This window comes from Sarcophilus harrisii, chromosome 5, assembly GCF_902635505.1.
Source record: "Sarcophilus harrisii chromosome 5, mSarHar1.11, whole genome shotgun sequence".
Lineage (NCBI taxonomy): Eukaryota > Metazoa > Chordata > Mammalia > Dasyuromorphia > Dasyuridae > Sarcophilus > Sarcophilus harrisii.
In genome coordinates, this window is record NC_045430.1 from 89,805,699 (window position 1) to 89,866,993 (window position 61,295).

A 61,295-nucleotide genomic window follows, 5' to 3' on the forward strand; every position below is an offset into this window, starting at 1 on the left:
ATAAATGTTTCACTCCAACCTTTTGTTGGCTCTGTCACTACAAAATTTGATCTGAGGAGGTATTTTAAAGTTGTTTAGAGGATAATGTTGGAAGAGTTCAGCTGAGTTGCTGCCCATGAGATTTTAAACCAGAGAAAATCTCTGGATGGTAGTGGTGATACGACTTAAAAGACAAAACTCTGAGGAGGGAATAGTTGCCACGAGCTTAGCTTCAGCCCCTGTGGACCCTGCCTATTCCTGGAAAAAGTAATCAGTATGGTTGAATGATGCTTGGGGCTGAATTAGAGGGTTAAATACTGCCAGATGCACACGAATAAGCAAGCAAAGTCCTAGAACAGGAGTGGAAAGGGATGAAACTAAGGTCTGGCTGTTTCATCCTGTCCAACTTTTCTGTTCCTGTGACGCTATTTGTTTCCCATATCTCTAATAATGCGACTCATGACCAATATTCTTCCTGTTTCAGGAGATGTCCCAGATGCAACAATGCATCACTGACACCAATGTGATCCTGTCCATGGACAACAATCGCAGCTTGGACCTGGAAGGCATTATCAAAGAGGTTCAATCCCAGTATGAAGAAATTGCACAGAGGAGCAAGACAGAGGCTGAAACCCTATATCATAGCAAAGTGAGAACCCAATGGAACTCATTACTACTGATTTTGAACTTGAGCCAGGGAATATACGGGAGCTTATGGGCAATTAGAAGTGGCAATGAATTAACTGCTCAAAGAAGAGATTGACAATGGTGCTCCTTTCCCCAAAAGAACTTAAATCTAGATCAGCTCTCCAAATTCCCAGAGAGAAATATAGATAGCATACTGACATCCTAGTTTATGTAGGTTGTTAGAGTATAGATGTTATCCTCCATTGACTTCTTCTGATATTATAAAGTTGATCTCTCTTGAGAAAGAGAGTAGGGAGTTATTTTTAGGATGGGGTTTCAGTCATCACATCCTAGACTCACTTCAAACAAACCTCTTCTTTCTTTCCCCTTTTTTCTTCTGCAAAACCAGTATGAAGAGCTCCAGATCACTGCAGGGAAACATGGAGAGAGTCTGAAGGAAATCAAGATGGAGATTAGTGAGCTGAACCGTATGATCCAGAGGCTGCAAGGAGAAATTGCCCATGTGAAAAAGCAGGTGAGCCATGGCTTTGGTTTAGCTTGATGGGATAGGGAATGTAATGAGTTCTAAGGGTCTTTGTAGGTGGTGAAGAGGTGTGTATGTGTGTGTGTAAGAGACAGACACAGACAGAGAGACAAGGAAGTAGAGAAAAAAATACAGAAAGACAAATAGAAACAGAGAGTGAGTTAGAGAGACAAAGAGACAGAGAGATAGACACAGAGTGAGACACACAGAAAGACAGACAGAGAAAAATGGGTTTAGTTAACATTTTTCTCTGAGGCTTAACCTCAGATCAAAATGATCCCCTATTAGGAATTAACATTTTTTCTTGTTAGGGGATTGTGTTGTCCAGCATATACTCAGATACTGCCTCCAAGGAACAGGACTTGCTTTCCTTTGAAGTAGCATGGCACAGTGGACCGAGAACTGGTCTCAGAGCCAGGAAGACTTGGGTCCAAGCCCTGTTTATGACAGGGGCTTTTGTTTATGACAAAAGCTGTGTGTGTGACTCTAAGCAAGTCATTTAAACTTTTCAGTGCCCTAACAGGTTGCAGAGAAGATGCTGAACTGCATTGGAATAGGGCATTTCATCCCCTGGGAGCACCCAAATCAGTGCAATCACAAGCCTGGTTCCCAGCTTTATTCCTCTGTGGTATTGTAGAAAGATTTGCTTTATCACTGGAGAACCTGGGTCTGCTATTAGTCTTAGACAAATAACTTAATCCTTCTGAGTCTCAATTTTTTTTCATTTGTAAGATGAATGACTAGGGTCGGGTTAAATGATCTCTAAAGTCCCCTTTAAGTTCTGAATCCATTGAAATCCTGACTGTTCTTCCCCCAACTCCACCTTATGTGACAAGGGACATGCCATTTAAGGATTCTTGGTCCCAGTTTTCTCTTTGAGTAAAATGAATGCACTGGATTATATGATTCTAAAATGTTTCGTCTCTCAAACCCAGGTTGAGATTCAGGTAGTCAGTAAACTTTTATTAAGTACCCACTATATGACAGGCACTATGCATCTAGGTGGCTGTGTATTTTGGATCTGGAATCAGGGAGACTTCAGAAACTTATTTCTTTGATTCTTGGACAAGTCACTTCAGTGCTGCCTCGATTTCCTCAATGGTAAAATGGGGTTAATAATAACACATAACTCTCAGATTTGTTCTAAGGGTCAAATGAGATGATATCTCTTAAGTACTTAGCACAGTGCCTGTCCCATAATAGGTGCTTTATAAATGCTTGTCTTTCTTCTTAAGCATAAGGGATACAGTTTCTGAACATTCTCAGCTTTTGTTCTTTAAAATGGGCATAATAATGTTAGATCTATCATCTCGTGGAGCTGTTATGAAGATCCAATGAGATCATGGATATGAAGGCCTTGGAGTACATCCACAAATGCAAAGAAGAATGGTTGATGATGATGATGATGATGATACAGAGCCAACATTTAGTAGCAAACTGATTCAGAGATGGAGCAATTACCATGGAACTCCCCTAAAGAGTTAAATCAGTTTACCAACCTTTCTGTTTCCTGTTCACCTTGGCTCTTTCCTTTGGGATGTGTAGACTGTCCTTTTCCATAGCATCCCAATGACACCCCAAATCTTCCCTTCCCTTCTTTTTTAGTGCCGTTCTATACAAGACTCCATTGCTGATGCAGAGCAGCGGGGGGAGCATGCTCTCAAAGATGCCAGACACAAGATGGAAGAACTGGAGGAAGCTCTCCAGCATACCAAGGAAGAGCTGGTCCGCCTGTTGCGGGACTACCAGGAGCTGATGAATGTCAAAATCGCCTTGGATTTGGAGATTGCCACCTACAAGAAACTGCTGGAAGGAGAGGAAAATAGGTAAAGGCACTGAAAAATGACTCATTGTTTATGGGTGGAGATGAAGAATGAGAAAAAGGTTTAAGTTAGCATTGGTTCTCCTGATTTTCTCCCAGAGGAATGCCCCGGAGGAAGGACTGGGGGGCAGAAAGTAGGGGAGGCAAATCAGGAAATGCAGAAGGTACTGAGGAAGGGAAAATATGTGATCTCCAAGTTTTGTGTTGAGTAGAACAGGATAACTGTCGGCACAGAGTGTCAGGATAGAAGAGGAGGCAGCAGATAAGACTGCTCTCAGTTTGAAGACCTTAGATCCAAATATAAATGGGCACTGACTGACAGAAGGGAGCCTAGAGATTTCAGGTAAGGGTAATAACATGTAGTGGCAGATGGTACGGACAGAAGGCCTTATTCTAGGTTGTCCTTAATTGGGTGAGCCTTTATAAGGTAGCTTCACTTTTGGTTTATTTAAGAGAATTTTAAGAATATTGGATTCAATATTATTTTTTATTATTTCCAAAAAAATTTGGGAAGCCAAGTGAATATTTTCAACCAGGCCAACCAGGCCTGCTTTCCCCTATTCCTACCCATTTGTACAAGTAATGAAGAATATTTAAAAATAAGGAAGGGAGGGTGGGGGTAGAAAGCATTCCAAAAGCAGTTCTGTGTTAGCACTTAAAAATAATTGTTTTCATTGGAGAAAATTGCCCAAGTATATTTGACTGTTTACTTATGGGAATTTACAGCTTGATAAGAATTGAAATTGAATTTCAAAGAAAAAATGTAATCCCAGTCCCAAAGACCATGAGCATGGTGGGATGTAGTTGATGAGAGTGAGAGTACCACTTTGGAATATTTTGGCTTCTCTTCCTTTCTCACTCAGGGCAGGGCTTTCTCTTTTTACCAGTGAAAAAAAGAGTTCCAAACTAATGGTCTCTGGGATTGGAATTACCAAAAAATTAAAAAAAAAATTCAGTTTGATTACAGTATCTTTTTTTCCCTTTCTCCCTGATAGAATTTCTGGAGAAGTTCCCAACAATGTGTCCATATGTAAGTAGTGAGGGAAGTCCTCTTTTTTATGAGATTTCTTGGATGGGGCTATGGAAGGAAGGGATATCCAGAATGGGGTCAGTATGCTTACTGTGACTTGGTTTCTCCCTACAGCTATAAGTAGCAGCACCATCTCATCCAGTGTGGCATCCAAGGCTGGTTTCAGAGGTTCTGGAGGAGGAGGAGGCTCTGGAGGCAGAGGGTCCAGTTCTGGAGGAGGAGGAGGATATGGCTCTGGAGGCAGGGGTTCTAGTTCTGGAGGAGGAGGATATGGCTCTGGAGGCAGGAGTTCTAGTTCTGGAGGAGGTGGAGGAGGATATGGCTCTGGAGGCAGGGGTTCTAGCTCTGGAGGAGGAGGAGGAGGATACAGCTCTGGAAGCAGGGGATCTGGCTCTGGAGGAGGCAGTTCTGGAGGTAGGGGTTCTAGCTCAGGAGGTGGCAGTGGAGGAGGAGGGGGAAGCTATGGCTCTGGAGGTCAAGGTTCTAGTTCTGGGAGTCGAGGCTCAGGCTCCAGAGGTGGAGGCAGTGGTGGATCTGGAGGAGGCCAGGGAGAAGAGGAGAGCTGTGGCTCCAGTGTGTCATTCTCATTCAGATAAAGCTGTTCCCCCAATGCCTCCCTGCTCTGAATATAAAAACAAACCTTTCCTTGCTCTATTTGTTGACAGTGTTTCAAACCACGCCAACCAACCCATTTCAGGGGGAAAAGAGATGCTCAAGCCTGTTTTCGGAAAGCTCTCACCTCTACTTCCCCTTCAAAAAGGGTCAGAGCTATTTGTAGCTCTTCTCCATTAGGGGAAACTGTGCTGGGGTTCAGAGGGCTGTAGCATCTTTCCTGTTCCCATTTTTTTCAGTGCTCCCTTCTGATAGACACTTTAGAATTTCTATTTCCTTGCATGCAGCAAAAAAGGAAAAAAAAAAAGTCATATTCCTTGTGTGTACATAATTTCTCTTGCTGAATCTGCTGTCTAAAATGTTACTCTACCCCCACCCAGGTCTATAAAATAAACTTCATTTGCAATTCATATTGTTTGTGTGATGGCCTTCTTATACTTGACCTTAATGGGGGGGGGGTACTATGGTCTGCACTGGAGCAAATGCAGGATGGGACAAGGAAAAATGTACTTCATTTGAAGCTTTGGTTTGACTTAAGGAAGAGAGAGCTTTGAAAAAGAAAATAGTTTCGAGTCTGTTTTCATCTTGCTACCTCTTGACAGCGAAAAAGATTGCATCTTTAGACAAATTGCATTCAAAAGAAATTTCAGAACTTCCATCTCTGGAAGTCTTTAAGGGCAGTAAAGGATCTCATCCTTTTGGCCCAAAATCAGAGGAAGGCAAATGTAGTAGACTCACTCTTCTCCTGCTCCCAAATCTATAATGGTTCCTTAATTATCACTCATGTTAAAATCAAACCCCTGGACTCAAACACTTCATGTCCATCCTCTCCAGTAATTCCTAATTTAGGATCTGTTTACCATCCCTTGGGTCTCAGTGTGTCCTACTCCCAAGCCTTCCCTCCTTCCCTACCATTTAAATCTCTACTCTGCCTTTGCCCTTTCTTCCTTCCAAACCCTAGGCAAGATTACTTGCCCAAGACAAACTTCCTGTCTAAGCCTACTTAATCCTAGCTATTCCAACATGATTTCGTGTATCCCCATGTGCCTTGACTGCTGTATCAAGGATGAAGTTATCAAGGTCCATGGGATTAACTTAGTATGGAGAAATGAGCCATAGATAGGTTTACCAGAATTACAGGCTGGATTAGGGTTGATGGCTTCATCTGAGGCCATGCATTCAGTGGATCCTGGAAGTCTATATAGGATATATTTTTGTATGTTTGCATAATCTGTATTAATAGATGTACAGAGAGAAGAGTTAGTCTCTAAACGTTTCTATACCATATAATTTTCCTTTTTCCTGATGTCTCCTTAATTCTGGGAAGGTGATGACTATTTAGAGAGTTAGTTCTACGCAGGAAAGAAGGAAGTAAATTAATATTTATTGAACACCCACTATGTGCTGGGGTTACTTATGCTTTGAAAGGTTGGAGGAGCCACTAGTGATAGGAGGTCATGGGAGTAGCCCCAGCTGATCTGGGTAAGGTGCCATAGCATTTACAAGTATCTGCAGAGATGTGCTGGTTCCCCATATGGCCAACTTTGCCCATTAATCATGGAGTATGATACATATTATCAGACAGTTACCAATGGGTGAATTTGTTTTTATTGACTTTGCTTGTTTATTACTAAGGAGGACTTTTGCAAGGGACATGAGGGAGAAAAGGAAAGAATTAGGAAAAGTTAAGGAATAATGATCATATAAGCTTGAAAAGAAGGAAAAAAAAAAGAAAGAAAAATAAATTCTATCTTCTGTATCCTGGGCCTTCTTTTCTTCTCCTTCTATATTGTTTTGCTCAGTAATTTCATCAATTTTCAAGGTATCATTTCTGTACTGGTTATTCTCAGACCTATTTATCGGCCCTAATCTCTCTCCTAACCTATAAACTCCATGAAGACTGGCAGCTGGCAAGAGCCTTCTGCTTATGTTCTGAAAACTGGGACCTCATTGGACTGACTTTGTTACATATGTACAATGTTTAATGAAACATTTCTCCCTTTCCCTTTCTTAGTTCTCTCTACTCTATAGTATAATCATCCTATAGATTCACCCTCTCCCCGTTTTGCTGACTTCTCTTGACATCAATTTGTATAAGTTTTCACAGGCTGTCTCTGAATTTTTCCTATATGAGATACTAGGTTAAGTGAGCCCATGCTGGGATTAGATTGCTATTGGATTTATACAGATTAAATCTACATGAGGGTAAAATTAGGGGTGTGTGTGTGTGTGTGTGTGTGTGTGTGTGTGTGTGTATGTGTAAGAAAGAGAGAGAATGAGAAAGAGACCAAGACAGAAAGACAGAAACAGAGACAGAAATAGAGATAAAGACAGAGACAGAGAGACAGAGCCAGAAAGAAGAGAAGACAGACAGAAGACAGAAACAGAAACAGAGACAGAGCTAGAGAGCTAGAGACCGAGACAGAGACAGAAACAGAGAGACAGAAATAGAGGACAGAGACAGAGAGGAGAAGAAAGAGAAAGAAGGAGAGAGAGAGAGAAGAGAGAGAGAAAGAAAGAGGGAGGGAGGGAGGGAGGGAGAAAGGGAGGGAAGGAGAAATCTCTTTCATGAGGTGCTTGTCTTCTAGAAATGTCTCTAGAGATGGTCAGTTCATTTCAAGACAATTAGCTGGAGCTCTAAGACAATTAGAGCAGAGCTCTAAAAGACTTTTTGCCCATTCTGTTCTCCTGGTGCCTCCCAGGCTTTACTCTTGGGCAGAGACACTATCCTTAACTTGTGATTTACTATTTTAGGTTTCTGGATTGGGGAAAAATTTGAAAAAGGTGCTAAACAAAAGGGTGAGGCACTTTCAAGTGCCAACATATTCTCCGGGTGCATAAATTAGTGGGATATTAAAAACAGATTGATTCCCTGAGAACTCCAACTCCTTTTATGCCTCATTTCCTTACTTCCAGGATTAGATTTTTTCCCCCCTCATCCATTTGAACACATAATTCTCACTTTAAAAAAATATTTTTTGTTATTCTGAACATGACAAACATCAACAAATTTTACCTTTTAAAAAGAACAAAAAAAGAATTTGAACTAAGTACAGTTTGATTTTTAAAAAATCATTCCAATTTAACTAGTTCCAACATTATCTTTCTTTTATTTGTCTTCTGAATCCCTGCCACTTTTATGCACATTTTCAAATTATTCAATGAGGCTTGGTCTTTCTTTTCTTTTTTAAAATTCACACTGTAATTATCCCTTAACTCTCCCTAAATTCTTTCCTTATCCCCATCTGCCCCCACAAAGGTCCTCCCAAGTACAGTCACACTAAACAAATTCACCCATTGATTGTGTTGAGGTTAGGGGGTGCTGGACTCCAAAAGTATATTGGGGTTACAGGCTAGTGTTTTGAGTTGTCTCAAAAGAATGTGTAGGCCTCCAAATCAAGGTGCAAAGATTTTATTACACATCTGCGAGTGAGGTAAAAATCCAAGAAAAATTAGGGAGAAAAGGTGGTTTAGCAATTAACAAAAGATAAATTCCCTACTGGAAGTCACAATTAACCAGGAGGAAGACCCCATTAAAATTTGGCAAGTGGGGTATTACAAGTTTAACACTAAAAGGAGTCTAGGGTTCTAATCACTGTTAGCTTTTGTGATGCGAGACTAACCCTAAAAACCAGTTAACTGTGAAAGACACCAAGATCCTCCATTGCCTCATAAAGGAGTTAGAGGAAATTACTATAGAATAGGTCTTTTATGGGAGGAAATAGAACTTCTGGGATTTGACATCATCTTTCTCATTGGTTACAGGAAAGGTTGAGTTAACAAAGACCTCCACTTGAGGTGGGGATGTAATCAAAAGTATACTTGAACAAAAGGCCTACTTAAGAAAAAAGACCCACTAAGGCTGATATGATCCTATGAGTATTCCTCCCAGTTTGCCCCAGGGAGTAGCTATGTTTCCAGACTATATACAATAATTCAGACTTATTGCCAACTAATTACCCAGGAGCTCATCAGCTGTGCCTAAAAATATGTCTCAGCCTCCATCTCTGATTATCACCTCACTAACAAAAGATGGGAAGCAAGATTCATCAACAGCCTTTTGGAATCTTGGTTGGTTCTTGTGTCCATTCAAGTTTTTCACAGCAGTTTTCCTTTACAATATTATTGTCATCGCAGAAATTGTTCTCCTGGTAAAGTTCACTCCATTTCCTATTATTTCATACAAGTCCTTACAGGTTTCTCTAAATATGTCGTTTTCATGATTTCTTAGGGTAGAAAATTTCATTATTATTCATAATGAATACATTCATTAGGTGGAAGGTGTTGAGGTGTGAGAAATGATGGCTGAGAGATCCCCTGACAGCAGTGGGGCCTCCTGGCATCTCAGGCTTTGGAAAGAATTCGCAAACCCAAATGAATATAGGCTGGGAGTTGTGGGGGAAAAAAAGGGTTTATTACACTAAGAAAACAACTTTTGTAGTGGGCAAAATCCTGTTAGGACTTTTGCAAAGGTTTGGGCACACAGCCTTTGATCATATTGCATTTTTGTTACCCTGAGCCAGGGAGCAATTTGAGGGACTAATTTTCAATCCAATAGAGGGTGGCAATTATGCCCCAGGCCAAGACCTCCAATTGAATTGTAGGAAGAGATTACTTATCTGGAGTTTCCCCAATGTACAGGAAGGTGGGGCCTCTCCCACCCTTGCCTCCAAGGTCTCAGTTTACATCATTCCCCCCTTAAGCAGTCACTCCAAATTCATTTGGGGCAAAGGGTGGAAGGTCTCATCTTCTGGCGCTCCTTCAAGCTGACAAGGGTCATAGAGTTGTCCCAGTGTTCAATGGGGATTCAGCCCAGGAGGGGAATTGCGAGATCTGAAGATGGCAGCCATGACATCTAGGGGATGTTGAGTGTCCAAGTCAGTTGTCCCATGATATCTCATGATCTTCAGACTTAATGATAGCTGGAAGTTCATAGCTTGGAGCCTGGAGGAAACAAATCTCACAAGCAGATTACAAGTGGGGTGACATCCAAGGTGGAGATGGTGACATTTGGGAATGGGACCTTTGCAAATAAAGCATTAGGTCCCATCTGTGAACTGACTTGAGGATGTGGATGGCGCATCCAACAATCCTGAATGCCCCCACGGCCCATGGAACTCCCTAGCTGAAAGACTAAGAAGGAATAAACTACTGGCAGGGGCCATAGAAAGACATCAAGAAAAGTAGGAGAGAAAATTCTAGGAGCAAAATTATCATCCTTGGAGTGGGAAAAGTAAGGAAGGAGATTATAGTGAGAGAAAGGACAAAGGCAATTTCACCCTTCTTTCTCCAGAGTGTTCATAGGAATACTCTGAAATGTCTGAGAAGTAAAAGCTGTTCTGTTGTTGCTCTGCAAGGGGCTAGGCAGGCTTAGGGCAGGTATGATCTCCTTTAGCAAGCACCTTGATACTTCCCCGAGCCTTCTCAGGCCTGCAGGGAAAAGCTTCTACCCAATTAGTGAAGGGTCAACAAAGACCACAAGCAACTTGAAACCTCTGCAAGGGGGCAGATGCTTAAAGTCTAGTTGCCAATCTTCCCCTGGGTATGCACCCCTTCTCTGAACAGGCTTCAGGAGAGGGATTTATGTCAGGATTTACTTGGGTACAAACTGGGCAGGCCTGGCAGACCTGTCTGATTGTTTCTTCCAGCTTGTGATCAGCAAAAATGTATTTCACAAGGGATTGAAGATCATTTTTTCTCAAGTGTATAACCTGATGAAGAACAAAGATAAGTTTCCACTGACTTGCCTCTGGGATTAAAAATTGGCTCGAGGGTGTTTGAAACCAGCCAGAAGAAGAAGGGGTGTCAGGGAGCTGGGGGATTAAAGGTGCCATAATGGGGGTAAATGGGCAGCAGCTTTAACAGCTAGGTCTGCAACCCTATTTCCCTTGACTTGAAGTGAATCTCCCTTCTGGTGTCCTTTATAAAATATGACTGAAACCTCTCTGGGTGTGTGGACAGCTTGTAGGAGCTGTAGAATTTCTCCTGCATATTTAATAGGAGAATTCTTTGCTGTCAAAAGTCCCCGTTCTTTCCATAAAGCTCCAGGATCATGAAAAATATGAAAAGCATATTTGGAGTCAGTATAGATGGTCACTCTCATTCCCTTCCCCAGTTCCAAAGCTCTGGTCAGAGCAGTGAATTCAGCTTTCTGGGCAGAAGTACCAGGAGACAGTGGCTTAGCTTCCAGGGTGCTATTGAGGGTAAGCCTCCCACTAGTAAGCCACTGATGCCCTTTGGCTTCTAAAATGATCTGATGCCATAAGGTAAGTTTTGAGGCTTCTTCAATGAAAAGGGCTGTAGCAGCCACTGCTCTAAGGCACAAGAGCCATTCTAGGGCTCTTTTAAGTTCCTTTAAGAAATAGGCAACCTGACTGGGATCAGGTCCAAGGGTTAAGCCTGGTCCCGCCTTTCATCTGCATAGAGTGAAAGGCTTTTAAAAATTAGATAGAGCCAGGGCAGGGGCAGAAATCAGTTTGGCTTTTAGGATAAAATTAAGGGTTTTATGGCTGCATCTAGGATAGCCTCCATCTAGGAAAGTGGGACTACAGATCAAGATAAGAATGTAGTTAAGCAGCTCAAAATCTCTTAAATATTTAGCCAGTGCTAAAAGTTTGTGCTTAAGAAATTTCTCAGGCCTGACAGAGGAATCCATTTTCTCCCAGATTTCAGAGGGAATATGGGAAGGCTTTGAGAGCAGCACAAAAAGACCATCTGGAGGTCTGAGAAGAGACAATTGGGTCCCCAATTTCACCATTAAATCATACCCCAATAAGGGAGCAGGATAGGAGGGAATAATAAAAAATGAGTGTTTAAATAACAGGTCACCAAGCTGGTGAGGCAGAGGGAAAGCCTCCAAACAATTCTTAAGTTTCCCTTCAATCCCCATTTTATGGGGGGAGGGACAAGTGAGGCCAGAGTGCCAGAGCAAGAGGGAAGGAGAAGTCCCTGTAGCAAAAAGAAATTCAGTGGTCTTACTGGCCACATCCGGGTGTTGGGCTGTCATGGTGGAGTTAGGGGGAACTTGACCAAGCTCCAAACTCCTGCTGGAGAGCAGGGCTTTGGGGGGATGCAGCTTGTCGCCTGTAAGCAGTCTCTCCTCCAGTGCCCCTCCTGGTTGCACTCAGGGCAAGGCCTGGGGTGTTGCCTCTGTGGACAGTTTCAGGCCTGACGGCCCTGTCCATGATACCTGAAACACGAACTCCTATGTTTCCCAGAAATAGCAGCCAAAATTTGGGGCTGTTCTCCATTTCTCAATTGAACTCTGATCTTTTTCTTCTGCTGCAGTTTGATCCAACAGCTGTTTCTAACAGCTGAGTGGGAGAAATTTGAGGGCCCAAAGTTGGCTTCTGCAGCTTCCTCTGTATATCTGGGGCAGATTGTTTAATATTAACATTGTGATAACGGAGAAAATGAGCAAGCAGAGATTAAAGGATAATGTAATAGTTTATTAAATGGAGAGATATACTGGGACCAAATGGATCCATGGTTGGTTCCAGGGCTGAACGAGACTATCGTCTCAAAGAATGCAGCCCAGAATGTCCAACAGCAAGATTCTTTTATAGGATAACAAGAACATAATGGGGGAGGTACCTGGATGGGGGTAACCTAATGGGGGGAGGCACCTAAGATGACATAATGGAGGGAGGTACTGGAGAGGCTCCTGATATTCTAATGTCTAAAATGGATAGACCTTTATCCTGTCAAACATTAAGAAGGAATGATTATAGCCTAAAGATATAAAACTTTCATTTCATCAAACATTAAGAGGGAATGATTATAACCTGAGGCAGAGTAACAAAATAGGACAATTAGAGAAACTGGGTCAGGACGTTAAAAGGTAACTGTGGCACAACAACATCTCCCCAGAAAAGATCAAGGAGGGCATTGACCTTGGACCCCTCAAAAACCCGGGTGGGGTCCTCAGAGTAATGGCCAGGTTTTTCCTAGTCTGGGAGAGATTTATCATTGAAAGAGGCACCTCTGCTCTGAGTGTTTCTCTCTGAGAGTCTGCTGCTTCTTTCAGGGGGCAGAGATTAGAAGGGGTGGCTGAATTAGGATCCTGAGGAACAGAAAAGGGGGTCCCATTCTTGAGGTATTGAGGAGTGGGGGCTGGGAAGTCTCAGGATCTGGTTCAAGAGGTGAGGGGGATAAATTTAAAGAAATATTGTCAGACATAAGATCCTTCCTGTCTTTGGTATGGAGGTGGTTCTGGAAGGGATTCAGAGGGATCCTGATAAGGACTGCATAGGGATACAGGGGAGGGATCCTGTGTCTCTAGAGGAGCAAGGGAGGGAGAGGAGCAAGGTTTAAAAGGTTAGTATCTAATTTTGATTTCCCTCTAGCAAATTTAAGCAACATCCTGCAGTGCTGTTTTAATTTAAGCTTTTTAGTTTTGAGATCTTTTAAACTAAATTTGTCTCTGTTTAAGAGACTGCCTAAGGAAGAATTCTTAGGGATAAGAGACAGAGGTACATTGACCCATTTTGCCACAAGTCTTAGATTTTCCCAGATTCTATAGCTCCCCATACTCCCAGGAGTCCCTGGAAAAGGAGAGAGGTGACAAAAGTTTCCTGATTAAGGGGACTCATGTCAAAAATGCAGGAATTCCCAATCTGGGCGTCCCCAGCCAAAGAATTCTTCTGAAGCATGGAAGCTTCCCAGGTGTTTGGGTGAACCAGCTATAGAATAGACAACAGCAAGAGGAAGCTTACCTTGGCCAGAAATTCGGGGATCCCCATAATGGGCCACCAAATGCGGAGGTGTGAGAAATGAGGGTTGAGAGATCCCCTGCAGCAATGAGGTCCCCTGGCAGATTGCAGGCTTTGCGAAAGAATTCACAAACCCATATGAATACAGGTGCGAGGTTATGTCAAAAAATGTATTTATTACATTAAGAAAAAAACTTTCTTAGTGGGCAAAATCCTGTTAGGACTTTTGCAAAAGTTTGGGCACACAGCCTTTGATTATATTGGATTTTTGTCAGGAAGATCTGAGTTCAAAATTAGCTTCAGACACTTCCTAGTGGTGTGACCATGGGCAACTCACTTAACCTGTAATTATCTAATAAAATAGACCTACTGGATCTGCTGGAGAGGGAAATGGCCAATCACTCCAGTATTTTTGCCATGAAAACCCCCACATGGGGGTCCTGAAGGGTAGGGTATGACTGAAATGACTGAACAACAACAACAAAATGCTGTAATGGAAAGTATTTTTCGGATTTGGAATTAGGAAAGACCTGGCTATTATTCTAACTCAGACATTTGGGTCACCCTTCCCCAAAGAGCAACCTAGTCTAAAGTGTATGGGGTAATGAGATGGGAATAAGGAGTGTGTGCAGGAATTAAGACAACTAAGATACCACTACACACCTGTCAGATTGGCTAAGATGACAGGAAAAAATAATGATGATTGTTGGAGGGGATGTGGGAAAACTGGGACATTGATGCATTGTTGGTGGAGTTGTGAACAAATCCAACCATTTTGGAGAGTAGTTTGGAACTATGCTCAAAAAGTTATCAAACTGTGCATACCCTTTAATCCAGCAGTGTTACTACTGGGCTTATATCCCAAAGAGATTATAAAGAAGGGAAAGGGACCTGTATGTGCACGAATGTTTGTGGTAGCCCTTTATGTAATGGCTAGAAACTGGAAACTGAATGGATGCCCATCAGTTGGAGAATGGCTGAATAAATTGTGGTATATGAATATTATCGAATATTATTGTTCTGTAAGAAATGACCAACAGGATGATTTCAGAAAGGCCTGGAGAGACTTACACAAACTGATGCTGAGTGAAATGAGCAGGACCAGGAGATCATTATATATACTTCAACAACAATACTATATGATGACCAATTCTGGTGGACCTGGCCATCCTCAGCAACGAGGGCAACTAAATCATTTCCAATGGAGCAGTAATGAACTGAACCAGCTATGCCCAGAGAAAGAACTCTGGGTGATGACTAGAAACCATTACATTGAATTCCCAATCCCTATATTTATGCCCACCTGCATTTTTGACTTCCTTCACAAGCTAATTGTACAATATTTCAGAGTCTGATTCTTTTTGTACAGCAAAATAACGGTTTGGTCATGTATACTTATTGTGTATCTAATTTATATTAATATATTTAACATCTACTGGTCATCCTGCCATCTGGGGGAGGGGGTGGGGGGTAAGACGTGAAAAATTGGAACAAGAGGTTTGGCAGTTGTTAATGCTGTAAAGTTACCCATGCATATAACCTGTAAATAAAAGGCTATTAAATTAAAAAAAAAAAAAGGAGTGTGTGCAGGAAAAGCCTGAGGTCCTGATGGTTTGGGGTTATTAGACCTTGGAAGAAACTTATTTTATAAGGAGGCTCAGAGAAGAAGCAAGTAGGGTTGTGTCCCAAGTCTAGCAGAGAATTTGGGATGGGCGTACATGCTGTTCCTCCTGCCATCAAAATCACAGAATGGCTGTCATATCTGCCTTATAGGGTTATCATGAGTTTTACATGAGATAGTATCTTAAGATGATCTGTAAGTTTTAAAGGATTGGAGACTAGACCTGTGATTTCATTGTCATAGGGAACTCCCTTGTCAATGAAGGACAGTATCTTCTTTGCATCTGAATGTCTGGAGAGTTCCCTTGAGCACAAACTAGTCAGAGGAACTAGTAAAAGCAGCAGAAAAGGTGCCTGGAAAATAGCTGTGGCAGCAGATGATTAGAATACGGTCCAGCCCCTCCCTATTTCCTTGGGGTGCTGCCTAAGGAAGCTCTAGTCAGATCATATTTCATGTTTTCAGAACATTTTTTTTTTTACTCCAATTAGAGGGAAGGAGTGAGAGTATATAGATTGTCACTGGAAGGCTCATTCCTTTTAATGTTTATCCATATTTGTATTCAGTTTGAAAGTACTATTAAATAAATATTAAATAAACTAGTTTTTTTATTGTGTCATATTTGACTCTACATAACCCCATTTGGGGTTTTCTTGGTGAAGGTGCTGGAGTGGTTTGTCATTTCCTTCTACAACTAATTTTACTCTTGAGGAAACAGGCAAACAATTTCAATTAAGTGACTTTTCAGGTTCATATAGCTAGAAAGTGTCTGAAGTTGGATTTGAACTCATAAAGATGAATCTTTCTAACTTCAGAGCTATACTGTATCCACTGTGCCATTTAGCTGCCATTAATAAATAAAAAATATATAATCACTAACCTATAAGTGCCTATAAGTGCAGTAAGAGATTGATAAAGAGTGGAGAAACTAGCTCAGAGGGAGAAGAAATTTTTCCTAATTCAAATAGAAGTGGATGAGTTGTTTGGAGTAAATTTAGAAATATAGATGAAAAATAACTTCAATAATAACAATATATTATAGGTTGCCTTTTTGAACTCAGAGAAATACTTAATAGGGGAATGAACGAGGAAATAAGGGTTGGTTGTGTCTAGATACTTTTTGAAGTGCTACTTTTGATATTTAGCTTCATTAGATGACTCTGTATTCACACAAGGTCCTTATTCTATGAGGGGAACCTCCTGCCTCTTATACTTACTAGTAGTGTGATCACAGAGAAGTCTCTAAGATTATGAGTTTTAGTTTCCTCATCTGTAAAAGAGGAAATTATATATAGTTCCTATCCAACAGGATTGTTGTGATTATCAAATGAAATACATACATAAAGCACTTGGTGAATTTTAAAGTATTTTATACATACCAATCATCATCATGACATTTAATCATTCAAGTTACTTTATATGTTCTATTTTTTAAAAAAATTAAAATTTATTTTATTTGAAAAAAAGTAAGAAAAAAGAAAAACAGAAAAGAAATACAAAACAAAATAAAGCAAAACAAAAGAGAATATTGTCATGTGCCCAGCAGAACATCAGAACGAATTTTCAGATCAAGAAAATATATATATTTGTAGGAAAAATTATATTCATGAATGTCCATTTTTCTTTACTTCCCTGTAAAATGTTCTTTGGTTCTCTGTTGTGCACATTTACTTTAATCTTTTTTCCTTTCATTTCCTATCTCCACCTCAAGTAAACTACAGTTTAGAAGATATATTTATGCATACATATGTAGATACATATACATACACACATACACTTCCCACATACACATCTTTCTTATTCCTGCTGACTCTAATTAAATTCTGCTCTATAACTTGCCTTGCTATTACTTAACCTCTCCCCATCTAAGGATCCCTCCCTTATCTTCATCCCTCACTCTTTGCTTTTCCATCTGTCCCTCCTTTCTCCCTTATTTCTTTACAGATTTTGGAGGGTGCTATACTGTTCATGGTATATATGTAGTGTTACCTATTGAACCTATTCCTGATGTGAGTAGGTTTTCAGAACTATGAGCCCTCTCCCCCACTAATGTTTCTGTGTCTATTCTTCCTCTGCACCTCATTTGTATAATATGATTACTATTTTTACCTTAACTTTGCCAATCTTTCTTTTGAGCTACTCTATTGTTGAAGTGAGTCTTAAACATATAGTATGCACTTCCCATGTTAAAAAACATACACAATTTGTTAATGTTTAAACAATTTGTCTATGCTGAGTTCCTTAAAATTGATCTTTAATATTAGCTTTTATATGTTAAATTTTCTGTTAAGCTCAGGTTTGGTTGAAAACCAAAGACATGAAAACCTGCAGTTCATTGAATGTCCATTATTTTTTCATTCAAAATTATAGATAATTTTTCTGGATATGATATTTTTGGCAGCAGATCTAGTTCTTTTGACTATCAGTAGACAAGACCTGCAGTCTTTTAAAGTAGCTGCTGATAAGTCTTATACAATTCTAATTGAAACTCTAGTGTCTTTGAATTGTTTTTTTTTCTTGTTTCTTGCAAAATTTTCTCTTTGATCTGGAGGGTTATGAAATTTGGCAATAATATTCCTATGTGTTTTCCACAAAGGATCTCTTTGAGGTAGTGATGAATGGATCTTTTCCTAGTTCTATTTTCCCCTCATGTTTTATCACTCCTGGACAATTTTCTTGGATTATTTTCTGCATTATATCCTTCAAGGAACTTTAAGAAGATAAATGGTTTATGTGTACATGTGTTTTATCCTACAACTAGGAGATCTGTTAAATGAGGAACAGAAAGATTGATCCAGCTAAATTTTCTCTCAGTCTCAGAACTTAGTACTATGCAATGCACAGAAGTAGCTATGATAAATAGCTGATGAATTAAGTATAGTTATTTAAGTTCTTGAATTCTGTTTTTGAGTTCTATTGCTCAGTTGAGAGTGACATGACTAGAATGCTTCAATTGACGAATAGAAATACCATCTGATTGCCTCTATTAGTATCCCAAGTACTTAGTATAAGTACTTGGGTATAAGTACTTAATATACTTGGGTATAAGTACTTAGTATAAGTATAAGAATAAATTCTTGCTTACTCATTGAGTGGGCATCTTTAACATTAAATACCATTTCCGACAAGTCATTTGATGTTTCTGGGTTTCAGTTTCTTCATGTGTAGGATGAAGATAATAATAACTGTAGTATTGCCTCATTGGGTTATCATGAGGCTGACATGAGATAGAATCTGTAAGATGATTTGCAAGTTTTAAATGGATAAGGACCTGACCTGTGATTTCATTGTCATAGTGAACTCCCTTGTCAATGAGGAACCTTCTTTGTAACTCAATGTTCTGAAGGATTTCCTTAAGTAGTGTAAGATGAAGTAATTTGCTGAGGATCACACTCAACTATTAGGTATTAGAAATAAGATTTGAACTTGGGTCTTCCAGGATTCAAGAGCAGCTCTCTCTCAGGCAAAAATGCTGTCTCTATTTAAGAACTTTTAAAAATGTCTGTTATGATGATTCATCTTATCAAAGTTAGTGTGAGAATTGTAGTTCACATATTAGACTACGCATTTTGAAATTCTTTAATAAAAATATAGCCTATTGTACTTGTTTCAAACCTAATTCTTATTTTAGGATTGGAAGGGATTTGAAAGATTCTTCATTCAATCCACTTGTTTTTCTAGAGAAGTATGTGGAATTGAAGAGACATCAATAAAAGCTCATGGGACTCAAAGTCTTTTTCATTTGAATTTAAGCCTTGGTTTTTGGAAGGCCCCAAGTCAGAGCTATATGATTTGCTGCAAATACAACCTCCCCTCCATGTGCTTTTTTTTTGTTGTTGTTCTTTTTACATATGGAAAGTTAGTTGGATAGGTGACTGTATGAATGCTAAACAATGGGGAGTAGGGAGGAGAGTCTTTACCTCTAAAGACATGTCAAAAAGACATGTAGACTCAAGGGTCCAAGAAGTCTGAAGTTTTGAACAATGAAAAGCCTGGAGATGTAAAAGGAGAGAATAAGCCTTTATATAGCCCCTATTATATGTTAGGTATATAATATATGCTGTCATATACTATACACTTTATAGTTATTAAATCATTTGATCCTTATAACAACCCTGGGAGGTAGGTACAATTATTATCTTCACAATACAGTTGAGGAAACTGAGGCAGACAGGGGTTAAATGACTTGCTCATACCCTAATTGCTAGTCACATATAGCTAGTGTGTAAAGGTGGATTTAAGTTCAGGACTGCTTGAAATCCAGGGCCAGCATTCTGTCCACTGTACCACCAACTGCCTATGGATAACTGAAGACATGAGGTCTCTTAATCTAGAAACTTGGAGCCCTGGACAATTGTAGATCAAATGAATAGGAGAACTAGAGACTTGGAGACTTTTAGAAATAGATGTGTAAAGGCCTGGAGGCAGGGAGATCTAGAGGATTAAAGATTTAGATAATCTGGGAGTTTTCTAGGAAGAAGAAAAGGAAATATGTCTTAAGAGCCTTAAGGAAATATTACTTAAGAGACAATGAAGCTTTGCTGAGTGGGTTCTGACCATTTTCTATAGGACAAGTGCTAAAAGAAAAGCCAAGCTTACAAAAATATGGGTACCAATACCTGATTTCATAGGAATCTTCCAAACTTGGTGTAGAGGGCTTTCCAACCTTGATCAGTCTGCAAGCACTCATTAAGCACTGACTATCTGTCAGGCACCATATTAAGTACTGGAGACACACAAAAAGCACAAAAGACAATCCCTGCCCTTGAGAAGCTCACAATCTAACAACCAGGGAAATATCTCTGTGATTTTTCTTCTTCCTCTAGAATCTAAAGAATGACTATTCTAAATATTGTTCTGTAAGAAACGACCAGCAGGATGATTTCAGAGAGACTTATGAACTGATGCTAAATGAAATGAGCAGAACCAGATCATTATACACAGCAACAAGAAGACTATATGACAATCAATTCTGATGGACATGGTCCTCTTCAACATTGAGATGATTCAAACCACTTCCACTTATGCAGTGACAATAAGAGCCATCTAACCCAGAGAGAGAACTGTGGGAACTGAGTGTGGACTGGAACATAACATTCTCACTCTTTATGTTGTTATTTGCTTGCATTTTGTTTTCTTTCTCAGTTTTCCTTTTTCTTCCTTCTCGATCTGATTTTTTTGGTACAAGAAGATAATTGTTTAAATCTATATACATATACTGGATTTAACATGTATTTTAACATATTTAACATGTATTGGACTACCTCCCAGCTAGGGGATGGAGGTAGAGGGAAGAAGGGGAAAATTTAGAACAAAAGGTTATACAAGGGTCATTGTTGGAATTACCCATGCATGTGCTTTGTAAATAAAAACTTTTAATAAAAAAAATGACTATTCTTCAACAATATTGGGTGAATCTATCCCCATGTTAAATATTCTTGTTTTGGGGAAGTGGAGGATAGAAAGACAGGAAGCAATTTTTCCATCAATCTGAGAAAACTGCATGGAGATGGTAGGGGGCTTCTTTAATCAGTGCCCTTGCTGGGTGCAGCTGATTGAAGATGATCAATGTTTCTGATGTCTCTAACCTCCAATATCTCCAAAGATACTAGTTGGGTTTCGATCCCACCCTGATGGAAACTAAAAGTGGTGAAATACTAACAATTGAAAAACAACTTCTTGGAGGGCTCTCAGGAATCATCTCACACTCTTCATCATGCCTAGGCCAGCAGATAGTCAATAGATAATTGAGCAAAACCTGCTAACCAAGCAGTTATTATTTGACAAATTGTTCTCTAGATGGATGCATTAATTTATTTTCATGACATTTTTACTTTATTGCTGTAGGGGAACCAAACCCATACATTTGTATTCTGGTTTCCTTGGATAGTTGCCAAAGCCAGCAGAGAATAAAAGGGGATCCTTCCCTTCTCCCACCAGAGGAGTACTCAATAGTCTTCTTGCTCTTCTCTTTAGTTCATCCTCACTCACTCTCCTTTAGCCATCATGAGCAGACAGGTTGTCTGGAGATCCCAAAGTGGAGGTTATAGCAGTGGTTCTGCTATCTTGCCTGGCAGGAGCCGGAGAGTGGCTGGTAGTACCTCTGTTCTGAAATTTGGAAGCAGCTCTGGAGCCAGAGGAGTTGGTTCCAGCAGCCGGAGCCTTGTCAACCTCGGTGGACACAAGAGCATCCTTACCAGTGTAGCAGGTGGCAGCTCAGGCCAAGGAAGCCTGGGCTATGGAGGTTACACAGTGGGGGGATTTGGAAGTGGACGTTTAGGTGGTGGCAGTTTTGGAGTGGGAGGCTTTAATCTAGGTGGTTTGGGTATGGGCGGTGGGTCCTTTGGCCCTAACATCTGCCCCGGTGGGATCCATGAAGTGGTTACCAACCAGAGCCTGTTGGAGCCTCTGGATGTGAAGATAGATCCTGAGGTCCAACAGGTGAAGACTGAGGAGAGGGAGCAGCTCAAGGTCCTCAACAACCAATTTGCTACCTTCATTGATAAGGTAAGTCCCAAGGTTTAACTATCAGAGAGCCAGAAGTAGCTATTTCAAAGATCTACAAAAAAGGAAATTTTCTAAATGTTCAAAGGTTATCTCTCTAGTTTGTTTCACTATTTTTCAACAGGAAACTGTCTAAGATTTTTCAGGTATGAGGATAGAGGTTTGCTTTATCCACAAAATTCTCCAAAATGAAGGTGCCATCACAATTTTCCAAGATAATTTGTCTTTGGTGGTGAAAGGTCTCAGTTTTGACAGAAAGACTTCCCAATATTGAACCTTAATTCAGTTTCAACCTAAAACTTCCTTTTATTTCTCTCTAAGTGATGTCACCCAGAAATGAAGATTTTTTTACAATAGAATCCTTGAGAGTTCCTGGTGGGCTTACTTGGAGATAAAGAAAGCACCCCAGAATAATGGAATATCTTCTGATCCTCAAGGGGTTTCATGTAAATTTAGATCTGTAAGGTGCATCTACAAGCATATTGGTGGCATGTTGGTCTTAAAGCCAGGGAATTGTAATAAAAGGTAGTGATGACAGTAAAAAGTAAAGAAGAGCAATTGGGCAAGTTAGACTAATGTAGGTAAGATGGTGAATTGACTTTAAATTCTATTAGCCAGGCTGACCAATGTCACTGAGTCTAAAAATATCTGACTTCAGATGTAAAAAATGGAACTTTCTATTTGATTGGGAAATTTGTCTTTAAGTGAACCTAAAAGGCTTTAATCTAATTTATTCATATCCACATAGCATCTTGAGGTTTACAACATCTGTCTATGGTCACATAATTAAGAACAAAGTATGAACCCAAATCTCTTGATTCTAAGTTCAAGGCTCTTTCACCTATACCAAACTGTCACAGAAGCCTTTACTTCTTTGGCCTTTTCCTAGTCTTTGTGTTTTCCTGATCTTAGTCAATGAAATTTTAGATTGGGTAATATGGGCAATGATGATGTATAACTGTAATCCCTGCTATAGGGAGAGACTGAGACTGGTGGATGTTTTGAGCCTTGGTGTTCTGAGCTATAGCAGGGATTAAATTGTTTTTATGTCTTCACTAAATCCTATATAAATATGGCTTTAGGGGGAGGAAAAATGTAGTAGGGTGAAGATTGGTGCTTATCAGTAGTCAGATTGGGTTGTGAGTGGCTGTTATACTTTCAGCCTGCCTTAGATATTAGAATGGAAAGAAGAAAGGAATTAAAGAAGGGAGGGAGGAGGAAAGGAAAGAAAGAGGAAAGGAGGAAGAGAGGAAATAGGGAAGGAAAAAGCAGAAGAAAGAAAAAATAAAAAAGGAAGGAAAGGAGGAAGGAGGGAAAGAGGGAAAGAAGGGAGGAAAGAAGAAAGGAAGGAAAGAAAGAAAGAGGGAAGCAAGCAAGCAAAGAAGGAAGGAAGGAAGGAAAGAAGGAAGGAAGGAAGAAAGGAAGGAAGAAAGGAAGGAAGGAAGGAAGAAATATCTCAACTGGATTCCATCCAGGTTGAAATATTTTAGTAAATAGTTCTTCCTGAATTAATATAACTATAAAAATCCACTTGTTAGTGTTCATCCGTTTTCTGCTGACTTGCAGAACTTAACTAGATTGGTACTCAGGAAAGAGACAGATAACTTGTCCTCAAAGTCTTTCCAGCTTGCTGGTATGGATGGACCAGAGCTTGTTCTCTTTTGGAGCAAAAAAAATTGTATTATACTCTCAGCAGTGAAAGAGACCTTGGGGATCATAAAAGTCATAAAGTTTAAGTCATAGTTTTCCCAGCTTCAGGAAACCTATGTTCCCTCTACTCTAAGATGATATATTAGAGGAGTAATTTAAAAGGGTAAGGCTAGTTGGGAAATTCTCATGGGATTAGGGCTGGGGAACACTTTACACAGTCTGTGGCTGTTATACTAAAAGGGCCTCTTGAATGGGGAGGGAACGGTGAGTTGTTGTGCAAGTCAGGAGGGCTTCTGTTGTGCATGGGATGATTTAAGTCATTTTTCAAGCGCCAAAGGAATGTCATATAACAGCCTTAAAGAAAATGCTGCCTTAATGAAGTTAAAGGATGAGAAAAAACAATAGAGGGATCATCTACTTCTGTTGAATACCTATTGTGAGAAGAGTCTTGAACAACAGAGAGAAACCAAAAAACAAAGAAAAGAGGGTTCCTGCACTCAAGGGACTTTGAATCAGGGATATGAAACGTGCATTTATCAAATGACTTAAGAACACTTATAAATTAACATGCAAATGTATGTGAAAGAACATGGTATTAGCTAAATAATTAAGGACAGAAAAGAATGGAGGAGGGTTCCTACATAGCTCTTTATCGGAGATGGCATGTGCCATCGAGAGCTGCCCCCAAATTGCAGTATTCTTTGAGCAAATCCCTTTTTCTTTCTGCTTCTTAGTTTCCTTATTTGTTCAACAAGGAGGGACAGATTTGGCGGTGTCCTGACAGCCTAGGAAGCTGCGATTCTGAGAAGGGTCCTTTGTAGGTTCTAGTGTTCTCTGCTCTGAGGCAGTATGTACTGGCTACAGAATGGATGGTTTTCTGATTTCAGGTGCGGTTCCTGGAGCAGCAGAACCAGGTATTGAAGACCAAATGGGACCTGCTCCAGCAGCTGAACGTCAGCACCCGAACAACCAATCTGGACTCCTTCTTTGAAGCCTACCTCAGCAACCTGCGGAACCAGGTGGACAATCTCAAGTCCCAGAGAAGCCAGCAGGATGTGGAGCTGAAGGCCACTCAGGACTCAGTGGAAGACTTCAAGAAGAAGTAAGTGGGACCCCTGGGAGAAGCATCACCATCTGTGGGAGGGAGACTTAAAAACACCCTCTTTTCCCCCAAATTCTCCCATATGCTTGGGCTCTACAAGGGAGTGCATGGTTGATTTCTATGGACTGCTGCCATCAAATAGCTAGTCCTGTTGCTCTGATACAGGGAAGAAAAAACATTTTCCTGTGGTGACTATAATAAAAGTTTCTTCTGCATTACTAGGGCAGCCAGGCTGGTACAGTAGAAGTACCTTGTTTTTGATGTCAGAGTGTCTGGGTTCAAATCTTGCCTCTCTGGACACTTATTGCCATGTGAAGTTGGGCAACTCACTAAGTCATTCTGAAGCTTGGCTTCTTTATCTATAAAGGGAAAGAGCTGGACTAGGTAGCTTAGGAAATGTATTAAGGCTCAAGATTAAGCATTTATAACTGTTGTATGTGTCTCAGATCCTCTTGGCTATCTGGAGAAGCCTGTTTCCTTTTAGAATAATATTTTCAAATGTATAGAATTTCAAAGAAATAAATTCTATTGAGATATAGTTACCTATATCCTCTGTCTATCTGTCTCTCTACCTAGCTGTCTATTCTGTCTATCCATCTATATCCATCCATCCATCCATCCTTCTTTCTATCTATCCATCTTTCTTTTTTCTTTCTTTCTTTCTTTCTTTCTTTCTTTCTTTCTTTCTTTCTTTCTTTCTTTCTTTCTTTCTTTCTTTTTTTCTTTCTTTCTATCCATCCATCTATCTACAGCTACCAAATTCTCAGACCCCAGATCTGTTGCAGAGACTAAGATCATCTAAACATAGAGGAATTTAGTAATTGGGACATTCCTAGTAACAATAATCTTATAGAACTGATCATCAGGTCTCATGGCAGTCACTTATCATCTTCTCAATTTTACCAGATACGAAACAGAAATCAACGCTCGTACAAATGCTGAGAATGACTTTGTGGTGCTTAAAAAGGTAAATCTAGCTGAATTTTCCACTAATAGTAAAAGAAACAAGCTCCATTTCTATGACTTTGAGAAATTATAGTTTCCTTCCTGGACCTTAATTTTCCATTTGTGGATAATTCTACTTTTTAATCTACTTTTCAGACCTGTGTGATACAGAGCTCAGTGAAGTCTATAATAATCATACTAATGATAAGGCAAATGTAATTAGTTCTAGGGTTTCTGCATTGAAATTTATTGTCATTAAGTCCTGAAAATGCAACTTTCTGTTGGTATAAGGTTGTTGGGAGAACAGCATTGCACACTCTTGGCTGTGATTACTCTTTATCTTCTTTGCTTATATTCTTAACAACTGGTAACTTTTGCTTCATGACAGTACATCCTTTTTTTTTTTTTTTTTTTTTTTTAGCAAGAGGGCAGCTTGGTGATAAATGGACTTTAGGTCCATTGGATCAAGGGACTTTGATTCAGGGATATGAAACATGCATTTATCAAATGACTTAAGAACACTTATAAATTAATATGCAAATGTATGTGAGGGCACAGAAGTCAGAAATATTGATCTTCCTGAGTTGAAATATAGTCTCAGCCATGTACTAGCTATGTGACCCTGGGCAGTCACTTAAACCTGTTTGCCTAAGTTTCCTCATCTCTAAAATGATGTGGAGAAAGAAATGGCAAATCACTCCAGTATATTTGCAAAAAACAAAAAACAAAAAACTCCAAATGTGATCACGAAGATTCTAAAATGACTGAATTAAACAATGGTTTAGTGTTTTTGTTTCTTCTTAATTACTTCTTCCTATCCAGAAAGAGACTTAGTATTCAGTTTGAGGCTGACAATAAGCTAAGGCAGAAAACAGTTCAGCAGCAGTTGGAGATGTAATGCCACCCAGCCTCAGCATGAATCAGGGAAAAGGAAGAAGTTAAATAATGGAGTGAGATGAGGAACCTGGCTACTTCTCACAGAATCAGTGTCAGAGCTGGAAGGGATTTCTGAGGTTATCTAGTTTCTCTTTCATTTTACTTATGGAGAACTGGGATTTAAAGTTAAGCCTTTTAGATCCTAAATTGTATTTTTTTCTTTTGTTTTTTCCCTAGATCTGTACTCAAAACATATTCCAGAGACATTTAGGCATCCAAGAGTCCTTCCTTCATTTTAATATACTTTTTTCCTCTGCTTTATTTTAGGATGTGGATGCTGCCTACACACTTAAAGTTGACCTCAGCACTAAAGTGGACACCCTGCAGCAAGAAATTGAATTCTTCACAGTTCTGTATGAGACAGTAAGTTTAGGGGCTACATTTTTCAATTTAACCATCACAAGGGGACTGTGAGCCCTTAGAAAAAAGCTCTCAGGAAAGAAACACTTCTGTGTTCACTAAATTTGTGAGAGATGGGGGAGAGATAATTCTGTCAACTCAGGAGAAAGAAGTGCTAAAGAAGGTGATCTCAGTAGTTACCTAAAACAAATTCAAATTCTCTTATAGGAATTGGCCCAAATACATAAAACTGTCAGTGACACCAATGTGGTCCTTTCTATGGATAACAATCGTACCCTGAACCTGGACAGCATACTTGAGGAGATCCAAGCTCAATATGAAGATATTGCTCAGAAGAGTAAGACGGAAGCTGATACCTTGTACCAGTCTAAGGTGAGAGAGGGAAGCAGGTAAAAATCTAGAGCACAATATGGTCTGTAGAGGAAGGACTATTTGTTTTATCCCTTTCTGAGAAAGAGTAATTAGAAACTTTGTCTAGTAGATCCTAGCATCCTTAACTTTGCTCAAACAGCTTTGGGGAGGTTGTTTCATTTGGAAGGTTAGATCATCAAGAGGGCACAAGGGTAACTTTATCAACCTTAAATCAAATGCAACAAACTGATTCTCCATTCTCTATTGATTGAATTAGCTCTTTTGGTCAGTGATTCTGACCTGGACAGCTTCAATTTGTGTTTTAGGGTAGATATCTAATAGTCTTGGTCACTCTATTGCAGAAGAGAAAAAAGAGTGAACTGGCTACCTGAGAAGGCCACAAATCATCTGGACAATCTCCCTCCACTTGTTTTTGACTTGTTTTGATTCCTTTTAAATCTAGTACCAAGAGCTTCAGATCACTGCAGGAAAACATGGTGAAGATGTTAAGGTACTGAAGACTGAGATCAGCGAGTTGAACCGAACTATTCAGAGACTGCGTGCAGAAATTGACCGGGTCAAGAAACAGGTAGGGGCTATGGTTTGAATTTATGTGATCAAAATCTCCCATGCCTATCATTTCTAGGTCAGTGGATGAACACTTTCTGAATCTATGTGCAAAGCTTTGTATCAATGCTGGGCATGAAAGGTGAGAAAAGGACTGGGAGCAGAGGAGGGGACAGGGTTCTAAAAGAACTCCAGATTAAAGAGGTTACTTAATCTTTCCTCTTGAGAAATTTATGATATGAGCCCAGTAAAGAAGATGTGAATGAGTCATGAGAATTAATCATAATGAAAAGATTGTGTGGTGTGTGTGTGTGTGTAAATATAGTAGAAGTGGGAGACTAATAGAATAATAGAAAAAAGAGGAAAGGAATGAAAGAAAAAAAAGAAGAAAAAAAGGATTTTTGGGGGGCATGGGGAGAAATAGGAAAGAAGAAATCAAGTGTTTATTAAGTACCTATTATGTACCAGACACTATTCTAAGGGCTTTACAAATATTTTCTCATCTGCTCCCCCAATAACCCTGTTATTATTCCCATTTTACAGTTGAGGAAACTGAGGCAGCAGCAGTTAAGTGACCTTAAAGTTCACCTGACCTAAGTTTTAAATTTTCCAGATGAGAGACTGAAGTCCAGAAAAAATTCAATGGCATGCCTTTGGTTATATATCTAATCAATGTGAGAAACAGGACTAGAAACCAGGTCTCTTCTAGATGCTTATCTATAAACTAGATGAACAAGTCATTTAACCTCTCTTTGCCCCAGCTTCTTCATCTGCACAATGGGAAAAAGAATCTTGAACAACCCACATCACAGGGAAGTGAGGAAAATGCCATATAAACCTTAGGGCTTTGTTTAAATGTCAGAACTTTACTGACATTTACTGTTTTATTACTGTTTTGTTATTTTATTATATATATATATATATATATATATATATATATATATATATAAAACGTAACAGGGCATTACTGTTAATGAATATGACTGCTAATTTTAACAGTTGTTAAAATTAGTGTTGACATGCCTGAACACCTGCTTGATTCACATTTGTTGTTTATATTCCATTGACTAGGTGAATGATCCCTACTGGAAGATCATATAAAGAGGAAACAATAGAGGGTAGTAGATAAAGATCTAGATATAGAGAGAATAATAACAATAATAATATCAATTAATATTTATATAGTACTTTAAGGTTTACATAATGGTTTGTCTCATTTGAGCTTTACTATAACTCCGGGAGATAGGTGCTGTTATTATCCTTATTCTACAAATGAGGGAACTGAGACTGAGGGAGATTAAATAAGTTGCTCAAGGTGACACAGAGGACATCAGAAGTAGCAGATGAATTCAGATCTTCCTGATTAAAAATCCAGTGCTCTATCTATTGTATTCCCTTTTGCTGTTGTTTAGTCATTTTACTTGTGTCTGATTCTTCATGATCCCATTTCTTTGCAAAGATACTGGAGTGACTTGCCATTTCTTTCTCCAACTCATTTTATAAATTAGGAAACTGAGGCAAACTGGGTTAAGTGACTTGCCCAGGATTACACAATTAGTATGTGTCTGAGACTGGATTTGAACTCATGAAGGAGAGTCTTCCTGGTTCCAAACCTAGTGCTCTATCCACTGTGCCACGTAATACCATATCCTCTAGCTATCTTAAAAGATCTATGTCCAAATCTCAGCTCTGCTATTGAATGCCTTTTGGACATTGGGTCAGCCACTTGATGTAATGGACCTCATTTTCCTTATCTATCAAAGGAGAGGGTAAGAATAGATAGACAAGACTCTTACAAGCTCTCAATGCTATGATCCTATTTCTTGGAACCAACATGGCATAGGGTCCAGTGACTCACTTCATTTTATTCTCTACAGAATGCCTCAGTGGAGCAGGCCATCTTGGAGGCTGAGCAGAAGGGTGAGAAAACTGTCAAAGATGCCCAGGACAAGCTGGTCCAACTGGAAGATGCTCTGCAGCAGGCCAAGGAAGAGTTCACTCGGCTGCTTCGGGACTACCAGGAACTTCTGAGTGTCAAGTTGTCTCTGGATGTGGAGATTGCTACCTACAGAAAGCTTCTGGAAGGAGAAGAGAGCAGGTGAGCTCAGCAAGACATGCATTATACAGACTGCTCCTACCTTGGGCAGAATGGGATTATGGGACCCTAGAATTCAGAGCTAAAAAGCAGCTCAAAGGTCATCTAGTTCAATCATAACCTGGTTAATATCTTTTACCTATGAATTTGGCCCCTTGGTAGAAACAACTTGAAAGACAATGGAACAAGTAGCTTAAAATGATGCATTCAAATCAACTTTGTAATTCATTATGTGAAAATGATATAAGAAGTAATTAAGTCAAATTCAGTTGAGCAGGAGAGAGACTATCATGGCTAATAAATGCATATGATTAGCAATCTGGGTAGCTTCCTGTTTTAACTGGTGATTTTCACTCATTAAATGCTTAGCTCCCAATATAATAAAGAAGTAAATCCATGCTACTCAATGAGTTCATGTATTAACATTTTTGCCTTCCAAATTTTGGTGCCCCAAGGCTAGTGACTAGTAGGTGACCTAATTACTTAAGGAAAGAGAAAGTAGTACTGGAGGACAGGATGATTGTGGGGGATGACCAGAAAGTATCTAGGAAGCAGCAACAGGGATATTATGGTTGAGGATGCTGTCTTTGTAACTCCTCACTCTAATTTGGAATCATATTGAAATTAATAAAGCAGGTATTACCCAAAGCTGAATTCTTTTCCAGGCCTCACTTAGAAGAACTGATTATACTCTTTCTCTTCTCACAGGCTCTCTGGAGATGTGTCCAGTTCTGTGAGCTACTGTAAGTAATTTGTGTTGGGGATAGGGGAGGGATTTTGTTGAGCTCCTTACCCTCTTCTCTGTCTGAGATGTGAACTCCCTGTATCTTTGAATGCAAAGAAAGATATGGTACTGAGGAAGATCAAGGGGGAGGAGGGCACACAGGGCATAGGCAAGATGAGAGGTGATGGTGAGATATGAAAAATGTCTTAAAATCTAGGATGAATGACTGGGATTTAGTCATGAGCCCTGGTTAGGAAAGAGAGAGGGGGGAGGGAAAGACACATACATATCTACAGAAGAAAGACAGAGACATACATAGATTCAGAGACACACAGAGAGACAGATAGAGAGAAAGAGATGTGCACACACACACACACACACACACACACACACACAAGAGGGGAGGGGAAGCAAGACCAACTTACTTTTGAGAAAGATGCTTTTTGATCCTGAATGTTGGATAGATGGTTGAGGTATGGGGTTCTCCAGGGTCTTGAACTTCTTCTCTGTCTCCTTATAGCTGTGGTTACAAGCAGTGTCTCATCCACTGGTGCAGCATCAACAAGTCTTGGTCAAGGGAGCAAGAGCTCTGGAGAAGGAAGCAACAGATACAGCTCAGGAGTTGAAAATAGCTCTGGAACCATATCTGGCTCTACACGTGCTACTTCTGGATCTTCGGGGTTCAGCTCTGGATCTGGAACCCAAGAATCTAGTTCTAGGAAGACCCAGGGTTACAGCTCAGGGCAGGGAAGTCAGGAAGGCTCCTATTCCCGAGTGAAGTTCTAAACTCCTGGCTTAGATTTTTGGTCTCCTCAAGGTTGTTTACATGTGATTTCCCTTATTCTGACCTTTGATCCTTCCTCATCTTATGCAAGATGGAAGTCTCTTGAATCAAAAGCAGATCTCCTTTGTCTATTCAGCCTTCTCAGTGAAATTGGGAAGGCAGGAGTAGGATCCATGTTTAGTGTTTTTTTGTTCATCTTTTATCTCCCTTTCTACTTGGTCCCTCCTATTATTTTCCTCTTCCTTTCTTCCCCCCCCCCCCCATTCCCTATTAGACTGTTGCAAGAAGTCTGTTCTTACCTTCTTTTTCACCATCCCTGGTTCTAAATAAGGGTCACAGTTATGAGTCAGGATCAGTTCTTGAGTATCTGCCCCAGTGGAGGGGATATAATCCATAGTAATGGATGCTCCCCAAAATTATGTGTATTGAGGTGTGCATTGTATGATATTGTTATTATTATTTTTGAGAGTAGTATTTGTTTACTGCTCAGGCAGATTTTCCATTTCTGAAAACATCTCAAACAATGGAGAACAATTAAAAAATCTAGGATTACATTAAAGAGCATAGTGATTTCTATCCAGAATTCAAGATTTTTCTACAAAAAGCATCATTTCTATTTGAATCATTGAGGTACCTGACCACTCACATTTGCCATTCCCAGAGACTCAGAAGAGTATGTTTTTCCTTGATTATTATTATTATTTTTTGGACATAGTAATATTCTTAGAAGATATAATTAGAACCCCATGAAAAGAATCCAAGGTATAATTGCCACCAAATGAAGTGTTCAGCACAACAGTAGGCCCCTGATAGCTATCTGATTTTAGTTTGAGGATAAATATTCCTTCTGAGTAAATGGGTAAGGTTAAGTGTAAGAATTAATCTGAGGCTGATACTATTTGTGGATAATATCTTGTTGTCTATGCTTTTATGCCCTTTTTTTTAAACCTTGGATGCTCCCCTCTCCCCTTTCCCTATCTTATCAATAAACTTCATTTTAAAAAATGCTCATGTTGTGTCTAAATATTGGTCATGGTATCAGAAAAAAGGACTACAGTCTTCCTTAATCATATGCCCCACTCTATCCCCTCTTCTGACCAAGATGGGAAGAGTTATCTCTTCCTTATTCATTAACAAAGGACATTATGATAATTAGAGGAAAAAACTCATTTATATAGCACATGCTGATTTCAAGATATCTTCCTCCCAACAACTCTGTGAAGTAGATGGAGCATGAAGCGTTTCCCCCATTTTACAGACTAGATAACTTAAGTCTTAAATAGGTAATGTGACTTGCCCAAAGTTATATATCTAACAAATCTCAGAACCAGGTTTCCCAACTCCAAGTACATATCTCCTAGGCCATGTCAATCATTTCTGCTTAGCTTTGCTGGTGGAAATCCTGAGAATTTTTTTTAACCTATTCCAGCTTCCCAGAATCCTCTTTGTTCTTTGTACTTTGGGTTTTCTTTTTGTTTGTTTGTTTTTGGTATAGATACATGAATATGGATTTATCTCATGTCCTGAAAATTTTCAAGATAAAGTAGAAATAACTCAGGAAAGACTAGAAAGCTATCTGGTGATAAATTCTTTTAGCAGTTCTTCAATATCCTCATCCTGGAACTGGGAAGTATCAGAGGATAATAAAATTTTTAGGGCTAAAAGGGACCTCACAAAATCACTTGGTACAAAGCCTCTATTTTGAAGAGAAAGAACTAGAGGGAACAAGCAACTTACTTGAAGACACACTGAGAGTCGCCCTTAAATTCAGCCTTCTTGAGTCACTCCATTCCATGTTGTCATACCACACTGGGCTACTTTCTAATATGCCACCCTTACAATAACTCTTAATTAACTATATTTAAAGATTATATAACTTTATGACTCATAGGATTGTCATTTTTATGATTGATCTGTTGCTGAATTCTTGCTTAGAAATATAGTTTTCAATTATTGTCCAATTCAATGGCGTATTCCAGGAACACTGCATACATATATATGCAAGCTATAAACATTATATAGTGTTTCTTGAGGGCAAGCACTTTAATTTGCATCTTTGAAATCTCTAGTAACTTTGTGATCTCTAGTAATCTTTAATTTTTATCTTTGTATCTCTAGTAAATTAGAATATCTATGATGATACTATGTTGTTATTTTTGAGTCCTTTTAAGTCTTGATTCTTCTTTTGGGTGTTTCCTTGGTGGAGATGCTGGAGTGGTTTGCTATTTCTCTAGATCATTTTATAAATGAGGAAACAGAGGCAAACAAGCCTGAGGCAAGTCACACAGCTAGTAAGTGCTTGAGGCTAACTTTTTAATAAAGCTTTTTATTTTCAAAACACATGCATAGTTAGTCTTCAACATCTACCCTTGCAAAACCTGATTCATCCCTTCTCCCCACTCCCTCCCCTAGACAGCAAGGGATCCAATATATGTTAAGCATGCATAATTCTTCTATACATATTTCCACAATTGTCACATGCACAAGAAAAACAAGATCAAAAAGGAAAAAAAAATTAAGAAAACAAAATGCAAGCAAACAACAACAGCAACAACAAAAAGGAAAATATTACATTGGATCACAATTTTGTGATCCACACAATCCTTTCTCTGGGCTGAATCACCTTGCTGCTGAAAAGAACCATGTACAACTGAATTGATCATCGTATAATCTTGTTGTTGCCGTTTCTTGTTTCTACTCACTTTACTTAGCATCAGTTTATGTAAGTTGGAGGCAAATTTGAACTCAGGAAGATTTTATCCACTGCAATACTTAGTTATCTCATAGTGATACTGTATTATAGTATTATAGTATCTATAATTCTAAAGTAATACTAGTAAGTATCTTTAGCTTATTAGAGATACAAAGATAAAAATGAAAAGGAACAGTGCTTGGCACTGTGTGATGGAGGTGTACTACATATGAAGAGCACCTCTAATAGTATTTCCTGATGTAGAGTGACTGGAATGTCTGTTTTCAGAAGTCATGATGATGTGAAATGGGAATATTCAGGAGAGACTGGAGCACAAATGAACATTCTGTAATTGGTTCTTTTTTAAAATTTTAAAATTTTACATTTTTTATTATAACTTTTTATTGACAAAACATATGCATGGGTAATTTTTTCAACATTGACCTTGCAAAAACTTCTGTTCCAACTTTTCCCCTCCTTCCCTCTACTCTCTCCCCTAGGCAGATAGTCCCATACATTTTAAATATGTTAAAGTATATGTTAAATGCAATATATGTATACATGTTTATACAGTTATCTTGCTGCACAAGAAAAACTGGATTTAGAAAGAAGGTAAAAATAACCTGGGAAGAAATACAAAAATGCAAGCAAACAATAACAGAAAGAGTGTAAATGCTATGTTGTGATCTATATCCATTTCCCAGTGTTCTATTACTGGGTGTAGCTGGTTCTGTTCGTTACTGATCAATTGGAACTGATTTGGATCCTTTCATTGTTGAGGATATCCACTTCCATCAGAATTGATCCTCATACAGTAACGTTGTTGAAGTGTATAATGATCTCCTAGTTCTGCTCATTTCACTTAGCATGTAAGTCTCTCCAAGTCTCTCTGTATTTTTTCCTGTTGGTCATTTCTTACAGAACAATAATATTCCATAACATTCATATACCACAATTTACAACTCAGCCATTCTCTAATTAATGGGCATCCATTCAATTTCCATTTTCTAGCCAGTATGAAAAGGGCTACCACAAACATTTTTGCACATGTGGATCTTTTTCCCTTCTTTAATAATTCTTTGGGATATAAGTCCAGTAGAAACACTGCTGGATCAAAGGGTATGCACAGTTGATAACTTTTTGAGTATAGTTCCAAATTTCTCTCCAGAATGGTTGCATCCATTCACAACTCCACCAACAATGCATCAGTGCCCCAGTTTTCCCCACATCCCCTCCAACATTTGTCATTATCTTTTTCTGTCATCTTAGCCAATCTGCTTGGTATGCAGTAGTATCTTAGAGTTGCCTTAATTTGCATTCCTCTGATCAATAATGATTTAGAACACCTTTTCATCTGAGTAGAAATAGTTTCAATTTCATCATTCAAAACTTGTTCATATCCTTTGACCATTTATCAATCGGATAATGGCTTGATTTCTTAAAGAGTCAATTTTCTATATATTTTGGAAATGAAGCCTTTATCAGAACTTTTAACCGTAAAATGTTTTCCTATTTATTGCTTCCCTTCTAATCTTGTCTGCATTGGTTTTTGTTTATACGAGAGCCTTTTAACTTGATATAATCAAAATTTTCTATTTTGTGATCAGTAATGATCTCTAGTTCTTCTTTGATCATAAATTCCTTCCTCCTTCACAGGTCTGAGAAGTAAACTATCCTATGTTCTTTTAATTTATTTATAATCTCATTCTTTATGCTTAAATCATGAACCCATTTTGATCTTATCTTGTTGTATGGTGTTAAGTGTGGATCAATGCCTAGTTTCTGCCATACTAATTTCTAATTTTTCCAGTAGTTTTTGTCAAATAGTGAATTCTTATCCCAAAAGTTGAGGTCTTTGGGTTTGTCAAACACTAGATTGCTATAGTTATTGACTATTTTGTCCTGTGAACCTAATCTATTCCACTGATCAACTAGTCTATTTCTTAGCCAATACCAAAAGGTTTTGATGGCCACTGCTTTATAATATAATTTTAGATCACATAGAGCTAGGCCACCTTCATTTAATTTTTTTTCATTAGTTCCCTTGGAATTCTTAACCTTTTTTCTTCCAGATGAATTTTGTTGTTATTTTTTCTAGGTCATTAAAATAGTTTTTTGGGAGTTTATTTATAAATGCTTCACACAACTAGTAGGTGTCTGAGGCAGGCCTGGAACTTAGGTTTTCTTGACTCTAAACTCAGTGCTCTAGTCACCTAGATTTTCCGGACTATCACTGGCACTGTGGCTGCACTTTCCTCCCTTCCTGATCTCAACCCTAAACTCCTTGAGGATGCTATAATAGATGACTCTACTTCCTCTCCTGTTACTTTCTTGTCAATGCTCTACAGACTGGTTTTTGATTCAACCGAACCTGCTCTCTACAAAATTACTAATGAACTCTTAATTGCAAAGTCAAACAACTTTTTCTTAATCCTTATTGTTCTCATTTTCTCTTTCAGTAAGGCTACAGGAGGTCAGAAGAAGTGATACAAGGACACTCTTAAGATCTCTCTGAAGAACTTTGAAATTGATTGCATATCATAGGAGACACTGGCAAAGGACTTTCCAGTATGGCATGCCTGCATCAAAGAAAGCACTGTTCTCTATGAGCAAAGGAGAATTTTAATAGCTCAAAAGAAACATGAAATATGCAAATTTAGAAATATGTTCATGTTGACCATCTGTATCTAATCAGCAGTCGAGTCTTCCAAGTTCACATTGGTCTGATCAGCCACAGTCAGACACACCATATCTTGACCAACATAGTGATGCCATTTTAGTCCTTTTCAAGATTGAAAGACAAGAACCAAATCAAGCCTTTGACACAATTCAACATCTTATTCTTTTTGATGTTCTTTCCTGTCTAGTTTTTCTTGTATGAAAATACCCTTTTTTGGTTTTCCTTCTCCCTGTCTATCTGACTGAATCTTCATCCAGGTTATGATCACTTTTTGTAGGTATCCCACATGGCTCTGTTCTGGTCCCTCCTTTCTTCTCCATTTTATTTTACTTGATAATTTTATCAGCTCCTAAGGATTTTATTATGATCTCTATGTTGATGATTCTAAAAATCTACATATCCCGCACTAACCTCTCTGCTGACCTTCAATATCATACCACCCATTTCTTATTAGACACTCCACGCTGCATATTCTTAAGACAGAATCTTAAACTTAAAGTGAATTGAAAAGTGAGTTCAGTCTTTCCCTCCAAAACCTTCCCCACCCCAACTTCCCTATGTGTTTTCACTCTCTTTTCAGTTCTCTAAGCTTAGTACCCAGTTATCGTCCTTGACTCCCTAGTCTCATTCTTCATGTTCAATCTATTTTCAAGGCATGTTGATTTTATTTTTGTAATATCTCTCAGATAGATTTCCTTCTGTCTTCTGGTATTGCCACCACCTTAGGGTAGACTCTTATTTCCTCATATCCTGGGTTATTTCAATAGCCAGCTAATTACTCCCCCAACCATAAGCCTTTCCTTAATTTAGTCCATTCTTCACTCAGCAGTCAGAGATATTACTAAAATGCAGGTCTGGCCATGTCACATCCCCGCTAAATAAATTCTCTCTCTATCATCTTCAGGATCAAATATAAAGTTTTTGATTTGATGTTGAAAACCCTGTCTCTCTTTAACCTTCTATTTTTCTTAGACCTCACACCCCACCAAGTATTCTATGCTCTGGTAACTTTATATTCTTTTTGTTCCTGGAACAAGACATGCCATCTCTTGACTTCAGATGTTTTTAATGGCTTTACATATAGAATCTCCTCTTCCTTATTTCTGCATTTTGGCTACTTTGGAATTCTTCAAGACCTAACTAAAAGTCTACCTTCTACAAGAAGCCTTTTGCAATCCCTTTTAATTCTAGTGCTTTTGTTCTATGTATTATTTCTAATTTATGTTGAAGAAGTTTGTTCATGTGTTGTCTCTTAGATTGGGAGCTTCTCAACTATGTAGGGATCCTCAAGGACAGTCTTTTACTTTTCTTTATATCTACATAGCATAGTGCTTGACATGTTGTTCTAGGTCTCTTTTTTCAAACATGTGACTTATGACTTTGTGACTCTTTTTTTAGGGATTTTTCTTGGCAAAGATACTGGAGCAGTTTGCTATTTCCTTCTCCAGCTCATTTTACAGATGGGGACACTGAGGCAGACAGTGTTAAATGATTTTTCCCAGGATCACACAACTAGAGTTTGAAGTTGGATTTGAGCTCTATTATTCCTGACTTCAAATTCAACATTCTATCATGTCACCTAGCTGCTTGACACATAGTAAGTGCTAAATAAATGTTTATTGATTGACTGAACTAGTTCAACTTTTCATTCTCTTCCACTCATAAATTCCCTGTTTCTTTGTCCTCTTGTTGCCCACATCTTTCCAACCTCACCCTGAATCATATCTATCATCCACTTGCTCTGCTGTTGATTTCAGCTAGAGAAAGTTTCCAAACTGTGTTGCATGGTTAAACTACAAGTTTATGTTGTCTAATCTTACCTGGACCCTCATTGCAGCAAGTCCATCACTCTTCTACCTATTTGATTTTCTCTCCTTATACAATTCTTATTTTAACACTTCCTTCTCTTATTAAAACATCTGACCATATTTCTTTCTCCTTAAGCTGAGGCTGTTATATCATACTTAACTGAAATTAAAGATAGCTAATGAAAATTCCTCTTCTTTTCTGCTCCTCTCCTAACAACTCTTACTCCTCATTTCTAAATCTTTTAACACACCCTTCTCTCCTTTACTTTCTTCACCAAAGCCAATCCTTGTGTGTCCTTGATTCTAATTCTTCCATTCTCTCAATCAGTCTGCCCCCACTAACATCCCATCTTACTCTTTAATTCTTAATCTGTCCTCATCTACTGGTTCATTCTCTATTGTCTACAGAAATACCTAAATCTTCTATATCAAAATAATCTTCATTAGATCCACCAAGACTATTATCTATTATTCTAAAGAAACTATCTACTGTTCTCACATTTCTTCTGCTCTTGAAATCTGGCTTCTGATCTTAATATTCAATTGAAAATACTCTCTCCAGAATTACCTAATTGCCAAATCTAATGACGTTTTTTCAGTTTTCATTTTCCTTGACCCCATTTAAATTTTAATGTTAAAGTTTTATTACTTTCAAAGCTCATAGAATAACAGAGTAGGCTAACAACTATCATCTGATAGAGGATTCAAGTAGATTTATTTTAATTAAAAGATACTAATGATGAGTATTGAATATATATTTTTCTTTTATAAAAGCTTCTAAAAGATAAGAAAAATATTGGTTTAAACAGTGTGGAGATTCTTTGTACATGCTTGTTAACACTACATTTTTAAATTTAGTTTAAATTTTTTTTTTTAGTTTTAAACTTATAAATGAAATGAGAAGAGGAAAAAGAGAAATTTCCATGTACATATTAGAACATGAGAGGATTCAATTTGAATCAACAAAATTCCATTTCATGAAAACATATGAAATAGTTTTTCTACACAATGTTTTCAAAACAACCAAGTTTTTCTTTTTTTTCTTTCTAGGTTGTCTTTTGTTCTCTTCTCTGTATTTTTAAATTCTATTTTCATTTCTTCCTCTACCTTCCATTCCAGAGAAGGCTATAATTAAATAAGAATACACACACACCTACCTATCTATAAACATTCACACATATATACATATACACATATATACATATTATGTGTATAATATACCATATTGTATACCATAATAGACCATATTATGAATATTTCTATTTGTCAGTTCTTTTTCTGGAGATGGCTAACACCTTCCTTCATAGATTCAAGTCTTTCCATATTTTTCTAAATCTACCAGTTCATCATTTCTTATATAACAGCAATATTCCATCATAATCATCTTCCATCTGAGAGATCATCTATGAAAGTTTTCCTTCCAATTTTCTGCTTTCCTTCTAATCAACTTTGAGAAAGCTACAATTAAATGTGAATATGTGTATATATATATATATAAAACATATGTATATATATATATATACACAGATATGTGTGTATACACACATATACACATATACATATATGTAAGAACATACTATCTTTACCTTTCCCCCCTTGGTTTCTTTGAAATTCTTGACCTTTTGTTCTTTCAAATGAATTTTAAATTATTTTTTTCTAATTCAATAAAATTATATTTTAGTAATTTAATTGATATGGCATTGATTAAATAGTTAGGAAAAACTGTTATTTTCATTTTATCATCCATGAACAATAAACAACAAATATTTTTCAATTTTAAAAATATGACTTTATTTATATAAAGAGTGCTTTATATTTGAGTTCATGTAATCTCTGTGCCTGTTTCAAAAGGTTTACTCACAGGTATTTTATATGCTCAATTTTAGATGTAATGGTTCTTATCACCTTTCTTCAAAGATACTATATCCATTCAGTGTTTGGAGACATTATTCTTTCCTAATTCTCCTTAGAAAGTGTTCCTTCTCACTGATTCATCATCTATATCATCCCCACTAATTGTGAATATGTCCCAAGGCTATGTCCTGGGTCCTTTTCTCTTTTCTTTCTATATTTTTTATCTTGATGAGCATATCAGCTCCTAAGATTTCCTAGATACAATATATGTGTGCAGAGCCAAATAGTTCTCTTGTAGCAAAAGAAAAATTGGATTCAGAAGGTAAAAGAAAGAAGAAAACAAAAATCTAGCATAAATTCTTAAATAATACTCTTGGATAGTTATGTTTCTTCTGTCCTGTACTTGAGCATTTTTTAAAACTCCCTTACAGAATTTGCACATTTATGTAGTATTTGTGCTGATTAAAGTTCATTTCCTAGGTGTGAATAAGCTCCTGATTAGGTTTTGTTCTTAATTCTACCTCTAAAGATTTTTAGGCAACCAATAGATTGATTCTGTCATTCACTATTCCTCCCAGCCTTGTGCTGTCTCCTCATATTATGTATGATCGTACTTCATTTGTAGCAGACTTCTTTTTTAATTATATAGTTTTTTAAATTTTAAGTAACATTTTATTTTTTCCAAATACATGTAAAATAGCTTTCAACATTCATTTTTGTAAGATGTTGTTTTCCAAATTTTTCTCTCTTCCTCCCTTACCCTCCCATACTTTCTAAGACAGCAAGTAATTTGATATAGCTTACATATGTGCAATTCTTGTAAACATATTTCTATATTTGTCACGTTGTGCAAGAAAAATGAGACCAAAATGAAAACAATGAGAAAGAAAGAAAGAAACAAAAAAGGTAAAAATATTATTCTTTGATCCACATTCAGTCTTCATACTTCTTCCTCTGAATGCAGACAGCATTTTCTATCCCAACTCTATTAGAATTGCCTTGATTCATCACATTGTGGAGAAGAGCCAAGCCCATCACAGTTGATCATCACATAATCTTGTCACTGTATACAATGTTTTCCTGACCTGCTCAATTTGCTCAGTATCAGTTCATGTAAGTCTTTCCAAGCTTTACTGAGATCAGCCTGTAGCAGACTTTTTTCTCTTCCTTTCTCTCCTTGAGATTGTCTAAACTTAAGGAAATGATGGGGAAAGTATTAATAATGCAAATTAAACTTGAAAGTGCATCATAATTCCCAATTCCTATATTTATGCCCACCTGCATTTTCGATTTCCTTCACAAGCTAATTGTACAATATTTCAGAGTCTGATTCTTTTTATACAGCAAAATAACGGTTTGGTCATGCATACTTATTGTGTATCTAATTTATATTTTAATATATTTAACATCTACTGGTCATCCTGCCATCTGGGGGAGGGGGTAGGTGGTAAGAGGTGAAAAATTGGAACAAGAAGTTTGGCAATTGTTAATGCTGTAAAGTTACCCATGCATATAACCTGTAAATAAAAGGCTATTAAATAAATTTTTTAAAAAGTGCATCATAGATACATTCCTCAGGGTTCTCCCGACTCCATTCTCCTCCTAAGATCTGCCTGTTAATTATTTATCAGCATGCTCTTGCTTCTGGGCCTTTTCATTTCCTGCACTGGGTTTTAAGAGAGCTGGGTCCAAGTCCTAATTTCAGTGCTCACTAGCCTTGTAGAAATAGCTTAACATCACCATAACTTTAAAAGGGAAGAGGTCAGATCATATTATTTCCTAGGTGTCTTCTATCTCTGACCTTCTGTGATTATATGATTTAACCATAGAGTCAGTTTCTTCTTTATTCCCATTTTTTCCTCTGCTGTACTGATTGGCCTTCTTTCCATTTGTTAATCCAATCCCACTACACAGAGAAGGCCCAGTCCTGGGCCACATCTGGGGACAGAGTAGAAATTGATATTGTTGATAAACAAAGCTTCAAGTACTGAGGGGAATGGGGTGGGAAGATGTGATTCCAAGAATAGAGTGAGGGTCTCTCTGGATGGGGCTCAGCGGAGAAGAGTGTCTCAGCAGGGAGTCCTCAAACTTTTTAAATAGGGGGCCAGTTCACTGTCCCTCAGACTGTTGGAGGGCCAGACTATCGTAAAAACAAAACCTTTGTTTTGTGGGCCTTTAAATAAAGAAACTTCATAGCCCTGGGTGAGGGTTATGGATAAACATCTTCAACTGCTGCATCTGGCCCGTGGGCCGTGGTGTTTGAGGACCTCTAGATTGGAAGCCACTTAGCAAAGAGTTTGTAAGGGGGAAAAGGGAAAGGAATATCATTTTAAGTGAGGAGATTGTTTTGCTCAGTCTGGAGTTTGCAGGACAGAAATTAGTAAGTCAATATTATTCAGGTTAGCTTGTTCAGTGAAGAGTGCCTTGAGAAATGATGTGTGTGTGTGTGTGTGTGTGTGTGTGTGTGTATGTGCGTGTGTGTGTAGAGACAAACAATGAGGTGGACAGTTAATGACAAACCTTGAAGGCTAGGATACAAAAGTTTGACTTTAAAGACATATTCTCTGGTTGATGTTTTATAATAAAGTCCTTAAAACATTAGCAATCAATCAATCTTGGAAACCCTGCTGTAAAGCTTTCAATCTGTCCTGATACATTGTGGAATTAACTGTAGTTTATATAGAACTGTGCGTATGCTACAACTCTATGAGTTATGTGCTATTATAATTCCCATTTTATGAAATGGCTGACACTTGGGAAGATTCAGTATTTAATCTACATGTGGGTATGTCCATCTATCTTCAAGACTGGTGCTTTTACCCATTTCTTCTCTACTGCCCATTATACAAAACTTTTCCTTAATATCGTGTCTTTGGAGAGTATGTCCAGTCTTTGTTAATCTCTCATGGTCTCCATGAGAAAAATTTTTGGAGTTCTTGGGAAGGAAAGCCTGGAGATATATTTCCTAACCACATTAAAGAGGTACATTCAAGTATCCTGCACTACTAGCCCATCTGATCCAGCCAGCTAGTCCACAGATTACTTATCAATGAAATTGTAGATTAAGAGTCTCTTTTCATACCTCTTCCAGATTAGACAGTCTCTCTCTCCTCCCCATTCCTTCTCAGCAGTCCCTGTTGAAGAATTGTTGAAGCCAAGAAAAATCCCACAGTCCAGATCCTTTAGAGATAACGCAGCCTGGGCTAATTGCATTCACTTAATGAGATAAAATCCAAATTACATGAGCAAAGTTTGCAAGCCAAGCAGTTTGGGGGTTTCATGTTATTTATTTGGTGTCTCTGATTTTGTTGGGAGAAAATGACTTCTTGCTTGAAGGCAAACCACACCCCCAAATTAGGGAAATTACTCCTCTATAAAGGGGAAATGTTAAATCAGTCCCCAAAGAACTTCATCTCTGCTTAGGTTTAACTACCACTTTTTCCACCAGCAGCATGAACCGTCAATTCACATACAAGTCTGGAGCTCCCACCAAGGGAGGCTTCAGTGGCTGCTCAGCAGTGCTCTCTGGGGGTCCCAGCAGCTCATCTTCCTACCGGGCAGGGGGCAAAGGACTTCAGGGTGGCTTTGGCAGTCGAAGTCTCTATAGCCTGAGAGGAACTAGGAGCATCTCTCTCAATGTGGCTGGGGGAAGTGGGAGGAGTGGGGGCTATGGTTTTGCTCGAGGTCGGGCTAGTGGTTTTGCTGGGAGCATCTTTGGTAGTGTTGCTCTGGGTCCTGTTTGCCCATCGGTATGCCCACCAGGAGGCATCCATCAAGTCACCATCAACAAGAGCCTCTTGGCTCCACTCAATGTGGAGCTGGACCCTGAGATCCAGAAAGTAAGGACCCAGGAGCGGGAGCAGATCAAAGCTCTCAACAACAAGTTTGCCTCTTTCATTGATAAGGTGGGTTGGCCAAGCTTCTTTATGTTGCCTTGAAAATTCCTCTTCATATGTAAAAGCCAGTTAATGCATGATCTATCCTTCCCATTCTCTCTCTCTCTTTCTCTCTCTCTCTCTCTCTCTCTCTCTCTCTCTCTCTCTCTCTCTCTCTCTCTCTCTCTGTAGAGGCACTTTTATGTGTGCAGGTAGTGGGAGCAGAGGAAAATAAAAGAAAGCTAAAAATCAATTCTTACCCTTGAGTATCAAGGAGATGAAAGCCTCTCCCCAGGAGAGGCTGGGGAAGGATCAGGGGAAACAGAGATGTGGGTTCAGACAGGCTCAGGGTCATGCTAAATGGTTTCTAGGCTTAAGAAATAATCTAATCTTTATAATAATCTCTACAAGCTAGCTTTTATATAGGACTTTAAAGCATTTTGCAAACATTTGGTTTGCTCTTCATAACAACCTTGGAAAGTAGATGTTATTTTTAACTCCATTTTTAAAAATGAGGAAACTGAATCAGACAAAGGTAAAGTGATTTTCTTGAAGGTGTTTCAACTAGGAAGTTTCTGAGGCAAGATTTGAACTCAGGTTTTCCTGATGCTAGGTCCAGCATTCTATCCACTGAGTCAATTGCTATGTTCTCTAGGAAAATGCTCTGAGTAGTGTTCTCAGTTGGAAGGACCTCAGGGTACCAGAACATCAATTCACCTGCCTGAAGGCATAACTGAGAAGGGATCTGCCCCAAAACCATAAAATCATGAAGAAAGAATCTAATTCAGAAAAGCTTATGATGGTGGTAGGGTCCCCACTATGCTTGGGACAGACACATGTCTATAATCTCAATTATAGGAGGAGACTGGTGAATCTCTAGAGTCTGGGAGTCCTGAGTCTCCATAGGGCTAAAGATGATTGACTGTCAGCATTGTTAGGCACTAATTATTGGAGAACACTCTTGAAGCAGAGGACTGACCCTGGAAGGAAAAATGAAATGGATTGAAGCTTTCTTACCAATTACTAATTTAAATAGTTCATGAGTAGCCACTGCAGCTCTGATGAGAGAGAAATATCCTAAGAAAAAAAGTGCTACAGGATAAAATTATAAATAAATTTTAGAATGTTTAGGTAAAGAAATAAGAATATCTGAGCACTTGTTTGATAGTTGAAACTAATGTAAGAGGAAGACAGTCTACCATTACTGACTCCCATCCTCCTGTGTTACCTCCAGTGTGGGTTAGGATGGACTGGGAGAATGTCCTGGGTTGGCATTTTGGTGTTCTGATAACTGTCTACCAAACAATGACAGATGGTGTTTTTGAGAGTTAATTTTTTTTTTTCCAGGAAAGATGATTCTACAGTTTTTTTTGACTTTCATTCTTTCCTCTTTTTTCCCTCCAATATCTAAGAACTTCATATCAATCCGAAGATGCTCATAAGGCAATTGTCATTCAGCACAAATTTCTCTTTCTATATTCAGTATTTTTTTTGAAGGGGTCTATCATGGCATATGAGGTCTTGAGGGACAGAGGTAATGCTGCTCACCTTTCTTTTTATTTATCCCTTGAGGAGAGCTCTTTGTGATTTGGAATTTTCAAGTTGATTCTGTGGAACTACTTGTCAGGGGTCCTAAAACTCCTGGGATTTAGACTTGGAAGGGACCTTAGAAATCAATAAGTTTAATTCCCTCATTTTTTCAGATGAGGAAGAAGACTGGGAGAAATGAATGATTTATTTAAGGTCAAATAGGGCAATAAGCACATTGTGAAGGAAATTCATGCATGGGTTATGTATAGTTTGCAGTAAATGACTTTTGAAGTGACTTTCAATTCAAGAATTCAATGATTTATTAAGTATGGTCCAATCCATGGGATTGAATTTATTTCCAATGATAGTTGACCCTAGTTCATCATTCTCTGTTTACTAAGCATCTGTCCTGGGCCCAGGAATTAAAGTAGTTCATTATCCAGGTCTCTAGTTGTGATGAAACATTGACACGTGGATCAATGTTGAGAACAGTTACCAGAGATGTTGAACACGCAAAGAGGATGAATCATAAGCTAAAGCTGAGATTTGGTCATAGGAGTTATTGCTTTTAATAGGAACTCATTCACTGTTTGTCTATGATTCTGGGATTAGAATTTATTAAAATTTTTATTTATTTTATTTATTAAAGCTTTTTATTTTCAAAACATATGCATGGATAATTTTTTCAACACTGACTCTTACAAAACCTTGTGTTTTAAGTTTTTCCCTCCTTCCCCCTCCCCTAGATGGCTAGTAATCCAATATATTTTAAATATGTTAAAATATATATTAAATCCAATATATGTATACATATTTATACAATAATCTTGCTACACAAGAAAAGTCAGATTAAAAAGGAAAAAAATGAGAAAGAAAACAAAATGCAAGCAAACAACAACAAAAAGAGTGAAAATGCTATGTTATGAACTACACTCAGCTGGGGTTAGTACTAACTGGGGCAAGGGAAAGCAAAGTAATATTGTCCTTGATTAAAAAAAAGTGATGGCAGTAGGAAAAATAATTTTGAAAGAGGGGAAGGACTAGAATATGGGAAAAAGAGAGAGAAAATGTCCCAGATAGGTGACAATATGGCTTTAGATCTGAAAGGAACTTTTGAGATTATTTGGTTTTTCCTTCTCATTTCATGTAGTACTTATGTTTATAGTTTACTAAATTATAAATTCCAGAAGGATGGAGATTCTATCTTGGGTAAACTTTATGTCTCCTTTGGGGTTAGCATAGTAAGCATGCTATAAGGGCTTTTTGAATTGAACTGTTAAGAAAGGATAAGGTGAATTAGGGAGACTAAAATCAGAGAAATAACAACAGTAAATATAAAGACATTTATAAGTACTGAGGAACCAACAAGAAGGCCATTCAATAATCCAAAAAAGACTGGCTCTTCCTGTTTCTGATCAGTCTCTCTAAGTGAGTGATAGTTTTGATATCTTATTAACTTTTATGTATGTATATTTCATTTCTCAGTTAGACTGTAAGCAATTTGAAAGCAGGGATTAGATCTTATGCAATATCCTTCCTTCCTCACCCACCCTCAACTTTCCACCATCACTAACATTATAAGCATCTAGTCCAATGTTGTACATATGGAGGTACTCAGTAAAGATCTGATGAATGAAAGAATGAATGAACAAATGATCAAATGGGAGAGTGAATGAAAGACAAAGTTTTGGTTGTCATATTTAGTTTTGAAATTTAGTTTTAGATGCCTGTCATATTGGACTCTAGGCAAGAATATGCTGGTAAATGTTTACCAATGAACTTTTCAAAAAGTGTATATGCATGGCCTTTTGAAATTTTAATCTCAATTATTAAAATTTGCTCCATTGCTCTAATAAGTCTAGACAATCAACCAATGTCAAGTCCTAATTTGTAGCAATTGCTGATTTCTGAGATATAAATGCTTGAATTGAAAATGTAGTAATTGACTCTTGCCAACTGATTGGAGTGAATGCCAGCATATTTCAGGATCCAAGCATCTCAAACCCATTTTGGTTTGGATTCTAGGTGCGGTTCCTGGAGCAGCAGAACCAGGTATTGGAGACCAAGTGGAACTTACTACAGCAGCTGGACCTGAGCAACTGCAAAAAAAACTTAGAGCCCATTTATGAGGGCTACATCAACAATCTGCAGAGGCAGCTGGAGGCCCTATCAGGGGACAGAGTGAGACTGGACTCTGAGCTCAGGAACATGAGAGAGCTCGTGGAGGACTTCAAGAAGAGGTGAGAAGGGAGCTTATTCTTGTGGGACTGGGTCCTGGATAGAGATCAGTCCAGCAGAGCTGAGACTAGCCCTGTGGGCACTGGGATATTTATCTTTTTTTAGAAGAGAGACAATGAGGTGAGTAAGATCTGGTATGAGACATTCTTTCCCTAAGATGCCCTCCATTCATGCAGGTTTCAGGATTGCCAGGAATACTTAAAGAATTTGATACTAGGATTCTGTAATTTAGTATTTATTTACAAGATCCTAGAATAATCCTTTTAAATGTTATTATTTGTGAGTTTAAGGGAGGTCCTGTTTTAGCCCTCCCATCAAGATGGGAGTGGACCACATATGTTCACCATAATCTTCATCTTTATTTTTCTTCATTTCCTCATTTTCATCCCTTCCCATCTTCCCAACCAAAGATACGAAGAAGAAATCAATAAACGGACAACAGCAGAGAATGAGTTTGTGGTGCTCAAAAAGGTGAGGAGGTGGATATCTATCAGTAACTAAAGTAGGAAAAGTCGGGGGTGGAGGGAGGACAGAAGGAACCTCAGCTCTCAGAGGAAGGGACTAGATCTTTTGAGGAAATGTTACCTTTTCTCTGCTCTATTGAGCAGTAGATGGGTTTAGGAAGGGGGGAAGGAACAAGGGGAAAGTAGGTGGCAGTGGTAAAAGGATTACCTGGTTTATTTATCATTTTCAAAGTTCCGTCTCTGTGGTAAGATATAAATAAAACAGTCTTATACAAATGCAATGTTTTTTTTTTTTTTTTTAATTTTTATTACAGTCACTCTGGTAAGCTTTTGATTATCTAGGACACAGTCAAGGGGATTTTAGATGTGGATAATTTTTGAAAAAAAATCTGTTTGATTCAGGGATGTGTTACTTGATTTTCTGGGACAGTTGGTTTACCTTTTGAATCCTGCTTATCTGAGGCAAGGGCTCAAATGAATGGACATTTCCTGAGCATTCACTGACCCATAGTAATAGGAATGACCCTAAGTACATGTGTGTGGGGTGGATGATGAGAAGAAGCTTATGTGGATAATCAACAAGCAGATAAAGGAAAGATGATTGAATCTTATTTAATTCCCATTCCTTTCCTGAGAGAGGGAGTGATTTGTCCCAAATCTAAGAGTGAATTATGGCAGAGTAGATTTTAGAAACCAGACACCTTCCCACTGGTATAGATGGATCCAATCTGAACTAGCTTTGAAGGTTTGGTGGTAGAGGGAAGGGAAAGTGTCTATAGTACCAGGGGTCCTCAAACTACAGGCCCGAGGGCCAAATGCAGCAGCTGAGGACGGTTATCCCCCTCCCCCAGAGTTATGAAGTTTCTTTATTTAAAGGCCCACAAAACAAAGTTTTTGTTTTTACTATAGTTCGGCTCTCCAACAATCTGAGGGACAGTGAACTGGCCCCCTATTTAAAAAGTTTGAGGATCCCTGATATACTTTCAGGGAATGAAAAAAAAAACACACCAGGGAATATCTGTCCTTGTTCTAGGACGTGGATGCTGCTTACACAAATAAAGTGGAGCTACAGGCAAAAGTGGAGTCCTTGGATGGAGAAATAAAATTCCTTAAATGCCTTTTTGAAGGAGTGAGTACTTTTTCATTGTTTCCCATTGAGCTTCCCTCTTTCGCTTTCTTTCTCTTTCCCTCTCCTCACCTTCTTCCCTTTTCCTTTTTTCTCCATCTGTCTCTCTGCCTTGGCTTCTGTTTCTTTATGTTCTGATTCTCTCTTCCTTCTCCTCTTGCCTACTCCATGGAAGCAGTGAATCTGTGCAGGAGCTTCCTCCAGCTCCTTCCTAAAACACTAAACAGGATTTCAAGCAATCACCATAATGCTTCCCTCACCTTCTTGATAATACTCCTAACACTAATTGGAAAAGACAGTTCTTGATTAAATTCTATATTTTTTTACTTTCAAGTTGATATTTATTCTTTCTCAGACTTTTGTGAGATTATGGCATCATCCCAGTTCATCCCAGGTTTAATTCTTGCATCAGGTAGCATCAGAGACAAAGGCAGAGGCAACAGTCTACCCTGGAAAGTCTAAGAATCCAAGTGGTCTCTAGTATGCACATTTAGGGGGATTCAAGAAGGAGAAGAATATTGATGTCATGTATGTAGTTTTGGTCAGTTTTGGCATTCAGTGAGATCCAGCTTCAGACTTCCTTTGGTCTACCAAATTCACTCCCTTTCTCCCCCAGAGAGCTCTGGTAGTTCCTCTTGGCTCCAGGGCACTCTGAGGTTCATCCCTCTTCACACACATACACCCCACACCACACACACAGTGGATGGGAGGAAGGTAGGTCTTCAGTGATGTTGAATACTTAGGGTATTCCATTGTCCAGACTAACTAAACATCTTGTCATTCATGCTTTTCTTCTTGGGTACCTAAAGAGTGATAGTTATTCTCTCAGCATTCATACTTCATCTCAATCAATATAGCCTCAGTAGGAAATGTTTTTATGTTCAGGAATCTCTGGGGAGGGCAGAACTCCTTTTGGTTCTCTTTGTCCCTACCAGATTCCAAGACCCAGAGTTCTCTCTGTGTCCTTTCGGGTTTAGGTCAAGGATTGCCTGGACAACTTATGGTAAGCAGGTCAGGATTCCAAGTCTATAGGGCAATGAAAATCTCCAAGACCACTATATAATTGTTTTGTTTATCCAGATATGTCCTTTACCACACATAGTGGCATATGTGAACAGCCTTTTCATTACAAGGGCTTTGTGCTCTGCTATCCTATTAGCAATTAAAATGTATCTCTCATTCAAACATTTTCAGTTGAGTTGTTTCTTCGATTAAACTATCAATTCTTTAGTCTGATATTTAATGTGCCCACAATCTGAGTTCAATTTATCTGACTTGATTTCATGTTAGTCTCCTTTTACATTCTCTTAGTCAGCCAGACTAGGCTGGTCACTGTTTCTAAACCATGTTCTTACCCTGCTGTCCCCCACCTTTGCATTTGAAAAGCCCATCCCCTCTGCTAGAACATCCCACTCTTCTCTCTATCTTTTGAATCTATCCAAATCTACCTCATCATTGAAAGCTTCCCTAATGTTCTCAGTAAACCATCTTCAAATTTCCCCAGGTTAAAGTATCTGAACCTTTCCTTTGCTTTCTGTGAAGTTATTTCAATTTATATTTCTTCCTATTTCTTTCATCCTTTTAGGAGATTGCCCAGATCCAGTCACACATCAGTGACACATCTGTCATTCTCTCCATGGATAATAACCGAAACCTAGACTTGGGCAGCATCATTGATGAGGTTAGGAATCAATATGAGGAGACTGCCATGAAGAGCAAGACTGAGGCTGAGAACTTGTACCAATCTAAGGTAAGACTGGAGCAGTCCCACTTGACACATGCTCCAGGCTGGTCTATTCTTTTCATGAAACCTGTATAAGGTTCAAGACTTACTTTGTGTATGGTTTGGTCCTGGGTGGTTGGAGAGTGAGAGCCATACTGGGAATGTGTGGTCACTGTCCTAGAAGAAATACTAATCTGATTGAGGAGAACTGGACACATACTCAGTACACATCTCTAGGCAAAGAGATATAGTGTCAAGTATAAGTGAGTTTAGGGCCAATTAACATTAAGTAAGAAAGCTTTCTAGAGGAGGTGAGTTAGAAAAGGTTTAGAAGGCTGCAACAGATATGGACTGTTAGTCTCTCCTGCTAATTAAAATTAATTGCTGAAGGGGGGGATGCTATTTCAGCTGTGATTTGAATCTGCTTTAGTTCTCTAATCAAACCCAATTCTAGGGCTCAAGAAAGAGAGAGAATGAGTCACTTTGATCTTAACATCTCTAATGGTTGATGAGTGGGCAGGTAATTCTTCAGATAACTTGATTTCTCACTGGGAGACTATTTTCTAAACACCCCTTGGGGTTTATCAGACTCTTTCTCAAGAGAATTACAAACTATGGACAGACCTTACTATAATTCTTAGGAGACAGGTTGGTAGGGGAAAGATCAGAAGTTATGGATTTCTCCAAATCTAGGAGACAGCATTTAACAATAAGACTTCATTCCCATTCCCTGTCGCCCATACAGAGGGTCAAAACTTTAAATCTGGGAGGAATTTTAAAAGTATAGCTTCCTCATTTTATAGATGATGTAACTAATCCTGAGAAAGATTGCTGTGCTTTGCCCAAAGTTACATAGTCAGAAAGTTTCAAAGGCAGGATTACTGATATCTTCCCGACTCCATGCCCATTCTCTTACCCACTGTATCATCTCATTGTTCTGAAATCCACCTAAGGAGTGTGTAACGCAACACCTTGAGTCCTTGAAGGCATTATTTGTTCAGTGAAGTTAGCTTTAGTTTTAGACAGATTTTTCTTTCGGATTTGCTCTCTTATTATCTTTTTTACATTTAAGGAAAATGAGGCCCATAAAAACTGACTTGTCCAATATCGCATGGGTATTTGAGCTCAGGGGACCTGAGTTTCTTGGTGTGTGCTGGGGAGGAAAGACTCATCTTGGGTTAGTTTCCTGATAGAAAGTTTCTAAATGTCTTTCAAAGTCACCTAAAAATAATGTGGAGGTTTTTCTTGGGGGCCAGCCTTAGTCTTAGTTGAAATAAATAATTACTTTGAAATCTCAGCCAGCTGGTAAAAGTTGCAAACGTTTATTTCTCCTTACAAAATTAGCCCGGTTAGTTCAGAGACCTATCTCACTGCCTGGCTCCAAGAGATCTTGTAGTTTTGTCCTTGGCTCTTGCCTCAGCTTTCTTCAGTCTCCAGTCAGCTCTGACTCGTGGCTTCTCAATCTCCAGTCTGTGGCGAGTAGTCTTTTCTTCCAGAGTGTTCTTTCTCAGAGCCCTCTTGATGTTCCGGAGAAATTCCTCCTTTTGCTCCAAGAGCTTCCTTCATTTATGTGATCTCCCAAAGGTTAACTCCGCCTTCTCAAGGCAGGGATTATAGGTTATCTCCCAGAGTGCTCTCTGGTCCTAAGGGAGGTGTGAATTCAGCTCTCATACTAGCCCTGAACTCTCATGTGAACTCTATTGAGTACTTAGATACTTGAGCTCTCTAAAGGTGTGAACACAAACATTGTTCAATCAGTTCCACCTAATACCTTGTTTCAAGTTCTGGCCCAAAATCAGATCAAATCAACTCCAATGTCTTCACACTTTGTAAAAGATTCCAACAAAATAATTTTTCAATTATCTCTGCCACTCTTCTCTTTTGACTTGGGAAGTCAATGAGAGGCAGCAGGGTGGCCACTATTACATAAAAATTGTAGGAATCAGGATTGATTCTCTCTCTAGATCCTGGATTCTTAATGTGTGTGTGTGTGTGTGTGTGTGTGTGTGTGTGTATGTGTGTGTTGGACTCCTTTGATTAAGTCTAGTGAAAAATACGGTGCCTTTTTCAGAGTCAGATTTTTAAATGCATATAATAAAATATCCATATTTATCAAGGGAAACCAATTATATTGAAATTATATGATTAAAATATTTCTAAAACAAGTTTCTGGACCCTCACTCTAAAAGTAATCATCTAGATAAAGTATGGCTAGGAGGAGACACCCATCCCCACCTTGACTGACTAAAATATTCATCATCCTCAAACAGATCAGATCAGATAACACACGTAATATGTATCTATAAACAACATCAGTGTAAGCTGTTATTATGATTATTGCTATTATCATTGTTGGTAGTAATGATAATGATGAAAATACTAAGCAGACTTATATAGAAGAGGAAGAAAGTTACCATACTATCTGCAGGTGGGATAAAATCAAAGATCATGGGAAGGAGCTCCACGCTCTTGGGAATACATGGCCATTTAAAGAAGTCTGAGTTCAGAAGCATCAGAAGGGTAAGGGAGGAGATAACCTGGGGATTACACTTGCTGTAGATAATTCACAGAAGGAGAATGGAAAGTACTCTGTATTTGTCTAATGAATATCTGAGTATGGTATCAGAAGACATATTATCGGGATGGAATCCAGTTTATTTTAAGCTATTTGTGTTATAAGAAAGGGAGCTCAGGCTTCTGTAATCCCCAGATCAAGATGATTGAATTTCAAGGTTGGATAAATTGCAGAGAATACTGAGTCCAACCCAGATCTAAACAAAAATCTCTTCTAAAACCCATGTTAAGTAGGCACCTAGTTTTAGCTTGGCAAACTCCAGAAGAGGAGAGACTGCTACTGTTTTCCCTACCTCCTAAGGCACTTTGCACTTTGGGAGAGCCCTAATAGCTAGGAGTTAGGAAGGGTTTTTTTTTTTTTTTTTTTTTTTTTACATGAAGTCAAAGTTTGCATCTTTTCAGCAGGAACTGTCTTTCTGCATCTTTGTCTTTGTCACACTCTCTTTCTGACTTTTTCTTATCTCTCTCTGTCTCTTATCTTTCCTTTACTTTCTCTTTGTCTATTTCTTCCTCCCTTTCACATGTACTTCTTTCTCCATTACCATAACTGTTGATAATCCGAGTTATGGAAGTGATAAAACAAAGTTTCCCTTCCTAATACCAACTTTATTTATTTATTTATTTTAAATAAAAGAATCCTCTTATAGATAACTATGAGCTTTATAGGGACAAAAAGATGTTTTGGGGTATCTTCATTGTCACATTAGATGAAATGGGATGATTAATTGAATAGAAATTATTTGAGATGAAAAATAAAAACAAATACAAATGACCCAATTGCTTAATCACTTAGCATTCTCTCAGCAAACATTAAATGTTTATGATGGAATATATTGTGCTAGATTCTAATTAAATGGAAAGAGGAATTAAATCCTTGTCCTCAAAGTGCTCATAATGACTGAAAGGATTGTTGCCAAAAGAGGCAACCCAAAAGTGGGACATCCCCCACAGATCTCTTCTCCTACCTTCTCAGCCCCCTAGGACAGTGATGCTATGCCATATATTCTGGTTAGCATCCCAATAATTGTTTGGGTCAGTGATATTGTTTTGGAATCCAGTTCCAGGAGTTGCAGCTGGCAGCCAGCAGGCATGGAGATGATCTCAAACACACCAAGAACGAGATCTCAGAGCTGAGCCGGCTCATCCAGAGGCTTCGCTCAGAGATTGAGAATGTAAAGAAGCAGGTGAGTGCATTTTAAAGGGCCCTGTCCCATTAAGGGTGTGAGGGTGGGGAAGTGAGGTTTCCTGGGACCCACAACCTAAGTTGGGAATGAGATGGAGTCTCCACAAAAACCTATTCCTTCATTTTTACTCCTTAGCTCTCTGAATCCCCAACAGTATTTCTTTTCATTTCTGGTATTTAACTCATTCCCTTCACTCAGCCTATCTTTATACTCAGACTCCCATCTTTCACATCCTTATTCCCTACCCTTATATCTTCAGTTTTCATAGTTCTCATTTTTCTAATTAACCTGCCCACTCAGTCCCAAACTCTATGTTCAGCCCATCCCTGTCTACTTCATACATTCCTGTCACACTTTATACTCAGCCTGAGCTCCTATATACAGCTTCCCTCTCCTATCTTCACATTCAGCTTTATTCTCTTATGCTTAGCCCTATGTCTCTATATTACTTGTTTTCCAGCCCTGGTAATTAACCTCAAACTCTAGGGCAGAAACAATTAGAAAATATTTTTACATAAGTCTCTGAGGTCTGCAATGGAAATATTTGTCCTCAAGTACAAGGTTTCTCGTCAATCATTCAGCACCTACTCTCTCCCATCTGACTTCCAATGAACAGAGCAGCTAGGTACACAGTAAATTCAATCTGGAATCAACTATAATGATTAATGATGAATGGAAAGGTGAGCTTGAGCACCTTAGAATTGGTCCTTTGCCCCACAGTGCTCCAACCTGGAGACAGCCATTGCAGATGCTGAGCAGAGGGGTGACTGTGCCCTGAAAGATGCCAGGGCCAAGCTGGATGAACTGGAAGGTGCCCTACATAGTGCAAAGGAGGAACTGGCCCGCCTGCTGCGAGACTACCAGGAGCTGATGAGTACCAAGCTTGCCTTGGACATTGAGATTGCAACCTACAGAAAACTCTTGGAGGGCGAGGAGTGCAGGTGAGGGTGGGAAACAGCCTTAATTGAGGATCATTTAATTTAAGTGTGGCTTGTGTGAAGAGCAGTCAGTAGACCTCATGGAAAAAAATAGTAAGATTAGTTAAATTGTAAAGCAGGTCTAAGAGACATTTAGCCTCTTTTCCTAGGGGCCAGGCTTAAATGCCAGTATTTTCACTTATGAATTTAAATGTATCAGTTAACTCCTTAGGGTCTGTGTAAAATAGGGGTTTTAGACTAGCTTCTTTCCAAGGTCCTATTCAACTGTATCTTCATCATATTTTGTGATTCATTAAGAGAAATTAGCAGATGGGTGGGAACCCGGAGATAAGAGATGGACGTGAATGAAATCAGATATCTAAAAGGAATGAGAGAGTTTGACTTTCAGGTTTTTTTTTAAATTTAAATTTTTTATTGTTATGTATCTAGTCTTCCTATCTGGATATTTATTAAATGAGTTCAATATGTCTGTCATTCTGGGATGCTATTCCATAAAGAAAAATTCATGCTTATTTCTTTCTTATAGGATGTCTGGAGAGTACACCAACTCTGTGAGCATTTGTAAGTATCCTGAACCCTTTCATCAACTAAAATCAATTGATAAATACTTATTGAATGTCTGTGAAGACCTCCATCAAATCAATCAAAAATACAATCAACCCCAAAAAAGTACTATTTAAACTCACAACAATCACATAACCCAAATCCCTGCTAATCACAAGACTTAAACTGCCACACACAGGAGAAGGCTTAGAAGCAAAAGCAACAAACCCCCAAATCAGGAGGTCTTCAAATATACTGGTCGAGCCCTCCATAGATTATTTCTTATTTATTTTGTGTCTGGATTATTTAGATATAGTTTGTATATTTTTGTCCTTGAGAGCAAGGATTACCTTTTTGGCCTTTCTATCCCAGTATTCAGTTCAGTATCTGGCACACAATAGGTGCTTAATAAATGCTTGCTGACTAACTGAATAGTTTTTGGTGATTCCTCAAACGTTTTGAAGCTTAATAAATACAAGTTAACTGACCATTTATTATTTTTTAAATTTAACTTTTATGGAATAAAACATTTATATAACAGTACAATATAAAAGATGATTATACATGAAGTTGCAAATTACTATGCACAACTTTTTCTTTTTCCTTTTTTTTCTTCCTTCTCTGTTTTAGAGATAGCTACAATTAAACACAAATATCTATATCTATCTATATACTTTATATATATATATAGACACATATATTTATATCTATATACTTAATGTAAAATTATTCTATCTGTAGTTCTATTCAGTTCTTTCTCTGGCTGCAGAGAATTTCTTCATATGTTCTTTATGGTTAATTTGGGCATTTATAATGTCAAATTAACATTTGCTCAAAGTAATTCTTAATGTTTTCTTAGTTTTGCTCATTTTCCTCTTCATTATTTCATGCAAATCTTTCCAAGTTTTTCTAAAATCTTTAAGCTTGTTTCTTATAGCACAATAGTAATACATCACAATCATATACTACAACTTGTTCAGCCTTTCCCCAATTGATGGACATCCCTGCAATGTCCAGGTTTTTTCCACTACAAAAAGAAATACTATGAACATTTTAGAATTTATAGTTTTTTTCCCTTTTCCCCCTAATCATCTTTGAAGATATATCAAATAGTAGTAGTGCTGGGTCAAAAGGTATAAGTAGTTTAATAACTCTTTGTATATAATTCAGGTTACTTTCCAAAATGATTGGATCATATTACAATCCCACCAATAATGAATTACTGCCCTAATTTTTTCCATATCCTCTTGAACATTTGTCACTTTTCCTTTTTATCATTTTAGTCAATCTGGTAGGCATAAAATAACATCTCAAGATAGTTTTAATTTGTATTTCTCTAATTAATAATGATTTCAAGTATTTCTATATGACTATAAATTGTTTTGATTTCTTCATTGAAAAACTACCATTTTTATGCTTTTGGATCATTTATCAATTGTGAAATGACTCATCTCCTTATAGATTTGACAAAGTTTTTTATACATTTAGATATAATACCTTTATCTGATAAATGGTCTATAAAATTCTCTCCTCCCCCTTTTCACTACAATTTTCTTCTTTCTTTCTAACCTTGGCTATATTTGTTTTCTTTGTACAAAACTTTTTTTCATTTAAAAATTTTATTTTTAATCTATGGAAAGAGAAGGTTTGAGGGAAGATTAATGATTAAGTGATAAGCAAAAACTCATCAATAAACATTTTATGATATCCACAGACTTAAATAAAAAAGTAGAGATGGGAACATAAATGCAATGATTTTGCTTCTGCCTTGTTAAATTTAGCATATATGAAATTTTCTTTTTTTAAAAAAGTATATAATTTCCTTAGTTACACACAAAGCAATTTTTTACTTTTATTTTTAAAACTTTGAGTTTCAGTTTCTCTCCCTTTTTCTCTCCCCCTTCCACATTGAGAAAGTATATGTGAAGTTAGACAAAACATTTCCATAAAAGTCATATTGCAAAAGAAAATATAAATTTCTCCTCCTCTCCAAAAAACATTGAGAAAAATAAGTTTTTAAAATAAGCATGCTTCAATTTGTATTCAGACCCAATCAGTTCTTTCTCTGGATATGGACAGCATTTTTCATCATAAATCCTTCAGAGTAGACTTTGATTATGGCTGAGAATAATAAAGTCTTTTATAGCAGATCATCCCACAATGTTGCTATTACCTTGTACATAGTACATTTCATTTTGCATGGGAGGACTTTCCTTTTTTAAAAAGGAAATTTTTTATATTTTTATATTTGTTTTTTTATATTTTTTATATTTGTTTAATAATTTGATTTCCCCAATTAAATGAAAAACAAATTTTAAATTTGTTATTAAAATTTTGAGTTTCAGATTCTTTCCCTTCCTCTCCATTCCCACCCTCTTTAAGAAGGCACATGTAAAAAGGCATATGTAAAAGTCATGTGGCATAAGAAAACATAGATCATTCCTCCTCCCCTCAAAAAAATCTTAAGAAAAATAGTGTTATTTTAAATTATGCTTCAATCTGCATTCAAACACAGTCAGTTGTTTCTCTGGGTATGGACAGCATTTTTCATCACAAATCCTTCAGAGTAGTCTTGGATCATTGTATTGTTGAGAATAACAAAGTCCTTCATAGCTGATCATCCCACAATATTGTTATTACTTTGTACATAGTACCTTTTATTTTGCATGAGTTCACAGAGGACTTTCTAGGTTTTTCTGAGAGCATCCTGCTCATCATTTCTTATAGAAAAATAGTATTCAATATGTGAATATTTCTTTTTAAAAAACCAACCATAGTTCATATTATTGTATTTGTACAATAGTATTGTTGTAATCTGTATTGAAATATTTCTTTGTAGTTTTCAGTTTAAAAATGCCAGAATATCACTTAAAGCTTAATTTTCATTAAATTTTAGGTTATCTAATATACTGTAATAATGTACTTACTATTTAGGAGTTTATACACTCTCATTTGCTTGAAGAATCAACAATAGTCTGATTAGAGATAGTTCTTCCTGGTTATAGGGTAATTCCCTGTGTTACTAATCTAAATCCTTGCTACTGTTCTGATTTCATTTTGATGCACTTTCTTCTTGGCTTTTCCAGGATACAATATAACTATCTTTTTTCCTTTATTTTATAGCTGTGATCAGCAGCACCATGGCTGGGAATGCTAACACAGGGACTGGATTTGGGCTCAGTGGCGCCAGCTCCTATGGTTTCCGACCCAGCTCAGTCAGTGGTGGCTACGGAACTCTTGGTGGTGGATGTGTTATTGGCAGTGGGGCCTGCAGCCCGAGGGGAGAATCCAAGACCCAGCTGAGCAGTACCAATGAATACAAGGACACCCTTGGGAAGATACCTTTGGCTCTGAGCTCACCCACCAAGAAAATGACAAGATAAACAGCCTAGAACTAGGGTTAGGGTTGGATGCTTTGAAGTTCTACTTTCTGAGGGTGTCTCTTGCTCTCATGCAAGGATGGATGTTTCCCCTAATTGCCTTTTAATTTACTTCTCCAAGAAGTTCCTCTCCTCTTTAGAATCCTTTCCTTCCTTTTCTTTTTCTCTTTTCCTTTATCCTTCAGTCTGGGCTCTCTATGTTAGTTTTTCTTGCTAGAGAACCACAGACTTTTAGGCACAGGGGTTGCCTTGTCTGCCCCTCATTTCTACCCAGAACAGTCCAGCACTCACTAGTGAAGGGAATGCTTCCATGTTTGTTACCCTTCTAGAGAAGATAATTCCACAGCCTGAATCATTGCTGATGACCTGGGGCCTTTAGAAAAAGGGGAGGTCCTTTTTCTGGGAAAGTCCCAGCTTCCATCCTGCTTGTACATTGAGTCCCTGGTTCTCCTTCCCAAGGGAATGCCTGTTTTAATCCTGCAGAAGCTGTGTCCTACCTAGTCACTTCAATTCAATGAAAACAAAGATAGGGGCTTTTTCTTCTTCTACTACTATTTTTTTTTGGGGGGGACTGGTTGAGTGGAAGGGGAAATTATTTTTTTCCCCAGAGTGTGGTGGAATCTGATTGAAGGAGGTAGTTTTCAGAAAAGCATGCTGAAAGCAAAGTCCTTGCATATAGAAAGAAAGAGGGCTCATCTGTCCACTGTAATCCCTTTTCCAACCGAGAACTACAGGAAATCAAAGGGGAAGCTCATGATAATACTGGACAGCTCTAGTGGATGGGGGTTTTCTCAGAGAGTAGTGTAAACAAAAGGCCATATGCTATTGTACATATGACTTCATGGTTTTGTTTTCTCCTTGCTGCTTGACCTCTCTGTTTATTATTTTTTTCTTTCTGTGTCCCTTCAATAAACTCGATAAATTTAATGTTTTATCTGAAGCTTTTTATGAAGGGTTTTCTTTTTGCAGGGATTGGTTGGGCACTTCCTTGAGGAGACTTGGCTTTGTAGGTATAAGTCTTGTCCACCATCACCAGAAAATAACCCAAAAGGCAGGTTGAGTCCTAGACCAAAAGCACAGGTGCCAATGATCATATTCAATATTATTATTATTATTAATATCAGAGCTGGAAAGGACCTTTCTTAGACTTAATGAGTCCAACTGTTTCATTCTTCATGAATTAAAAGAAGATTTAGGGAAGGGAAGTGGCTTAGCAGTACAAGGAGAGGAATGGGGGATTAAAGGAAGCAGCCTGAAACAGTTTGGGAAACTCCCAAGATTTTCAGTCAGAGGACTTGAGTTCTAATTTTGCTTACTAAATATATGATATTGGACAAGTGACTTAATATTTTAAGTTACCTCCAGTTACCTTCTGTAAAAAATGAAAGCAGTGGATTAGAATCTAGGGATTCTCAAACTTTTCTATAGTGGTAAAACCTTTCAGTTTAACTCTTGTAGAAAAATTCTCTGAAATTATTATTATTTAAAATTCTATTAAAAACAACATAAAATTCATTAAAAACAACTACATTTGGGGAATTTTAGGCTCCCATATGAGCTATTCTAGTTTGTTTGATTCTATTGCAGTGTAGATTTAGAACTAGAAGGGTCCTTAGGAATGATCTCACCTAATTCCTTCATTTTACAGATGAGGAAACTGAGGCCCCAAAATGAAACTTAGGGTTTTTTTTTTGGTCATTAAACAAGTATTTATCTACCTGGAAG

At 38.1% G+C, this 61,295-nt stretch overlaps 3 protein-coding genes across 3 annotated transcripts in view; all 3 read left to right on the forward strand.

Moving 5' to 3' along the window:
• LOC100933339 (keratin, type II cytoskeletal 2 epidermal) overlaps nt 1–5,024 on the forward strand; it is a 10,907-nt gene extending 5,883 nt beyond the window's left edge. Inside the window, exons 5-9 of the mRNA XM_031937823.1 lie at nt 464–628; nt 1,016–1,141; nt 2,756–2,976; nt 3,968–4,002; nt 4,117–5,024. Of these exons, the coding sequence (XP_031793683.1) occupies nt 464–628; nt 1,016–1,141; nt 2,756–2,976; nt 3,968–4,002; nt 4,117–4,598 (1,029 nt within the window). The 3' untranslated portion in view covers nt 4,599–5,024. The remainder of the gene's footprint in view (nt 1–463; nt 629–1,015; nt 1,142–2,755; nt 2,977–3,967; nt 4,003–4,116) is intronic.
• A 15,919-nt stretch (nt 5,025–20,943) lies between these two features.
• LOC100917101 (keratin, type II cytoskeletal 1) lies at nt 20,944–30,963 on the forward strand. Its single transcript, XM_003772228.2, has 9 exons — nt 20,944–21,450; nt 23,985–24,199; nt 25,106–25,166; nt 26,348–26,443; nt 26,648–26,812; nt 27,255–27,380; nt 29,236–29,456; nt 30,162–30,196; nt 30,698–30,963. The coding sequence occupies exons 1-9, from the start codon at nt 20,950–20,952 to the stop codon at nt 30,961–30,963; spliced, it is 1,686 nt and encodes a 561-aa protein (XP_003772276.1). The 5' UTR covers nt 20,944–20,949.
• Nucleotides 30,964–43,419: 12,456 nt separating this feature from the next.
• LOC100933077 (keratin, type II cytoskeletal 73) lies at nt 43,420–60,483 on the forward strand. The gene is made up of 9 exons (XM_003772206.2): nt 43,420–43,900; nt 47,426–47,640; nt 48,049–48,109; nt 49,136–49,231; nt 50,814–50,978; nt 54,584–54,709; nt 55,430–55,650; nt 56,174–56,208; nt 59,314–60,483. Exons 1-9 carry the CDS (start codon nt 43,448–43,450, stop codon nt 59,571–59,573), a joined length of 1,632 nt encoding a protein of 543 aa, XP_003772254.1. The 5' UTR covers nt 43,420–43,447; the 3' UTR covers nt 59,574–60,483.
• The last annotated feature ends 812 nt before the right edge of the window (nt 60,484–61,295 follow it).

What these genes read in the sequence shown, in the direction of transcription:
- LOC100933077 (XM_003772206.2), top strand. Translation starts at nt 43,448, where the DNA reads ATGAACCGTCAATTCACATACAAGTCTGGAGCTCCCACCAAGGGAGGC. An exon ending in TTAAATGCCTTTTTGAAGGA is followed by an intron (nt 49,232 to 50,813) that starts GTGAGTACTTTT and finishes TCATCCTTTTAG; the next exon opens with GAGATTGCCCAGATCCAGTC. An exon ending in TTGAGAATGTAAAGAAGCAG is followed by an intron (nt 54,710 to 55,429) that starts GTGAGTGCATTT and finishes TTTGCCCCACAG; the next exon opens with TGCTCCAACCTGGAGACAGC.
- LOC100917101 (XM_003772228.2), top strand. Translation starts at nt 20,950, where the DNA reads ATGAGCAGACAGGTTGTCTGGAGATCCCAAAGTGGAGGTTATAGCAGT. An exon ending in ATACCTTGTACCAGTCTAAG is followed by an intron (nt 26,813 to 27,254) that starts GTGAGAGAGGGA and finishes TTTTAAATCTAG; the next exon opens with TACCAAGAGCTTCAGATCAC. An exon ending in GTCCAGTTCTGTGAGCTACT is followed by an intron (nt 30,197 to 30,697) that starts GTAAGTAATTTG and finishes GTCTCCTTATAG; the next exon opens with CTGTGGTTACAAGCAGTGTC.